The sequence below is a fragment of the Dromiciops gliroides genome, chromosome 2 (assembly GCF_019393635.1).
Source record: "Dromiciops gliroides isolate mDroGli1 chromosome 2, mDroGli1.pri, whole genome shotgun sequence".
Lineage (NCBI taxonomy): Eukaryota > Metazoa > Chordata > Mammalia > Microbiotheria > Microbiotheriidae > Dromiciops > Dromiciops gliroides.
In genome coordinates, this window is record NC_057862.1 from 142,584,236 (window position 1) to 142,656,324 (window position 72,089).

The 72,089-nt window shown below is 38.7% G+C and overlaps 1 protein-coding gene across 1 annotated transcript; it reads right to left on the minus strand.

Moving 5' to 3' along the window:
* Positions 1-12,403: 12,403 nt before the first annotated feature.
* On the minus strand, positions 12,404-12,721 carry LOC122740105 (60S ribosomal protein L37-like). Its single transcript, XM_043981950.1, has one exon. The coding sequence runs from the start codon at positions 12,719-12,721 to the stop codon at positions 12,428-12,430; it is 294 nt and encodes a 97-aa protein (XP_043837885.1). The 3' UTR covers positions 12,404-12,427.
* Positions 12,722-72,089: the final 59,368 nt, after the last annotated feature.

Below are 72,089 nucleotides of genomic sequence, written 5' to 3' on the forward strand. Positions count from 1 at the left end.
CTGGAAATTTTAATACTTTCTTCAGGGGCAGGGGCTGGTAATAAAAAAATAGATCTATATATCAAACCTTTAACTTCCAGCCATCATTGTGTGCCATAATACAGATGGAGTAGCTATCAGCTCTCTTTACTGTGTTGGTTTATTTACTTCAACAGGGAACGTAGATTTAAATGGGATTAAGTAAGGAAGTGGGCTTCTAGCTCCAGGGTGCTACTTCACAATTGAATTTCTTTGGTAAGCATGATGGCTGACCAGTCAGCCCCACCACTGAAAATGCAACAAACACACTAGGATGAAGGCCAATAACAAACTATAAAGTAGCCTTTAAATATGGCACTGAAGAAAGAGCACCAGCGCTCAGGAGATGTGAATTTGAATCCTGGTTCTTCCATTTACTGTATGGATAGCCTTGGGCAAATCACTTCTGCCTCAGAGCCTCAGTTTCCTTAGTTATGAAATGGGGCGTTGTACTCAATGACCTCTGAAATATAATCTATCATTCCCATAGATATTGGTGATGCTCACAGGGCTGAGTTTGCAGATATTGGTGGGAGGGAGACATGATTTTACAAGGATTAGTAGATATATTTCTTTAAGAATGGTTGAAGGTTGTTATTTGTTGTGTGATGTCACATGCCTTTCATTTCCTTGGCTGGCTGTAAAGACACAGTTCAAAGACATCCTTTTGTGCTTGAATATCCTAGTACATTTTGCACTACATTCCATTTTCTAATTGATCACCCACAGCCTTTTACTATTTTCTGATTGCACAAGAGTACAAGCCTGGTCTCCCACATTAAGACTGTATTTCTTGAGGATGGGAACTGGCCACATCTTAGATTTCATCTGTATATTCTATACTGCCTACCTTGGAGGCAACAGAGGGTAGTCGATAGAGTGCTGGGCTTGGAGGCAAGAGGCCCTGCAAATGAATCTCATTTCTGACACCAGCAGTATGACTACTGGTCCTCATTATTATCCTCATTTTACAAGTGAAGAAAATGAGGCTTCAAGATTTGAAGGGACTTGCCCAGTGTCACATGGATAGGACATGTCAGTTGGATAAATTCAAACCCAGGTTTTCCTGGCTCTCAGTCTATGCTCCCTAACCTGCCACACTCTCTCAACACAAGAGCAATCTTATTGGTCAAGAGGCTCTTCTTTGAATGTTTTCAATTCTCCACTAAAAGTAAAGTTCTTCCTTCTAGAGCAATTAATCAGATAAGTGTGATTAAGTTGTAGGTACACAGTATAGTCACATCTGGGTTTAGACCCAATTAGACCAAAAAGGAATAGGTTCCTAAATATCTTGATATTGCTCATTTATGGGAACCTGGAGATCACCCGAAGTCATAAAATTCTTAACCATTCATGAACTAATTTGATAGTCATACTTAGTGACATTTTCTAACCATTCAATCATTTAAAAATTATGACTTAGTTAGCCCAAATGTTACGAGTCTGTGGTAGTTACAAGTCCATGCTTATGTCCACATGATGCCAAATTACAGTATAATTGACTAGAGCAATTCCAGATTCCTCAGTGAATGACAACCAAGCGCTATTTGGGGAAGATCTGAATACCCCAGAGATACCACCTACTGTGAAAAGGGCCAAGAAACCTGTACCTGCTTCAGTAACATCAGGTTGACGAATTGCAGAACAAATTTGCCAAGGCACAGAACATCTAAAGACTATCCACTAACATATCTTACTGAAGATATGGTGGGGGGAGTGGAGTAAAATCTACTAGAACAATGGAAAGAATACTGGATCAAGAGCAAGAGGACCTGGGTTCAGATCCTCACTCAGCCATTTGCTGACCATGTGATTTTAGGTAATCACATCCCTTCTTTGGCTCTCAATTTCTTCATCTGTAAAATGAGTAGGGGGGAAAGTGGCCTAGATGCGCTCTTAGATTCTTTCTGTTTCTAAATCTGTGCTTCTGTGATCCTAAATTGACTTCATTTCATAGTGAACCCTTGATCACTCCCTGGCCTCACATTCTTTATATAAGGTATTTTATTTTTTCCGTTACATGTAAAGATAGTTCTCAACTTTTGTTTATACAAGTTTTACAATTTCAGATTTTTCTCCCTCCTTCCCCTCCCTCCCCCCCTCCCCTAGACAGCAGGTAATCTGATATAGGTTATATCTATATATCTGTATATCATATCCATATCCATATAGATAGATAGATATATACACATAATAACATTAATCCTATGTCTGCATTAATCCTGTTACAAGAGAAAAAATCAGAGCAGTGATGCAAAACCTCAAAATAGAAAAAAAAACAACAGCACCCAAAACAAAAGAAACAGTATGTTTCAATCAGCATCTATACTCCACAGTTCTTTTTTTTTTTTCCTTGGATTTGGAGATCCTCTTCTATCATGAGTTCCCTGGAACTCTTCTGTACCATTGCATTGGTGAGAAGAATATAGTCCATCACAGTAGATCAACACTCAATGTTGATGATACTGTGTACAATGTTCTTCTGGTTCTGCTCATCTCACTCATCATCAGCTCACGTAAGACCCTCCAGGTTTCTCTGAACTCCTCCTGCTCATCATTTCTTACAGCACATCCATTGTATTCATATACCACAACTTGTCCAGCCATTCCCCAATTGATGGGCACCCCCTCAACTTCCAATTCCTTGCTACCACGTAAAGAGCAGCTATAAATATTTTTGTACATGTGGGTCCCTTTTCCCCTTCCATGATTTCTTTGGGAAAAAGACCTAAAAGTGGAATTGCTGGGTCAAAGGGTATGCACAGCTTTGTCGCCCTTTGGCTGGCCTCACATTCTAAAGAAGGGATCAAGATTGCTTAGTTTTCTCTTTTGAAGGTCAAAGATTCCAAGGTCAATTGCTAGTGCTTTATCTTTAACTGTTTTGTATTATTTTCAGGTTTTTTGTTTTGTTTTGTTTTGTTTTTGCGGGGCAATGAGGGCTAAGTGACTTGCCTAGGGTCACACAGCTAGTAAGTGTCAAGTGTCTGAAGCTGAATTTGAACTCAGGTCCTCCTGAATCCAGGGCCAGTACTTTATCCACTGTGCCACCTAGCTGCCCCTTGGTTCTTTGGTTGTTTGTTTGTTTTGTTTTGTTTTGTTTTTTTAGTGAGGCAATTGGGGTTAAGTGACTTGCCCAAGGTCACACAGCTAGTAAGTGTTAAGTGTCTGAGGTTGGCTTTGAACTGAGGTACTCCTGACTTCGGGGCTGGTACTCTAGCCACTGCGCCACCTAGCTGCCCCCCTTGGTTTTTTTTTAAAGCTGTGTATTCATTGTATCTCCCCAATAGAATATAAGCCCCTTGAAGGCAGGGACTGTTTTATTAGGGTGTTTATATTTCCAGACCCTAGCTCAGAGCTTTATATAAAGCAGATACTTCATAAATCTTTAAAAATTGAATTAAATTATGATATTAAGTCTGCCTGATCCTTTCCTTCTTTGGAGACTCATAACATTAATTTTTTTTGGGGGGGGGTGAGGCAATTGGGGTTAAGTGACTTGCCCAAGGTCACACAGCTAGTAAGTGTTAAGTGTCTGAGGTTGGCTTTGAACTGAGGTACTCCTGACTTCAGGGCCGGTACTCTAGCCACTGCGCCACCTAGCTGCCCCCCTTGGTTTTTTTTTTAAAGCTGTGTATTCATTGTATCTCCCCAATAGAATATAAGCCCCTTGAAGGCAGGGACTGTTTTATTAGGGTGTTTATATTTCCAGACCCTAGCTCAGAGCTTTATATAAAGCAGATACTTCATAAATCTTTAAAAATTGAATTAAATTATGATATTAAGTCTACCTGATCCTTTCCTTCTTTGGAGACTCATAACATTAATTTTTTTGGGGGGGGTGAGGCAATTGGGGTTAAGTGACTTGTCCAGGGTCACACAGCTAGTAAGTGTTAAGTGTCCGAGGCCGAATTTGAACTCAGGTCCTCCTGAATCCAGGGCGGGTGTTTTATCCACTGCACCAACCAGCTGCCCCAACTCATAACATTAAAAGAAGAAATGGAAACATTGTAGTGGGTAGAGCACTGGACTCGGGAGGCAAGAAGACCCAAGTTCAAATCCTGACTCATATTTATAGCCTGTGTGAGCCTGGGAAAGTTACTTAATCTCTCACCTTCAGTCCTCCTAGCAACTCTCTAAGACTGGAAGACACAGAAAAGGTACTGTTCTACATTAGTAGAATGAGTTTTCTTATCTAAAATTCCCTGTATTAGTGAAATCATAGATCCAGACTCTATGCTCATCCTGTCACAAAACTAGTACTATACTGGATGGGTCTTAGTTAAGATTCTTTTTTTTTTTTAATTTTTGCAGGGCAATGGGGGTTAAGTGACTTGCCCAGGGTCACACAGCTAGTAAGTGTCAAGTGTCTGAGGCTGGACTCCTGAATCCAGGGCCAGTGCTTTATTTACTGTGCCACCTAGTTGCCCCCTTAGTTAAGATTCAAACCCAGGTCTTCCCAATTCTGAATGTAGCACTCTATTTGTTATGTCATTCATCAACTCTTTCAAAATAAAAAGGAAAGAAAAAGAAAAAAATTGGAAAGAAAAGATGAGCTTGGTATGGTGGTACCAACCTGTAATCCTTGCTATATGAGAAGATGAGATTGGTGGATTGCTTGAGCTCTGAAGTTATGAGCTACAATCATACTAAAACCAATCACATATCAGCAACAGCACAGTGAGTCCCCATTAGTGGTAAGCTCCTGTGAGTAGTGAGCCACTGTGAGTGGTTTGTGGTTCACAGTGAGCCACCAAGCTGCCTAAGGATGGGTAAATCCCAGGTCAACAACAGAGTAGGGCAAAACTTTTGTCCTAACTGGGCCCATTAGTAACTGTTAGATTTTCAGGCTGGGAGACATAGTCTAAGAAAAAAAAAAAGATATTATTGTGACCTGAAATGCCATCTTCAAGTGGTATCTGTGGAGGAGAAGGATTAAGTATGTATATGTGGTTTGAGTGCCTTCTCTCTCTTCCACCTTCTTTGAAAATGACTTCCTGATTTACAAAAGATGGTCTTTGTCCAAATGGGTAAAGCAACAATGCATTTCCTCCATATTTGAAAGCTAAGCCCATCTCTGGACTTCAGTAGCAGTAATATTCTCTTGACTGTCTGAACTAACTCATAGACACTCACACAAAGCTGAAATCCATGTTCATTTTCCTTGGCCAGGCTCTCGACTTCAACAAGCATGTCTGATACTCCTACAGTACAGTGATTCTTGGCTAACCATGCTCTAGTCCTTATGCTTCCGTGGCATTATGCCCACTTATAAATGGGAAGACAGTTCTACTAGTCCATATATGCTAATTGAACTTGACTCTTGACATGATTTCATCCTCCATCCCTTTTTTTACTGCCATTGCTACTAATAATATGGCCCCCAATCCATATGCTCTTCCTACCCCTCCCTTAATCACCCCAATTAACACTTAAAAAACAGTCTGCTCAAGAAAGGAACCAAAAAGTCTGCAGGCACTTGTGGCTGCCAAAGACACAGGTTTTTGTACAGTGGCCACTTGGGAAATCCACAAAGACCAGATGGTGTGTCACAGCATATGTTACATATGAGTACAGCCCTAAGACACTGCACATGAGGAAAGCCCATGGCAGAAAAAATGACCCCAAGGAATAAGCACAAAACACAAAGGAACCAAAGTGGATCGCAACCAAACTGAAGTTCTGGAGTTGCTCCAAGGAAGCAGTCGACCCAAGACTTACTGCCTATTTGATTAAATCAGTTGTCCATGATGTTCCTCTTTACTGCTGGCAAGCATCTTCTCATATTTATGTTGATTCTCTGGCTATCTGGTATACACTTGGCCCTCCCTCGTGTGTTTGAATGCACGAGTTTTAACATATTCGAAATTGGCCCCATGTAATTTTATGAAATGCAGCTGAGCTGAATAGCATTGCCTCCAGATGCTTTGACTTTCCTGCAAGTTGATGCATGAGGCATACAAATGTGTAAGAATTTATCATAGGTGTTTTCCAGGGGCTCATGAGTCAGTGATTTGGTTTCTAGAATTTAAAAAATGTAATAGTCATAGCATATTAAAATTCATATACATTGGTCTGTGGATCCTTATTTTAAACCTGATTTGCCATTAACTTTTTTAACAATCTAAATTCTCGCTATCATCTCTAAATTTCACAAATTTTGGTTATCTCCTAGATGGAAGAAATGTCATTTGGTTTACATTAAATGAAGTAATATGTTTAAGTACTTTGCAAGCCTTGAAGTGCTATATAAATGTTAGTTATTGTTGCTGTTGTTACTATTATATTTTTCAAACTAAATGCACAATTTCTTACTCTTACCAGTCCATTACAAGTACCTGTGAACTTACATGAGGCACCCATGGAAGAGAAGGAAGATACCATTTTTTTCAGTGTTTTAAATTATGCCAACTAGTCATCTGCCTACTTCTATATCATTCATACCATAAAACACACAAAGCAGCTTATTCCTTTGTCATTCCTTTCTATGCTTCCATATTTTTAGTCTGAAACTGGTTAGAGGGCATTAGGAAGGCTGACACAACAACAAAGATGTTTCCTCATTCATAAATATGGAGAGTGAGGTGTACAGTATGTTTAATAATAGTAAATGGCAATGGTGGCGATGACACCTTATCAGAGGGATGATGTGTGAAGGAAATGTTTTATTGTTGTCTAGTTGCTTCAGTCATATCTGACTCTTTGTGACTCCGTCTGTTGTTTTCTTGGCAAAAATACTACAGTGTTTTGCCATTTCCTTCTCTAGCTCATTTTACAGATGAGGAAACTGAGATTTTAAGTGATTTCCCCAGGGTCACACAAACTAGTAAGTGTCTGAGGCCAGATTTGAACTCAGGTCTTTCTAACACCAGGCCTAGCATTCTATCCACTGTGCCACCTAGCTGCCCTGAAGGACCTATATAGCATGTTTATTCCAGTATACCTTTATCACTACATGTACAAATGGGAGTTCCCTAATGGTTAGGAAAAACCTTCTCCTTTACAAGGCTAAATACCATTTCTAGATGTTTGGGGCCAAAAGCCAAGATCCCTTCCTCCAGTTTGTGCCTTGGCCACAATAATTTTAGAATAAGAGGCCTAGGGTTACCCCCAAGAGCTTTCTTTGTACATTCAGAAGCCAGAGTACAGATTTGGGCACATGACATGTTAATGTATCCATTCATCCTATCCTACCTCCAAATTATTAGGGGACTTTAACCCTAAATATAATTACAAGACAATATAGCTCTAGGTTCTCCAACTTCTTCTTCTTCATCATCATTATCATCACCACCACCATCCTACGATGATCATTGATCTATAGCTTTATTATTTTCAACAAAATCAACTTCAACATAAAGAAAAAACCTCATAGTGTGTCTCCCCACCCCCACCCCCTTTTCTGAGGGTAAAGAAGTTTTGAACTAAAAAATTATTCTGGTGAAAACTTATTTGAATTGTTGGAATTCAAGACTTTACCCACTCCACCCACAGATTGAAAGGAACTTATTTTTCCAGCTTTTCCCTCTACTACTTCCCTCCTATGCTCCTGGTAAACTGACCTATTTGCCATCTCCCCATATATAGTCAGCTTTTTACTGCCCCTAGCTTTTGTTCATGCTTTGTCCATTCTCTGCCCTCCCACACTCTTCTAAGATCCTGGGGTCTGGAGCTGAAAGAGACCTTCAAGATCATTGAGTCCAATTACTTTAATTTACAGATGGGGCTACTTAAGCCTTGAAAAGCTAAGTAACTTGTCCAAGGTCATATAGGGAAAAAACTGGCAGAGTCAAAATTCAAATCCAAATCCTTTGACACCAACTCTAGTGCTCTTTCTGTGATTACTCTTATCTAGGCATCTTTAAAAATTATTTGACCTATCTTTTTTTTTAAGTTCCTCCATAAAGCTTTCCCTTATTTTCATTCAGTAATGATCTTTCTGTATAGAATGAATGGTGTTCTCACCTTTCCTTAATCCATTCATGGAAACGGGAAGTAGCTGGTGGTGGAAGTACACAAAGCATACTGTTCCATAGCCATGAATTTCTTACATGATGACCTTGGATATAACTGGAGCAGAGATAACTGCAGATGTCATCAGAAAGTATGAAATTTATGACAGGTGTGCACAGAGAATTGACTTGGTAGCTCTGGAAAAAATATAAGCCATTTCTTAGTGGTGACTGATCATCTCACCAGGTGTACGCAAACATAACCACGAGTCAGATAGTATCTATATTTGTTAAAGTGTGTTGAGAAAAATGTTTTTCAGTGTATGAATTCTCTACTAGAGTCTACTCTGAACAAGACAAACTTTGAGAGCAAGTTTTGCCAGGAAATATTGACTTTGGGAGGTATCAGAAAGGCTAGAACTACACCTTATTATTTACAAGGCGGGGGCACAGACTGAATGTTTTAATCACTCACTGTTTAACATATCAGATACTCTGAGATCAGGAACAAAACAAAACAAAATACCCTAATGGAGTCAGCTAGGTGGCCCAATGGATAGAGTGCTAGACTTGAGTCAGGATGATCTAAGTTTGAATCCTGCCTCACACACTAGATGGGTGAATTTGGACAAGACACTCAACCACTGATGGCCTCAGTATCTTCATCTGTAAAATGGCGATAATAGTAGCCCATACCTTCCAGGCATATTGTGAAGATCAAATGGGACAATATATACAAAGCATCAAACCTGAAAATGCTTTATAAATATTAGCCATTATTATTATCATAGATTATTTTGTGTTTCTATTATTTTTATATGTGACATAGCTCCCTCTTCAGCTCTAAGCTCTCTCAGTGCTATCTAAACTTACTTTCTTTTCTAGCACCTAGCACAGTATTCTGCACATTAATAAAAAAAACCATCAGCGTAGCTGACGCTTCTATAGCACATTAAGGTTTTCAGAGTTCTTTGCATATTTTATATCTGAGCGTGGACTAGATGTGTTCTCTAAGGGATCTTCCAACTCTAAGCCAAGGATTCCATTGGTTTTAAGAACAACCCAGTGACGCAGGTCCTACCATATCTATTTTATAGGTAAGGATACTGCAGGGAGAAAAGGAAGGAAGCACAGTACTATAGAAAGGACTCTAAATTCAGAGGTTCTAGGTTCAAACCTTCACTTGGTCACTCCTCACCCATGTGATGTTGGGCAGGTCAATTTACATTTCTAGGCCCAGGTTTTGTCTTCTGTAAAAACGAGGGCATTGCCTCTGAAGTCACTTTTAGATCTAAATCTATGATCCAAATGAAACTGAGATAGTCAGAGGCAGGATTTGACTCAGAGTTATAGCATATAATGTGACAGTCCCCTTCCTATTTCTCATGAACTGGTACTTTGTTTAGGCTGTGAATTACCCTGGTTCTTGATATGTAGTTTTCCCATCCATTGACTTTGGGATTGTTTAGGCACTGGGAAGATGAAAAATCAGAACAGTCAATCATGCTACTACTTATGAACGTTATAAAAAAGCTGAGAGGAGGAGATTAAAACTCTTGGCTCTACTGAAGTATTCTGATGATCCATACATAGATTTGGGGGAGAACTCTGCCTACTTAAGGGTTACAGATAATATAGTCCATGAACTGAAAATTTGACTACCTTCTTGAAGATTATGACAAAGAATGAGTCTTTATCATAATTCCAGGAATAATAAAGGCACAAAGAGGAGAGTGGTCCTTGTCCAAATGACTATAATGACATTGTTAAGGTGGCCACTCATCATTTATTTTTCAACTCAGCAGTACCAAGACCATTTCATCCTGTCATTTCCTCCTTGTTTTGTTTTGCGGGTGAGTTGTTTTTTTTTGCCCTCTGTATCCCTGGCAGAATCATAACTTTTCACTGAGGCATCTAATTTCTTAGCCTTGGAGCAGAAGAGAAACATTTTTCAAATTTTCTGATGATAGTCAAGGGGGGTTGCTCTGTGTATACACTTAGATGAATTAAGCTCAAAGCCTCCCCACTTGGATGTGTAAGCCACCCAGACAAAGATGAAGGTTAACATAGTTTAAGGATGAAATATAGACCATCCTGTGCAAAACCACTGTGTTGCAGTTTAATTAAAAGAATTCATTAAAGTGGTGCCCCATCCAAGGTAATTAGTATGCGTAATTTATGCTTTGCCTAATACACAAGGGCAGTAGCCTGAATAATAAACTCAAGTTAACCTTAAGTGGAAGAGATTGGATGGTCAGATGTTTATTTAGCTCAGGTTTGCTCACGAGTTAAGGTTAAAGAGGTGAAATTCAGTTACACTTAATTAATTAATACCTCAGATTTTCTTTATGAAAATCCTATCTGCTCAATTGGATAAAAGTTTTGCGCAGGATAACATGGTGTCACTATTTGTTTGATCAGCTTTTCAGAAATCAGTCTTCTGGTGATGCAGTCATAGATTGAATGAATCTCACTAAGGTTTAACTTGTACAGATAACAAAAGTAGAACAGGGTTGTCAAAGAAACATGGGCACAGATGAAGTCACCACACTGTAGGAAAGAAAAATCAAGAAAGGAAGGAATGCACCCAAAGAAGGGCAACGAGGATTGATCAGTAGGACCCACTGAGGCTACCACAATTTCACCCACCTAAGGCATTGGATTGTTTTAAAGATCAAATGAAATTATTTATGTGAAAGTCCCATGGAAACTATAAATAATGATCTAAATGTAAGATATCCTTGCTAAAGTAAAACTGAATAAAGGGAAGACAGCATGGTACTGTGGACTTTTGAATTTGGAGTCAGAAGACCTGGATTCAAATTCTGACACATACTTCCTATGAGACCTTGGGTAAGTTGATTCATATCTCTAGGTCTCTGATACTTTATCTGTAAAATGAGAGAAGGACATAAGAGAGCCATATGGCCTCTACGGTCCTAACCAGTGCTAAATCCAAGATCCTATAATCTTGTGACTTGCTCTGGGTTTCCTTACTCAGAGGGTTTATGATGTGAAAGGGACCTTGGGTTTCCTAAGACTATTTCAACAGAATACAAGCCCTATTAGGTCCTACAAAGCTGGAAAAGCTAAAGATATAAGATAGGCACAATAGACTATATGTCTTTCATCCAGGGACCAGTCAAGCCAGGTTTTAAAAAGCTAGGTTTTTTTTCCTGTGTTTGAGCTTTTACTCACTATGTTTACAAGGAAAGATTAGAGACTACAGAAAATAATAGCATTTGCTATGTCATTGGGTACAGAGAGCATATTTCAAATATTCATATACTTCACTTTATATTTAATAACCTAAATAAAAATCACAAAATTTTGCATGATTTGTTTTATGTAAATTCTTTTATAATCACATGGTGACACTATTACTTTAAAGATTTCTTTTAAGAAAAAGTAAAAAGGATTCAATAATTTTTTAATCAAAAAGTATTTTATATCTTCTTGTTTTATAGGCTCAAAAAGCACTATTAATATTCTTAAGACTTAATATAGATATAAAACATGTTAAACTCCTGAATAATAAGATAGAAGTGAACATGACATTTAGAATTTAGATGATGACAATCATTATCAGATTGGTATATGGTGATTAATTTTTCCATTACAACTCACAAAGACCCTACATTCAGGTATAGAGGCATTGTCATCTGCTTTGGTAGGGGCCATTTTCCTTATGATAATATTATAGATCCCTGAAATACTGATAAGTTGAGCTGGGCTTTGAAGGATGAATAGGCTTCAAAAGGCAGAAAGAAAAGAGGAGAGCATTCTAGGCAGCTCATGAGCAAAGATTTAGAGGTAGAAAGGATCCTATCATGTTTATAGGATAGTAAGTAATAATAATAATGATAATTAACATTTATGCAGTACTTTAAGTTTTGCAAAGTCCTCTACAAATATTATCTCATATAAGTCTCACAACAACCTGGAGAGGTAGGTACTCTTATTACTCCCAATTTACAGATGAGGAAACTGACTTTTTGAGATGAAGTAAGATGAGGAAAGCGACTTTTTGAGAGCCATACAATTAATAAATGTCTGAGGGAAGATTTGGATTTAGGTCTCACTAATTCCAGGACCAGCACTCTATTAACTACACCACCTGGGAATCAAGTATTCCTCTAGGACAATTGGGAAATAAGTCAAGAAAGGTAGATTGGGCATATAGGAAGGATATAAAATAATTTAGATAATAGGAACACTGACTGACTTAGAAACTCTCAGAACACTCCACAGAGGGGAAAAGGATTTGGACTCGAAAAACACAATTTATTGAAATAAATTCCTGCCTCTGAGAGGTGATACACTAAAAAATATCAATAAATGTAAGAAGAGTTTCAGGAAAATCAGTTATTGCAGGTAAATTGATGAGTATTGTGGATATTCTCCTCACTTTTTTTTTTTTTTTGGATTCAGGGCATTTATTTTAACAAACAGTTGACTCCTCAAGATGAACTAGATGCTGCAACAGCTGCTCTCCTGGGTTTAGGTGTTGCTCCTTCACGGAATCCATTCCTGAATCTGCGGTAGAGAATTTTTAGCTGCCTCATTCGACCAGTACCAGTAGTGTCGCGTTGCTTAGCCTTTGAGCTCCAATTATACTTTCTCTTGTGTTTGGCTGGATACCCACATTTGCTGCAGGTTGACTTCTGAAGATGGTACGCCTTAGAGCCACAGCGACGGCACAAAGTGTGTGTCTTATTCCGGCACTTACCAAATGAAGGCGTTCCCTTCGTCATCTTCCTCCTGCCGCCGGGACCAAAGAGAACCTCTCCTCACTTTTTTTTTTTTTCAGTGAGGCAATCCGGGGTTAAGTGACTTGCCCAGGGTCACACAGCTAGTAAGTGTTAAGTGTCTGAGGCCGGATTTGAACTCAGGTACTCCTGACTCCAGGGCCAGTGCTCTATCCACTGCGCCATCTAGCTGCCCCTCTCCTCACTTCTTGAGATCAATACTACATAGGCCAGATTTGCTCTCATAATTGTACTTTGGTGCCACTGTCAAAGATGGCAAATACTACTGTTCTGAGTCAGTACAGAATTTCTGGTGATAGCGTTCTCAGCTTAGGAAACTCTGTCACTAATTAGCTGTAAGAGCTTTAATAAATCACTTACTCTCTGAGAGCACTTGTTTCCTTCTCTGTAAAACAACATGAACCACATTACAAAATGGTTGAGGCAAAATTTGTCTGCAGGAACTTCGCTCCTTCTTTGGAAAAGCCATTGAATGTACACGGTACCACTTTTTCCCTACCAGAGTAGCACTGTCTTAAGGCTTCCCCAGTTAACCTTTCTTCCTTTGCAAAGGCACAGCTAGGCCTTCTCTCTCTTCAGTTAAAACATCACAGAATTTCAGAGTTACAAGGGATCTCAATGAACAGCTAATTCAACCTAGACCTGACCAAAAAATGACTTCTATGGTATGTCTAACAAATGGTCATCCGGCTCTTCCTAAAAACCTTCAATAAGGGAGAACTCACTGCCACCCATGGCAACTCCTATCACTTTTGGATAACTCTAATTGTTAGAGAAAGTTTTCCATTACATCAAGGCTAATTTTTCATCTTTTCGACTTCCATCTATTGCTCCTATTTCTAACTTCTGGGGCCAAGCAGAAAAGCCAACTTTTCATCTCCCACGACACTCTTCAAATACTTGAAGCCAATGATCACACCCCACCCTTTTGTCCATTCTTCGTCTTTTTGCAGCCATTTCCATCCCCTGTTTCTTCAATTAATCTTAATATGACATAAACTTGACACCCTTTATCACCATAGTAGCCCTCCTCTGCATCCTCTCCACTTTATCATTGTTCTTCCAAAAATGCATTTGAACATTATCTGCTTTATGTCCTTATTACTTGATGTATCTGCTCACTGTTCTTCAATATACATTCATGGTAACACGGTAAACTAATGCACAGCGATGGTGCTGACTGCCTTAATCTATTACCTTTCTCAGGAACATCCAAACATTTAACAGGAGGCTTTAGCAGACATGACGCCTTAAGGCAGAGGAGTGACTGGAATAGGAAAAAGGATTGAAGTAAATCACAACAAAAATTCAGATAAATTACCTAAATACAAAGAGTTTCAGGACACCAGAAAATATATTATGAAGTCACATTCTATCAAATAAGATACTGAAAGGATTTCCAATCTTTTGGCAAGAAGAGGGTAATTTTCATTTTTCCCAAACCTTGACGTTACTTAATGGATTGGCAGTCAGTAGAACTGACAGGAAAATTAATGTATGGGATTGGGGAGGAGGGCTTTTACTTTTTTTTTTTAGCATGGCAATGAGGGTTAAGTGACTTGGCTAGGGTCACACAGCTAGTCAGTGTCAAGTGTCTGAGGACGGATTTGAACTCAGGTCCTTCTGAATCTAGGGCTAGTGCTTTATCTACTGTGCTACCTAGCTGCCCCCATTTATTTTCTTCTCTACTGGGAATTCTGGAAAACTATAAGAGGAGTGGTTACCAGGATAAACACTGAACAGGTAAAACTTTTATATTTACCAGCAAATCCAGAGTTCTTGGTTGGAGACTCCTGAAATAATTAGGCACTGAATGTTGGATATCTTATATTGTCATTTATTTTATTTATACATACTATTTCCTTCAATGAAACAATAAGGTTCATGAGGACAAGGACCAAGTATTTGAAAACACTTTGAAAATCAAAGCATATTGTAAAAACTATGAGGTATCAAGTGAAAGGAACTTCTTGGGCCTTCACATGGTATCTTTTGGTATAGTTCCTTTCCCCTAATGGGGCATGATTAAGGGAGATGATTAAACATTAGGAGACAAACTGCCAGGAGATAAAAATAAAATAATTTATTCAAGGAGGCCCCCATGGATTGTAGAAAGAACACTCTTTCCCCCAGAAGCTGGGTGGCATGGGTTTGATCACTTCCCATGTCTCATTGTGAGATCGTGGGCAAGTCACTCCACCTTATACAGAGCTTAATCTCCTCATCTACCAAATGAGTATAATAATACCTGAACTATCACCTTCACAAAGCTTTAAGAGGCAAGGGCATCAAGGAAAGTTCTGGAATCTAGCTAAGCAGGAGTGGTCTGGAGGATTTAGGTGAGGAGTAGGGAACGCATAAAGTCTGGGGAGGAAACATTAAAAAGGTACTATAGTTCTAAAATCCAGGGCAACAGAGAAACAAGAGTGACGCTCATGAACAACACAACTTAGAATGAACTCAGAACCAACCAACAGCTGCTTGCTCTCTGCCCTGTTTAATTCTGCTTATTGGGTATAAAGCTCCCTCCAGTCTCACAGATTTTCTGGTGAATGCAGTCAGAAAAAGATCAGTGGTATATAAGCGATTTAGCCCTTGCCTGAGTCAGGTTTAGAGATCACAGTGTGGTATAGTAGAGAGAGGGATGAGCTTAGAGCCAGAAGATACCTGGGTTAGAATCCTGTTTCTCCAACTTATTCGTGGTGCAACTATGGACAAGTCACTTAATCTCTCAGAGCTACAGGCTCCTCATCTGGAAAATGGAGATAATAATAGTATCTGTTTTATCTATCTCAAATGTTGTGAGGACCAAATGAAACAGGGTATATAAAATATTTTGCAAACCTTAAAGCCTACACAAATGTCACTCTCCCCTCATGTACCAATTATGAAAGTTAAATGAAATAATGAATGAGAAAGTGCTCTATAACATAAAGTACATATTTGTTGTTGTTCAGTCATTTTTCAACCATGTCCAACTCTTTGTGACCCCATTTGGAGTTTTCTTTGAAAAGACAGTGGAATGGTTTGCCATTTCCTTTTCTAGCTCATTTTATTTATGAGGAACTAAGGCAAACAAGGTTAAGTGAGTTGCCCAGGGTTAAGTGACAGCTAGTAAGTGTCACAAAGATGAGTTTTTCTGACTCCAGGGTTGGCATACTATCCATTGAGCCACCTAGATGTCTAAAGTACATGTATGCATGTATGCACACATATGTATGCATGTATATTGTGTGTATATAACGAGCTGCCTAAAGAGTGAGTGTGTGTGTGTGTAGAGAGAGCAAGAGAGGGAGGTGTTTAACACATACCATATATATGCACATATGTATATACAACCATAAGGTATTATTATTTGTAAGACTAATACATTTCATAAAAATAATGCCTGGAGATAGTGGTCAAACCCAAAGCACACAGCTAGTAACCACTCCTTGCTTCAATTTTACTGCTCAGACAGTGAAATATAGCTTTATATTGAGAAAACTCTAAACAGAAAAATACATGTAGCACCAGATTAGTCACACCACTGCTAAAGTGTATTGTCCCTTCTCTACCCATTGATAATGTGGTCTTGGGGCAGCTAGATGGCGCAGTGGATAGAGCACCGGCCCTGGAGTCAGGAGGACCTGAGTTCAAATCCGGCCTCAGACACTTAACACTTACTAGCTGTGTGACCCTGGGCAAGTCACTTAACCCCAATTGCCTCACTAAAAAAAAAAAAAAAAGATAATGTGGTCTTATGGTTGAGTGGCCACTCATGTTGTTTTGTTGCCCATAGGCAGGAGTGACAGAAATTTAAAAATCTAACAGTATTCTATATTGACCTCAGATCAGGATGTCCAGGATTGAAGTTCCACCTCTGACAGAAGCTGACTCTTGGCAAGTCTTTTAACCTGTCAATGCCACAGGCAATGCAGAGATTTAAGTAGCAATGATCTGCTCTAGTAGAAGGAATTTCCTCATTGGAGCTCCCTGTACAAATGAAATCACAGGTCCAGACCAATATAAATATATATATACACACATACATATATATATATATGCATAATATTTATATGTAATATATAACTGTATAATTCCCAGTTGTTAGAAAAAGAGTACTCTGCTATTAATGAAATTAACTAACTCATCATAAAAATTAATTCAGACTTTTATTATAGAGTTAGAATATCATTCTTTAGAATTCATAGTAGTTTTAAGTATAGATGTCTTTCAAAGAGATTTATTGTTAAATTACAACAAGAAAATGGTGGAAGGAAGATGGGGGAATGTGTCAATATCTACATATTTAATAAGCAAGTTATATATCTATATGTTACCATGCCCCACCATCATATGTATATTATATATATTCATACCATGGATCATATTTAATTTTATATTTATATATGGATATATTGCCATGCCCTTACATACACACATAATACCTATATATTACATACCCACATGTGTAGCTACTCTTACCTCCACCATTTTCTTATTGACATTTTACTCAGTGAATCTCTCTGAAATATTTTTATATCTAAATTACTATGAATTCCAAAGAATATTATTCTGACTATATAATAAAAGTCTGAATTAATTTTATGATGGGTTAGTTCATTTCATTAACAGAAGTGTACTTTCCTTTTAATGACCTAGAATTATAATAATAGAATTTTATAGTTGGAAGGACCTTGAAGGTCATCCAGTTCAACTCCAACTCAAAGATGGAATACACTCTAAAACATTCCCACAAAATTCTCATGCAGCCTCTAGATGAAGACCTCTATTTGAAAACTTTATTCAAAGACCTCTCACAAGGGGGCAATTAGATGATGCAGTGAATAAAGCACCAGACCTGGATTCAGGAGAACCTGAGTTCAAATCCAGCCTCAGACAGTTGACACTTACTAGCCGTGTGACCCCAAGTAAGTCACGTAACCCTCATTGCCCCACAAAAAAAGAAAAAGAAAGAAAAAAGACCTCTCACAGACTCTGAAGACATTGCCATGTTGAGATAGAGCTATTGTGGAGACATTTCTCCTTATACTGAGCTGGAATTTGCTCTCCTGTGTCCTCCACTCATGACTCTTAGCAGATAAGACATAACTGTTCCCTCAATTCTTCTCTTTACAAGGTTACAAAAGTCCAACTCTTTCAAATGACCTTCACGTAGTGGCTTTTGGATACTCCTACTTGCTCCAGATTGCAAATGTCTTTCCTAAAATGTGGTATTAAGGACTAGATACAATAATTCAGTTGTGCTATAATTAGGACTTAGTACATGGGACTCTCTTTTGGACACTCAATTTTCTTAATTCAGCCTAAGATCCCATTGGCTTTTTGGGCTACCAAATCTTACTGTTGGCTCACAGTATTGAATTTTCAGTCCATTAATATCCATTTAAACAGCCCAGGGTAGTGCCCTAAGTCTGCAATCTCTCATTCAAGGAAGTTGATGTTGGCAGATCTCTTGAGCTCCAGAGTTCTTGGCTACCGTGGGCTAGCCAAGTGGGCATCCAAACTAAGTTCAGCATTAAAATGTTGACCCCCCACCCAAAATGGGAGGTCACCAGGTTGGCTGAAGAGAGGCAAATCAGTTCAAGTCAGAAATAGTGCAGGCTGAAACCCCTATCTGCAGTCATATCGGGCCTGTGAATGGTCACTGTACTTACTGCCAGCAGGGGCAATATGGAGAGAGAGCAAGTCTTTTAAAAAATACATTAAAACAAGGTGTTTTTTTTTTTTCACAAGGTTTTGTTTCTCAGCATATATCCCCCATTCCATACCTAATACAATTGACCTTTAAAAAAATTTTTTACCCCAAATATAAGACTTTACATTTATCGCCACTGAATATCATCTTGTTAAATTTGTTCTTTTTTTTGGCAGGGCAATGAGGGTTAAGTGACTTGCCCAGGGACACATAGCTAGTAAGTGTCAAGTGTCTGTGGCCGGATTTGAATTCAGGTCCTCCTGAATCCAGGGCTGGTGCTTTATCCACTATGCCACCTAGCTACCCCTATCTTGTTAAATTTGACCTTTTTCCAGCCTCCAAAGAGCTTTTCTGGATTTCTATTCTGTCATGGAATATATTAGTTATCACATCTATATTTGTGCCAGCTAAAATTTCAATAAGCAAGTGATAATATGATCTTAAAGGTTGCAAAATACTTCACAAACATTATCTGATTTGATCCTGTTAACATCATTGAAAGGTAAGCACTTCAGATATCATCATCCTCAATTAGAAAGTGGAGGCTTCAAGAAGTTGGGTGTTTTACCCTTGTTCACACACTTAATATGTATCAGAAACTGAATTTGAACCCAGGTCTCTGTTGACTCTAAGTTCAGTGCTCTTTGCAAATTTTTTCCATGTCATTGATAAAAATATTGAGCAATATATATATATATGTGTGTGTGTGTGTGTGTATGTGTGTATAAATATATATGTGTGTATATATATACATATGTACATATATATATATATATTTTTTTTTTTTGCAGGGCAGTGAGGGTTAAGTGACTTGCCCAGGGTCACACAGCTAGTAAGTGTCAAGTGGCTGAGACTGGATTTGAACTCAGGTCCTCCTGAATCCAGGGTCAGTGCTTTATCTACTGTGCCACCTAGCTGCCCCACAAAATATATTTTTAAAGAGTCCATTATGTACATAGCACTGTATTAGGTATTTTGGAAGATACAGAGACTGGATCTTTATTCTCTAGCAGATTGACCATTATAAATGGTGAGATGGGATATGAAAAAGAACGCTAACAATACAAGACAGCGTAGGCTCAGCTATGTCATCAAGTAAGTGATATAGACAGTAATGGTCACATGTGAACACTGAATATCTTTCATTAGAGAACTATATCTCAGGTATATTAGACAGCCGGGTGGTACAGTGGATAGAGTGCTGGGCCTGGAGTCAGGAAGACTCAACTTCCTGAGTTCAAATGTGGCCTCAGATCCTCATTAACTGGGAAAGCTACTTGAACCCTGTTTGCCTCAGTTCCTCATCTATATAATTAGTTAGAGAAAGAAATGGCAAACTGCTAGAGTATCTTTGCCAAGTAAACCCCAAATGGGGCCATGAAGAGTTGGACATGACAGAAACAATTCAATGACAACGTATCTAAGATATTTTGTTTATTTTGTACTAAACTTAACCCTCATTTATTTGAGTCATGCTAATTTCAGCTGTACTATAGTTCTCTTTAGTAATCATAGTTATAATAATGAGAATTTATTTTAAGGTTTGTAAAGTGCTTTATAATTATATCATTTGATCCTTACAAGCCTGAGAGGGAGGTGGCATAATTATTTCCATTTTACATATAAGGAAACTGAGGCAGGCAGAGATTAAGTGACTTGCCTAGGGTCACACAGCTAGTAAGTGCCTGAGGCTGGATTTGAATTTAGGTATTCATGACTCCAAGTCCACTGCTCTAAATGAGAAATTTTGCATGATACAGATGGTGAAAGAACACTGGATTAGAAATAAGAACACCTGGGGGCAGCTAGGTGGCACAGTGGATAAAGCACCAGCTCTGGATTCAGGAGGACCTGAGTTCAAATCTGGCCTCAGACACTTGACACTTACTAGCTGTGTGACCCTGGGCAAGTCACTTAACTCTCATTTCCCCACAAAAAAAAATAGCACCTGAATTTGAGTCCTACTTCTAGTTAGGTGGCACAGTAGATAGAGTACTGGACTCTGAGTAAGAAGAACAAGAGTTTAAATCCTTCCTCAGACACCTACTTGACTATGTGACTCTGAAAGAGAAAAATAGTCACTTGACTAATAATGCTACCCAAGGGGGTGGCTAGGTGAAGCAGTGGATAAAAGCACCGGCCCTGGATTCAGGAGTTCCTGAGTTCAGATCCGGCCTCAGACACTTGACACTTACTAGCTGTGTGACCATGGGCAAATCACTTAACCCCCATTGCCCCACAAAAATAATACTACTAATAATAATGCTACCCAATAGTTATTTTGAGAATCAAATGAAATTAGACAAGTAAAGTACTTTGTAGGCCTTAAAATGCTATGCAAATATATATTATTGTTATCATTAATCTGTGTGACTATAGCCAAGTCATGCAAATTTGAGCTTTGTTTTTGTTTTTCATTTACAAGAAGACATAGGTTTAAGTGATCTCTAAGGTCCCTTTCAATCTCTATTATTTGATGACATGTTCTGTTACACAGGAAAGGGGATTTTTTTTTGTATTTTTGTCAGAATATTTTACATTTCATTTAATCTCTGTATCTTCCCCAATATTTTCAGAGTAATTTATACACAGTAAGCATTTAATCAATGCTTTTAAGGTACAGGGGAAATAATGTTAGATTTGGGATCAGGAAAAAGCTAGATTCAAATTTCACCTCTAATATTAGTTATATGAACATTGCCCAAGCACTTATCCTACCTGGGCCTCGGTTTCCTAATTTGTAAAATGTGGATAATAATGCCTTCAGTATCTACCTCACAGGATCGTTATGAGGCTAAGATTATATAGAATATATAAATTACTTTGCTTCTTCAATTAGATCTTATGTTCCTTAAGGGCAAAGATCACTTTTTTCCCACTTTATATCTCCCACTATGTCTTGAACTATGTCTTTTGCATTTTATATACTTAATAAATACTTAATTAATTGATTACTGGTTTTGAAAACCAGAGACTTTAACAGTATGAAAGAAGCCTGGATGTTTTACTTCCTGCAAGCTCAACATCTACTAAAACTAAAAATATTAAATTTTAAAATTTAATCAAATATTGATTAGGTTTACAAATGCCTGTTCTCCCCCTGCAAAAGGTGGGGGAACATCACCCTTGAAAATATTTGTATTTGTGGCTATTTTAGTTACAAGACACAGATGGGAAATGAAAACTAAGCTGTCTCATTCAATGAATCCTATCTTTCTCATACTTACATGCCTCCTAATGTTTTTGTATTCTTGTTTACTAGTCTGATAATATAGCTGATTTCCTTACCATCAATTCTAAACATCTCTGGACATTGCTTTTCCAGATGGTCTTAAGTTGCACAAACTGTGTTCCTTGACAACCCCTGAGATCTTCACCTTCATCTCCATACAGATGAACTTCATTAGTAGAGAATTCCTTCATCAAAATTGACTACCTTAAAGTAGCTGTTGGGTGGGAGAGCATCCTTTTGGCTCTGGAAGTCCTGTCATAGAAGTACACCAGCCTTATCAGAATTCTGCTCTGTCTTTCATCACTTTTTGCCTCATTTTTTAAATAAAAAATTCTTTGTCTGGAGCCCCGTTTTTATCTCTAAGAAAAAAACTCAAGATTTTAAACATTTTTTAAAAGCAAGGCAAATGGGGCAGTTAGGCGGTGCAGTGGATAGAGCACCGGCCCTGGAGTCAGGAAGACCTGAGTTCAAATCTGACCTCAGACACTTGACCTGTACTAGATGTGTGACCCTGGGCAAGTCACTTAACCCCAATTGCCTCACCCTCTGTCCCCCCTCCAAAAGCAAAGCAAACTTTTGCATGATTTTGACTATTTTCCATTGTTCTTAAAATGACAATAATAGTACTTTGCCTCCTTGATTTCCTATCAGAGGATCAAATATGCCATCTTCCATTTAAGTTTTATTGGTGCCTTAAAAAACCACAACTATAATACTTCCTTATATGTTACCACCTTCCAGGACCCTTCCATGTAACATACAAAAACAGATAAGGCAAAGCAAACAGACATAGCAACCACATGTGATAGTGTATGCACCATGCCTGCCTGTGGTCTGCCATTTCTCTGTCAAGATGAGAGATATATGTTTCACAAACAAGCCGTCTTTCAAGATGGTGGTCAAATAATTGGACCACTTATCAGACAGTAAAATGTATTCATTCCATTATTTAGAAAACAATTGTTAAGCACCTACTAAATCCAAAGTTTCATTCCAGGCTCTAGAGACATACAAAGGTAAGTAAGACATGGTTCTGAGCCTCAGTAAGAGCAATAAACTTTTATTTTGATTCAGATAGAATTTAAGATGGAAATTAATTAATTTCTTTTTGGTTATCTCAGGTGTGTTTGGGGAGTCTCAGAAGTTTGACCAGCAAATAATACATTCTTTAAAAAGCTCTTTGAGGGGCGGCTAGATGGCGCAGTGGATGAAGCACTGGCCCTGGAGTCAGGAGTACCTGAGTTCAAATCCGGTCTCAGACACTTAACACTTACTAGCTGTGTGACCCTGGGCAAGTCACTTAACCCCAATTGCCTCACTAAAAAAAAAAAAAAAAAAGCTCTTTGATGTAGGAATATGGAATATAAGGGGAAATCAAACCTATATTTCATATATCAGTTCTTACCATGAAAGTCCATTTACTCATCTATTTAGCAAGTAGCAAAGTGAATTTGGGTCTATTTAAGAAACTGTAAATAAATATTGATACATAATAACAGGAGCTATTACTCACATTCTAAGTAAACCACTGATTCTAATTTACTTACAATTTTGCAGTAGCATCATTCCACAGAGAAAATTAGATTTTTACATATCATAGCAAATTACAAAGCCAAAATGTCAACTTCATATATCAGGCAATTACTTGTTCTGTTTATTTTGGGGGGAAATTTTTACATATATTTACTTAGAAAGCTGCACGGGTCCTCCAAAATAAATAGGGGCTATAATTCTTGCCAAAAAACCCACAGTTCCGGAGAGCCACTCATCAATTTCTAGCGGCATTAATGAGGAAAGGCGCTGAGACAGTCATTCATACTGGCTTTATGATAAGAGTAACCTACAGGGCAAATCAAGATTAAGGACAAAGGGAAGACAAACAGTTGGGGAAGCAGATCTATTTTTTTTTTTAATCAATCACTGGAAATCTATGTTTACCACCTTAAGTGTTCCTGCAGGGTTGGAATATTTAGGCAAAGGAGGAGGGGGGATTAGGCCAGGAGCAGCATAGAAGTGCCCCCTGAAAGGCTATAGGATGAGTAGTCTCTTAAAGGAACAGATTGTTATTATAGGTGGAGAAATACTGATGTTGATCTGTATTTATAGACATTTACTACTGAGTCAGAAAAGGGATTCTTGCAAATGCTATTCAGTGAATCAAAGGTTCTCTCTCTGAAAAAGTTTTCATGCCTGTAAATGCTGAAATATCAAAGTAGTCAGCAGGCAACTTCAATGCACCTTCTACATGGACTGCATAAGGAAAACCCTACCCCCAAACTGAAAAACAAGCAATGTTGTCCCTCTGGGATCCCTGAAGATTTTGGAAAATCTGGGAGGGTGAACTTTTTTTTGGACCATTTTTATCCTGGATCTCCTACTATGAGAGTGGAAGTAATTTCTAAGCAGCATGACTACGTTTAGGTAATTCAATAAGAATTGTTTAAAAAAATTGTTAAGGACCTAGTATGTATGAGACATTTTGCTAGATTCTGAGGAAATGCTTATAAGGGAGGAATTGAGGTAGCTTTATTGACCTTTTTTTTTTTTTTTTACACATTTTCCTTATGAATTGATTCTTCATTTCCAGAACTGATGTTGCAAATAGAACTTTAAATAATAATTTTAAAAGAGGAAATAATTTTGGTTAAAAAATCAGTATATCAGATTGCACACATTCCCAGGTGGCTCCTGTACATGAAAGTGAACAGAGAATTTTTATAAAAAATATGTTAAATATTGAGAACCTGCTATATTCTGTTCAATAATGGTATTTTTTTTTTTGGTGGGGCAATGAGTGTTAAGTGACTTGCCCAAGGTCACACAGCTAGTAAGTGTCAAGTATCTGAGACCGAATTTGAACTCAAGTCCTCCCGAATCCAGGGCCGGTGCTTTATCCACTGCCACCTAGCTGCCCCCATCAATAATGTTGTGTTTTTTTTATAAAGCAACCCAGAAACCTTAATTTGCATCTTGTTTGAAATGGTGATTTCTTCTTTAAATTGTCATAATCTAATTGTTCTCCCTCTCTGCTCGCTGGTGCCTTGGAAATAACTAGCAAATAAGGAGAAGGAATTTACTATTAAGTCCCTGTCATTGAGCCCTTTTAGTCCTCTTTGATTTAGGACAGCAGCCCAATTGATGTTCCCTAATTGACTTATGAGAGGCATGGATGGAGAACCAGCTTTGAAGCCAGGGAGATTTGGGTCCCACCTTTGAAATATCTTTGTATCCACCTTTCACATTTACCAGCTGTATGGCCCTAGTTATATCGTTCAACTTCTCAGTGTTCTGGGGCCTAGGATCTAAGTGTATGGAGCAAACTGCCTCAGTTTACCCAAATAACTCTAGGAGACCACCAAGTCAAGCAGAGACAGATTTATTACATTCCCATAGGAATGGGCAAGCTCAATACCTGAACTGCGCCAGCTAATACATGCCTTGACCTTATATAGGAATGTTGGTCAGAGGGGAAGTCCCCACGCACACTAGGTCGAGCTCACAATCTAACATTCAATCCTGTCTCACCCAGGGTGCGTTTAGCCCGTGATCAATGTATGGAGACATGCATACGTGTTCCAGGAACAAGGGGGAAAAGGCGAGGGGGAACAAGGTCAAACCGAAGGAAGAGGAAACAGGGGAGTGACAGTCAGATGTTTCAGATCTCACAGTTCCCACTGACTCCCCTCTCCTGGCCCCTGTCTCTAAAGATATTCAACCTGAATAACAGGAAGAGTCACTCAGGTGCTTCAGCATTGTTCTGTAGTCGTGTTAATTCTAGAAGGATGACAGGGTTAAAATTTATCTTCAGTTATGTTGGGAAGAAAAGAATAATCCATTGTTGGGACCCCAGGGCCAAGGGGATTCTGCTTTGAGAAAAAGAGACATGTCACTTAACATCTGGTCTCAACTCAATTGCTGCATCCTGTGCCGAGCCCTGTCCTTTCTTCTTGAGTCCCGAGTATTGAATTGGTGGGCAAACTCCCTGACCCACTGACTGGGGTTCTGACACATGATGGATTGCAGACAAAACTAATATGTAGCTGACAAGTGGGGAGACTGAGCAGAAGTAAAAATACTGTTAATTGGCAATAAAACTTAAAGGAGACAGTGAGAATTTGACAAGCAATAAACTTCTAAACTAAGTATACTGGGGCAGGGCTGGGTACCTTCCAGACCCCATCCTCAGAGTTTAATCTGACTCAAATCCATAATCATATCATACATAAGGAACCATCTAACGCTAAGAATCTGAATTACAGAGAAGCTGCTAACCCACATTGGTGTGGGAAGTTTCCTTACCAAGGAGTTCCATATACCAATGAAATCACAGGTACCTATCCCTATGCCTAATCTACTTACTGCATATCTGACCCACCTGAAATAAAAGTTATTTGGAAGTTTATCAAAAGAAATTAGAATCAAATCTGGAGTCTTGAATTTCTTTTCTAACCCTGCTGCCATTATTCCTTCTTCCTCTTTCACTTCTAATACCCATACAAGATTAACTGTTTGGGCTCTCCACATTTCCCCCCCTAGGGTATACAAATGTGATGGGCACTCACTGACAACACTTGCTGTCCTTCAGCTGTCTAGAAACAATAGAGCTTAATATCTTAGAAAGGATAATTAAGAAAAACAGGAAAATGCAGAGACTTCTTCCCCTACCCAATCCAATCCAATCCAATCAGCATTCATTTAGTGCCTACAACATGCTAGGCACTGTGCTAAGCATTGGGGATACAATCAATAAAAAGAAAGACAGTCCCTAACCTCAAAGAGTTTACATTCTAATGGAGGAAGCAACACACAAAAGGAGGCAGGAAAGAAAGGGCAAGGAACACCAGGGGGTAGCCAGCACAGGAGCACCTTGTTGTGTGGAATTGAAACCAAGGAGAGCAATAGATGCAAAGTGCAGTAATCCGAGAGCCCGGGTCCTGCCCGCTATGGAGGAGGGCAAGTTTGGAAGAGTTCACTACTCCACCCTGCAGCCCACTGAACAGTGGGAAGAGGAGGCTGAGGGAGGTAGAATCAATCAAGGTTTGAGTTAATAAAATGGCAGTGGTTTTAGAAGTAATAAGCTTATCCTGGGAGGGGCATCTTGTTCTTTGGAGATGAAATCAGGCAAGCTGTTTTTTACCCACAGAGTTCTTTCCAGTCCTGCCCCTTGCTTGTCTCCTGTTTCCTCATCATATATCTCATATCACTTGCCCTGGACATATAATTGGGTAGCTAGGTCGCACAGTGAATGGAGTGCCAGGCCTCTAAAGGGCAAAGTAGGTCCTATTGGATTCCAAAACTTTCTGAAAACTTAGGATTGGAAGGAGCCAACTGAAAGCATTTAAGTCAAAGAAATAACCCTGTGATAAAAACATTCACCCTAGACTGGACAGCTTTGGATCCTATGGAAAAAACACCTTTTAGAAAAAAGGATCATGTGAAAGTTAAATTTCATGAGCAGTAGAGTTTCATTGAATGAGTTCATTATCACAAGAACATTGTAGTAGAAGGAGCTTGGACTTGAGTCCAAAACCCCCGAATTCTAAGCTCTACTACTTAATAGTCTTATAACCTTGAGCAGGTCATTCAACATCAGAGGACCTGTGCTTCTTCATGATGAGGGGGGCCAACTACATGACCTAAACTGTCCCTTTCAGTTCTGACATTCTATGAATTCTAGAAAAAAAAAAGTCTTACTCATTTAGATTCTATTAATTTGGAGCTTAGCTGAAATCCACCTTTGTATAACGTATACAAAGGGGTCACTAAGTAAATCAATAGTGTAAATGAAATTCAGGGAGTAATGCTGAATTTATTTAAAAGAACCTATTTTTTGACCCACTTGAACAGTGAATTTCTATTTCAAGTTTTATATCTAGCTGAATTGAGAAAATAAAATTTTTTTGTATTGATTAGCAAATGAGAACTTTGTAATTCAACTGACTTATTTCCATCTTTTTCTTAGCTAGTGGGAAATTTAGAATTAAATCCAGGGCCCAAGGGGCAGCTAGTAGCACAGTGGATAAAGCACCAGCCCTGGATTTGGGAGGACCTGAGTTCAAATGTGACCTCAGACACTTGACACTTACTAGCTGTGTGACCCTGGGCAAGTCACTTAACTCTCATTGCCCCCCCCCTCCAAAAAAAATTCAGGGTACAGATGTAGTTATCAGCGACTTTCAGGTACTTGGGAGAACCAACTTCCTTTATATGATAGTTATTTTGCTTTTATCCTTAACTTTTTACTCTGTTTACCTTGTAAACCAGTTTAAATCATTTGGGAAGAAGGCAAGGCATAATTCATGAAGAAGTAATAATTAAACAGAAAACATTTTCAGCCATCTCTGAACATTTCATTCGTTCATTCATTCATTCATTTCTTTTGATTGGGTCAAAAGGTAATGAGGAGATTAGAATACTAAGTGGTAGTGAGAATTGAGTGAACCACACTGATAGCATCTTGTGACTGAATTCTGGAGTTAGGCTCAGTCCCCTTCCTATTCACTTATGGGTCTAATCCAATTTCTGTTTTGTGAGAAAATTTTATTCAATTGTGAGAATTGTGAGAAGATTTTGTCACATTATTTGAATCTAGCCCTGCATGGCTGGCAAGTTGGACCACCTCTACTTATAGCTTAAAGGTCTTTAACTAAGGATCTAGGTTGTGCTGACCAGAAACCCAGTCAGATCTGAAGACTGGTGTTTTCTCACAATTGTACATCTCAAACAACCTATATGTTTTATATGAAATCTGGCCCCATACTAAGTTATTATCAATAAGTTATTATTCCCATGTTCCTTTGATTGTATACAGACATTTTGGGGGAGGGGAACACCTCTTTTTATGATTTTAGGGAATTGCACCTGTTTGCTCTCCCACTCCCAACTTGGAAAGACCCTAATATTTCCTCCAACTGGAAATCAGATTACCTAATATTATATCCTAGTTAATTGTTTCATTTTAATTAATTCTTCTTATTTGATTAATTTTAATGTATAAAAATCTGCTTTCCTCTGTGTTCAGGGTCCAGTGCTAAAACTGAAGAAGACAACTGGCCCCCAATTTGTTGGGTAATTGGCATGCATTGCTTAATAAATCCAAACCTTTGTTTCCTCAGTCATTTCATCTTTCACCAACCACAATATGAGATAAAAATTTCATATACCCCAAGTTAAGAACCACTGGCCAATGGTGATTTGAATAATCCATCTAGTTGCCCCACTTAAGAATTGGTTTGCTTTGTCATATCCTGAGAAAGGCCAGTGAGATGCATACTCACTATGTATAAACATGGTATTGGTGATAGAAATGCTCTTGGAGATGGTGAGATGGTATTATTGTGCCCTGAACAGGCTTTTGTGAGGTCAGAGGGGATAAGGGATAGGGTAGTAGCAACAGAAAAGAGCTTATAGGAAAAAAGATTCCTAGTCTGGTGTTAACCCTCTAGCGCTCTGATGGAGAAAGAAATATGCTTCTTGCCAAAACAGGAAAATTCTTTTTTTTTTTTTAATTTTAGTGAGGCAATTGGGGTTAAGTGACTTGCCCAGGGTCACACAGCTAGTAAGTGTTAAGTGTCTGAGGCCAGATTTGAACTCAGATACTCTTGACTCCAGGGCAGGTGCTCTATCCACTGCGCCACCTAGCTGCCCCTAAAACAGGAAAATTCTAAAGGTGTTTCCTTCTGGAGGCAGGGAAAGATAAGGTAAAATAACATACTGGAATCTATGGGGCCATGCAACTGATACTGCCTGTTTATAGCCATTATTACAAGACTATGAAGAGTTGTAAAAGAAAAGATGCTTGACATCACTAAATAGGAAGGAGCTGGACAGAATTGCAGGAGAAACCAGGCACCCCCTGCTGGAAGCTGTGTAACACTGCAGGCAGAGCCACAAAGGGTAGAGAAGGGTGATATCATTTTAACATAGTTTGTAAAATTCTAAGAGAATGCGCCTGCTGATAGCTCTGCTTGAATATGACTATAAGTACCTAAGATGCTTAGGAGGGAGCTGTTTCATTGGAGTTTATTTTATTCTTCAAGAACTCTGCTGTGAGCTTTATTTCATTTTCCCTAGCCTTTCAATAACATTTTGTTGTTATTCATTTCAGTTGTGTCCAACTCTTGATGACCCCATTTAGGGTTTTCCTGGCAAATATACTGGAGTGGTTTGTCATTTCTTTCTCCAATTCATTTTACAGATGAGGAAACTGAGGCAAACAGGTACTGACTTGCCCAGGGTCACACAGCTAATAAGTGTCTGAGGTCAGATTTGAACTCAGAAAACCTTCCTGACTAGCACCTGCACTTTATCCACTGCATCTCCCAGCTGCCCTTAGTAAAGTTTGCTTTCGTTAATTTATGAAGATGCACTTGTAAGGAGAGTTGGTCTCGTTACCATGTAATAGGGTAAAGTAATGATTCCCCCAGATTTCCTGGATAGGAGCTTTGAGGAAGAGAGAAATTCCCTGAACAAACCTGGACCTTTCATGTTGTGACGATTTCAGGTTACACTTGTACTACCTACCTCATTCAGATTTCTTTTTTAATGCAATCACATCATGTCACCAGTCTGTGACACAAAAGGCAGTCCATGTTGACGTGCTCTTTTGTCTCCCATTCCTTCATTTTTTTTCAGTTTCCCAGGGCTTTTTCTAAAGCAGTAAGCACTCTAGGTAGGAGACATAGCCTCCCAGACTGTCTGTGTAAGGCTCTGCCAAGTCAACAATACAAACCGGAGTTAAGGGAGGCTGTCTGGGGGCAGGGATGCCTCTGCATGGTGTTCATTTTGAGATTATTACCTTTCTCTCTTCCTGCCACTCTTTAGGACTAGATGATCTATATCATTTCCCAGCTGAGTTAGCCTCCCACCAAGTGAAAGTATAATCATTCCCTCATTTTGGAAAGCATTTTATTTTTCTTATTTGTAAAGGCTCTCTTATTGATTCTGGGACGAGAAATCATGGGTAAAATGTGATAAAAGGTATGCCATACACAAAGAGAATCTAACCTGTAGCAAGGGAGGTTATCCGCATCGGTCCCCTAGAGAGTAAACACTCCAATTTATCTTCTCATGGCCCTGTTTGATCTATAATTAAAAATAATACAAGTGACTAGGTACTTATGCCTAGCCCTACAATAAAATGGGCAGACACTCAAAGGAGAGGAAATAAATTCATTAAGCAATCCACTTCTAATTACAAGTTCACCAAGATGGTTATAAGCAGCAGGGGGAAATGCTATTAGAAATATAAAATATGTCTGTGCATCAGGATACTATTTAGAGAAGTTTCTCATTTTCTTCCAATTCAACTAAATTATACAATCAATTATTAGGCACTTACTATATACCATAATATTGTTATACACTCTGAAAGACATGTAAGAGTTAGAAGACATTGCCCCTGACCTCAAGAAGCTTACATTCTACTTGAGAAGATAAAGGAAACTTCTAGAGGATGATTTCTTTTTAGTTTTTTTGTTGTTCTCAATTTGAATAACAAAAATACATGAGTATTTTTATACACACAGAAGAAAAAAAGAGAATTGCATGATCAAATGAGGTAACACAAAGTGTTTTGTAAACCTTAAAGTCATACATAAATGTTGGCTATTATTGTTACCACTGTGGTTATTTTATATAGGATTTCTCTGTGGTTACTTCTTAGAATTTGGGCTATGTTCCAGATAATAATAATAATAATAATAAAGTTAACATTGATATAGTGTTTATTTTTATTATTATTATTATTTTTTTGGTAAGGCAAGTGTCTCAGGCCACATTTGAACTCAGGTCCTCCTGAATCCAGGGCCAGTGCTCTATCCACTGCACCACCTAGCTGCCCAAATATGGTGTTTAAGATTAACCAAATACCCGATATTATTTTATCTGATCTTTACAATGACTTTGTGAGATTGGAAATATGGGTATTATCAATTCTGTTTTTAGCTGAAGAGATTGTGGTTCAGAGTGACTAAGTGACTCGTCCAGGGTTGCAAAACTCGTTTACATCTGGTATCAAAGACTGGATCTCTCAGGATTACAAGTTAACTGTTCTTTTCAAAATATTATGTTGCCTCCTAGATAGGATTCCCCCATTAAAGGGAGTATATAAACAAGATTTGGATTGCATGCTACAAATTTACACATAAATAATGAGGTCATTCAAAGTAGAGGAAATATCATTATAAGTATTCAAGTCTAGGGAATATGTCATATAAGAGGGATGTCCCACATCAGGTTTTGAATAAAGCCTAGGATTGGTAAGGGTGAGTACAGAGAGCATCCTAATTGGAGAAATAGTGTAAGTAAAAGGCAGAGAGGTAAGCATGATTGGGGAATGTAAGGAGACAATTAAGAACACTTCCTTCTCTCTCAATGTAGGGGAAGAACAGAAGTCTTTTAGTCAAACTGAGTAGAATTTTCTGATCGAGACGTAATAGGCTATAAAATTTTATAAATAAGGTGGGTCCTGTTGATGGGGGAAGGAGGTACTAGGGACAGGAGGGCTGAATTCCAGGTTGAAAAAATTAAATTTAATCTCTTAGGCTTGATTGGGACTTTGGGAGACCATAAAAATGATGTTTTTAGGAAATCAACCTGGTCCCAGAGAGCAGGCTGAAATAATTTCAGAGTTTAAGGCTCATCACTAAATTTCATTTCATCAACATTTTCTAAAAAAATTGAACAGCACAGTATCCTTGCCAGTGAAGGATGTACCTGCCCCTCAGTGTGTAGACAAGAAAACCTCAATACATTCCCCACCCTTGCTATTAACTGGTCCTTTCTAGTTCTAAGTCTATGATCATGTCCACCTGAGGGGGAGAAAAACCCACTTCACTCCCAAATCCTTTGAGCTCTGGTTCACTTTAAGCTCTAACTCCTTCACTAGAAGTAGTTCCACCTTTAAATCACAGGGAATCATTTTACCTTCCTTTGTGCTAATGGTCTGATGTTGCTGAGATATTATTTCTCTTCTGAGTCTCTGCTTATGTCATTTAAACTGAGTCCTAACCTGTATTTCTGAAATTTCAGATTTTCAAACTTCTTTGAAAAGGGCCTTCAGTTTTGATTATTTTTAACTTTCTTAATGGCTTTTAAATTCTGCCTGCTTTTACCAAAGCACTTGCATGTGAAAGATAATGCAAAATAAGCTATTTAAGGGGGATGGGGAACAGAAGAGAAATAACTTAAGGAATTGAAAGGAGTAGCTGAGATGAGCCGATTACTCTAACTGGGCAACAAATTTGATCCTAGATCTCTGTGAGCTGAGATGGACTTTCCATTCAGTTTGATAAGGGTTAAACAGTCAACTCAAATATCTCATGTCAAAATAATAACTTACATTTATATAGCACTTTCTGATTTATTATAAAGAGCTTTGCTCACAGTGACTTTGCAAGGCAGGTTTGGGTAAGTTTTATCATCTCCATTTCACAGATGGGGAAACTGGGTCTCAGTGAAGTCAAATGACTTACCCATGGTCACATAGCTACTATATGTCAGAGCTCAGCTTTGAATGCAGATCTCTGAACTCCAAGGCTACACTTAATGCTAGTAGCCAGTCAATCATTTGGAGGTACATTAAGAGCCCAGTAGTAAGATCACCTGCTTACAGATTCCAGCATAACCTAATCCATGGCCAACTGTCAGCTGTCATTATTTTATGGTCTTTTATACAACAGTTGCTTTGATGGTGAGTCCCCTAAATAGTACCTGCCAATACATCATTTGAAGGTGAATGAATCCAGCAGAGCCCAGACTGGATAAACCCAAGATGACAAGTTTACAACAGCTATTACGATGCCTCTAAAATGTGAGGTAGAGGACAGGGGAGGTAGAAGGAACAAGGTCTGAGAGTCTATGACTTCAACGTGAGCAGCATCCAAGTGATAGGCCAAATGATAGCATCCTTTATTTTTGAATCAAAGATTTGGATATTTTCAATAACAGTATTTTAGAACTAGCAGCACCCTTTCTTCCAGCTCCCTTTTGAATTTATTGGTGCCTTACACACACACACACACACACACACACACACACACACACACACACACACACACAGAGCTTCAGACAATTAACAGACCACTTGACCTTTCTGAGTCTCAGTTTCCTCTTTTGTAAAACTGGGACAATCATGATTACACTATCTATTTCACAGGGTGCTCGTGGAAAAACCTTAAAGTGCTATATAAATAAGAGTTATGGCTATAATTATCTTTGAGATTACAGAGTCTTAATATTGAGGGAAAAACGTGCTCTTTTCATTATTTCTTGTCACATGGCTGAATTCCTTGCCTCACACCTTATCCTTCTCATGTTTGGACAACTATAACTTGATTCTGGCCACACTTCTTAGCAGATGGCTTTATTATGAAATTCAGAGTCAAGTTCATAATGACCTTCCCTGGGATATTAAGGGAACCAGACCACGGATTTTCCCTCACCTCCCAGTAATTTACTATGATAAGGCCTTAAATCCTTCCTTTAGATGAATTATGGGATTTAAGTAATTGTTATTTCTACTTCTTTACCAACTACTCGGCCTTTTGTAATCTAGCACTGCTCCTAAAACATCCCCTCAAAGGTCATGAATGATCTCCTTATCACAAAGACCAATGGTCTTTATTTTCTGCCCTCAATCCCCTTGACCTCTCTGTAACATTTGACCCTGGGCCACTCTTCCTTTTTGGTACATTCTCTTCCCTTGGCCACTATGACACTGCACTCAGTGCAGCATGGTAAAAAAAGAACTCTACATTTGGATTTGAAAATCTAGGTTTGAATCTCAACTGTAACATTTAGTTACTGTATGATCTTGGGAAAGTCTTTTAACTTCTCTGAAATTCACTTTCTCAAATGAGGCTAATCATACTTGTACAAACCCCTCAAGAGGGTTGTTGTAGGGATATTGCTTTACAAATGTGAAAACACTACACAAATGTGAGCTATTAATATTTCAGGAGACCTCAAGTTGAAACAGAAACATTAAATTACTTAACTGAAGTCATCAAAACAGTTAAATGTGGAATGCTGGTGTCCTTGATTCTCTCCATCAGAGAGTTCCATTTGATAGACAAATAGAACATGGCAAGGTTTTCAACTTTTAAACTGAGTGACTCTATAAAACTCAATTATTTTTCAAGGTTCCCATAATCTTTTTATGTTTACCTTAGAAACTTGTATTTTTCAGAGGAATGGCAAAAACCTTTTTTTTAATGGATAGATGAATGTTTGGGTGGCAACTTCTGTTAAGTATCAGAGAAAAGGTATTTGAAGTCATTGGTAGGATGAAATGATCTTTAGCAAGAGAATAAAAGAAATTAAGGTTAGTAAGAGTTAAGGGAAGTGGAGTGACTGAGTAAAAGAAAATGAGGTTGTTAAGAGGTAAAGGAAGTGAGATGACACATTGGAAATGATTCGCTTTTTTAAAGAGGTAAAGATACTTCATTTTGTCACTTGACGTTCTCTTCCAATAGAATGTAAGCTCCTTGAGGACAGGGGCTGTTTTAGCTTTGTCTTTTCATTCCCAGTACTAGCATAGTACCTGGCATATCATGTATATTTGAAAAATGTTTGCTGATTGATTGAAAGGATATATGTGTAGCTGCAGGATCCCAGAATCTCATGGTTGAGAGCTTCCTCAGAGATCATTGGTGGGTTCTTAACTGTGGAACCACAGACCTACAAAGGGTCTTGGGATAGATTCCAGGGGGTCTGCGAAGTTGGATGAAAAAAAATACATCTTTATTTTTACTAACTTTTAACTGAAATTTATAATTTCCTTCAATTAATTAAAAACGTGATCCTGAAGAGACCACAGGCTCCATCAGATGGCCAATGGGGTCCTTGACACAAAAAGTGAAGAACCCCAACAAGTGGCCTTGCAGCTTTTGCTTGAGTATCTCCAGTAAGAGAATACCTAGTACTTTTCTAGGAAGGCCATTCCACTTTTCCACTTTGGGGTAGTCCTAATTGTTATGAAAACTGTTCATATAGTAAGCCTAAAATTGATTCAACTACTACACATTACTCCTCCTTTTTCTCTCTTGCGCCAAATAGAATGAGCCTACCCCCTGTTCCACATGATAGTCCTTCAAATACTTAAAAGTTGCTATTTTCAAAGCACTAATTCCATGACATTTTTTTGTGTCTATGAGATAAAATGTTAAGAGTCACTGAAATAAAGAATCATTCTTTTTTTTTTCCCTCATGGCATACCTAGCTCCCATTCAATACAATTCCTTCAAGAGGATTTTCCCATTTCTCCTAACTTTTTGTGCCCACCTCACCCCTATAGCTATTTAACTTACTTTGTAAATTCCCATATTTACGTATCTGTGAATATATCGTATTCCAAAACGTAAGCCTGTATGGCTTTTATCTTTGTATCTACAGTGCCTAGCAAAGAATAAGTGCTTAATAAATGATTATTGATTAATCAATCAATTGCCATTTGGTCCCTTAACTTCAAAACAGATACATGCCCTCTCCCTTCCAGTTATCAAGGACCCTGTTAGGGATGGGAATAAGCATTTATTAAGCACCTACCATGTGCCAAGCACTATGCTGAATGTTTTCACAACTATTGTCTCATTTGACCCTCACAACAACCCTGTGAGATAGGTGCTATTGTTATACTCATTTTACAATTGAGGAAACTGAGGCAATTAGAAGGTAAGTAATTTGTCTAGGGTCACACAACTGTGTCTGGGGCAGGATTTGAATTCAGGTCTTGAATTCAGATCTGATTTGAGAACCAGGGTTCTATCCACTGTACTACACCTGAAACAACAGAATTCTAAAATAACCATTTTTTAATATTTAGGGATTTTGTGTGTGTGTGTGTGTGTGTGTGTGTGTGTGTGTGTGTGTGAAAGGGGTTTGTAAATATTTCCTAAGCATTTTCATAAATTAAGACTTTTCTATAGTCAGTTATTTATCTGTGAATTAATAATAATAATTATAGTTAATTAATTATCTGGAGCCCCAATGCCTGCTAGTAACTCACAAAAATTTGCCAGTGTGTTGTTGATCTCAAGGAGAATGTATATGGTGCAATCATTGCTAAGAAGTGAACTCAAATTTAAATGATGGGTCACAACATTATCTTCCTATACAAAAATATAAACCATTCATCAAGAAGCAATATACAATCCACCAATAGCTATGTTGAAATACATTGTAGTTGTGACTCTTATGGTTGACACTAGAGGCCTTAAGTTTAGAAGGTTCTGGAGACCAACCAACTATGAAGAAAAAGCTGGGCCCATGATAGGGCTACTATAAGTCTGCCAGTCCCTTTTTTCCCTTGTATCTCTAGTACCTAGCATAGTACCTGACACAGTCAGTATTTAATGAATACTTGCTGATTTATAAGCACTCTTCTAGCTTTAAATACCACGATTCTAAATTCTGTGGTATTGAGACATTCTTTTATGAAAGAAGTTCGTAAACATATCTTAAACGTATTAGAAATTAAAATTTTTATACAGGCATTTCTTAATCAGCTGAGGTCTTAACCTATGATTGATGAACTTAAAAAAATATTTTGATAAGTATTTCAATATAGTTTCCTATGTGTTTGATTTTATGCAATTGAAAACATTATTCTGAGAAAGGGCCCATAGGCTACACGAGATTGCCAAAGGTGTCTATGTCACAAAATGTTAAGAATCCATGAATTAAATAGTGATTCTCCTTTATTCCTCTTGGCTTTCCTAGTTCTTTCCAAGGCTCAGCTCAAGTGCCATCTCCTTCAAAAGGACTTTCCCAATTCCCCACCCCCTTCCATAGCCATGTAATTTATTTCATAATTGCCCATATTTACTTATCTGTGGACATATCATATTCCTCTAATAGAATGCAAGTTGATCGTAAGCAGATCCAGTCTAGCTTTTATCTTTGTGCCAGTAACGCCTGGTGCAAAGAAAGTGCTTAATAAATGCCTCTGGATCCATTGATCAATTGATTGCCCATTTATTTAGTCCTTTAATTTCAAAATGGAGAACTGCCCTCTCCCTTCCAGTCATTAACTCAGCACTTTGCTAGAATCCGATTTGAATATTCCATTAATTTCAGTTATTTTTGAAAGAGATCATTACAAGCTATTTAGTAACCAGCAGAGAAAATCTTAGGCTAAATAAACCTCACAAGATTCAGCCTTCTCCTCATCCTCCCCCAACCCCCCTGAACTCCCAGTCATATTGCTGGTTTCTCTCAGGGTGTCAGCCTTGCAGCTAGAATACAACCTTTCCAAGTTCTCTGTGTTAGACTTCTACAGGAGGACAACAACAAAAACAACAAAAAAATAGAGCAAGGCCTCTAAACATCCAAGAAGTTTTCTCAGAAGAAGAGAGCAACTTTCTTCTCTAGACTTAAGAAAACGCCTTGTCTCTCTGATTTACACAGGTACAGAGTGAATGGTTCAGAAGCTGTAGGCCTGCCCAGCCGAACGCCCATGTGTGCATGAAATTAGAATGTCAACATTTGATTCATGCTGCCGGGCTGTGGCTGTGAAACAAATTATGTCAGTGGGTGGCAATTGCAATATTAGTCTAAGCAGATAACATTTAGCTATAAGGAGGGGCCCAGGCTGTCTGTCTTCTCTCTACTCTTCTAATATGTCAACATCATTAGACCTACAGGGCTAAAAAATTTGGTCAAATTAGAGAAAATACAGTGGCAAAGGAAAATGTTATATGTGGAGAAAGGGTAGCTCTAAAGGAGGACGTTGCTACAATTCAAACAATATTCATGATGCTCTCTTCATAGAGACCATCAGCTGATGCCGGGATGCTCAATATAACTACTTCTTTTTTGTAAACAACCTCGCTCTCCCCAGATGGAATACAATATGACTGACAGTGCAACACTTCCAGAGTCACAGAAAAAAAAAACTGCAATGAAATAATTCTTGTTTTATAAAAAAGAAGCTGTTGAGCTCCAGGCTAAAACTAGAAACTGGTCCCAAATTGCATTTCAATGCAAAGTGCCAATAGCCTTGAAAGAGACAAGAAATTCTTTTTTTTTTTAAGTTGCTTCCTGGGTTTTCTAGTCAAAGTCATTTTAAGACAGCGAGCGCAATGCAGATATTTGGCTTGAAATCCATAATTTTTTATGAAATTAGTTTAAGCTTGCACATAGATAAAGTCAATTTAAAAGGGGCATTACAATCAGAGGGGTAAGGAGAGGGGACTGGCCTCCAGCTGGGAAGAAAGTGCTGTGATACAAGCTGATTGTGTGACCTTGGTCAAGTCATTTAAAGTACATGGGTCTCAGTTTTCTCGTTGGTAAAATGAAAATAATAGCATTTGCTTTGCATAACTCACATTATTTTTCTGAGGAAACCTTAAAGATATATGTGTGCATGTGCATACATATATTCAATACATGGGAAAATATATACTTTTATATATCCATATATGTAAATCTTTAAGGTTTCCTCATAATACACACACACACACACACACACACACACACACACACACATATATATATATATATATTTGTACATATGTATGTGTGTATGAAAGACAGTATTGCATAATGAATAAAGAACTGGCCTTGGAGTCAGGAAGATGTGAGTTCAAGCCCTGCCTCTGATAAATATTGGTTGTATAATCTTGGAGAGGCTACTTAATCTCTTAATGCTCTAAATAAGACTATACATTACAGATAAACTGCAGCCTTGAATTGGTAGTTGGAGTTTCTTGAGACCAATGAAATCTCTCCATTCCAGGCCCTTACTCTTAGAATGCATATGCTATTGGAAATTTTTTCCATTTTTTTTCAGTGTCTAGGATTTTCTTTTTTTTTTTTTAAAGAACTTGAGGGTCAGTAGCTTTTTTTATCACCAGTAGATTTTCTCAATGAATATGCAGCTGTTGCCAACTAAAGCTTTAGCAGAGAGATAACAATTTTACCATGAAATGAGCCACACATCTATCTCCATTTTATTCTCCCTTCTTTAACTAGCAAGATGGCAAAACATCAATTTGAAGTTTTATTCCATTACAAACACCCATGTAGTTAAAGTTAATGCTGTGAAAAATCCAACTTGTAGCAGTGAAATGTTTATAGAAACAGCTGCTCGCTTAGCTGGTGAACTAGGCCAAAGAGATCAGGCACATGGTTACAGTTTTGAAGGAAAATTGAGGGTTATAAGGAATTCCACTTTAAACCTCATTTATCAGTTTTGTTTTAGGGATTCAAAAAGAAAAAAGGAAAGAAAATTATTATAATCTTCAATATAATTTAAATACAGTCTTTTGGTTAATCTTGGCCTCACCCCCAATGTAAAGACTTACTATGTATATGCATGTATATGTATATATACATATACACAAATGCACACACACATACATATACACATATGTATGTATGTATGCTCTTTCTCATCATTTCATGCAAGGACTAACATCAGAGATCACAGTCATCTGAGACCAAAAAGGTCAAACTGAGGTCCTCTCTTCTCAAGTAGAAGACTTGCTTTTGGTGTTAGTCAAAGGGAAACCTTTTTGAAGAAGAAGTTGGTTTCAGATTTGACAGAGGAAAGAAAAAACCAGAGTGGTTGATTGCTGTGAATTTAAAATTCAGCAATGCCATTTCTGTCCCACTCCACCCCCAACATCTTATGCCCACCTTCATATGCCAGTTGGCATTACCAAGTTCTAGAGTTCATTTTCAAAATATCTTTGGTGTCAAGTAGAAGGTTTATACATATGTACAAAGTGAAAGTTTGGTGGCTCTCCCTTTGAGAGAAACTCAGGCAAACTAATGCAGATGATCAATCAAAAGCACACCTCTAAAGATTTAGAAGGAAAAACCAAGGGGGGTGATTGCAACCTTTCAGGTGGTTTGCCAGATTTTTCCAGTGCAAGGATTCCAAATCCAGAACCCGAAGTATAGGAAACAGTTTTCAAATCTACTGAATTATTATTTTTTTTTACCTAAAAGGGGGGAAGGGGGAAAGGAGGAATATATGGGGAACAAAACAACCTTTTAAATAAAATTCAGCAAATCTCTTGTAAAAGCTGTGCTCAGTGGAGGGTCCTTTAAATAGAGAGGCACCATGGATAGAGTGATGGACTTAGAGTCAGGAAGACGTGGGTTAAAATCCTACCTCAGACACTAACTTGCTGTATGATCCTGGGCAAGTCAATTAACCTCTCTGAGCTGCTACTTCTTCATCAATAAAATAGAGATAAAATAGCACTCACCTTATAGGCTTGTTATAAGGATCAAATTATATGTAAACAGAATGCTTTGCTTATAGCACTGTAAATGTGAGCCAAGAAGAGAAAACACTTGGAAATGATAGAAATTTGATAGGAAGAAAATACCCACTTCCTTCAGGAAGTTATTCCATTCTACACCAGCTATTGATTATAATAGGCCAGGAAGAGTTTATACCTTTAAAAAGAATTTCATCCTTCTGAAAGCATCTTCCCCCTAGATCTTATTTCCTTCCCCTTGCTCTGGTTCCATTTAAAAATCAGAGTTTTTACCTTCACAAACCACTTCCCATTTTCTTCAGGTAATTTTTTACAAAGACGTTCAAACCCCGATTCAAAGACTGAAGGAAATATTCTCTTTTTATGGGGCAACTGCAGGCTTGTAACTTCTGTATGCCAGGAAGACCCCAGAAGAAAGATGGCATTATCATTAGCAGTTAGCTGTCAAATGCATTTTAATGCTTTATCAGGGAGAACTTGGAACAAAACTGCTCTTTCTCTCTCTACCTTGGAAAAAGTAAATCCTGGCTCTATCTCACTGTTGGGAGTTAACTGTATTCCTTCAGCCTGTGATGTAAATTTCAGGAGATCAGAGAACTGAGTAAACAATATTTTGATGTAAACAGATTATCAACAGGAGAGGAATGACCGTCTGGTCACCCGTGGGGGTTTATTCAGTTAACACTTCCACCCCTTAAAGACAATTGTGTGCAATCAATGCATATAAGGCCTTTCAGTCCCGTTGCTAAGCAATATGTAGTGTCAACAGAAAAATGCCTGATGTACGGCAGGGTGGCTCAACACCCAAGAGAAAACAACGCCCTCTGATATTTTAAACTTAATTCAGTTTGTTATGAAGATTGTGACAGGTCCAGGCGTCCAGAGCAGAAAGATATTTGCCCTTCAAAATTTGCCTTTGTGCAGTTGCTCTCCTGTGCAGGGGAGAGAGAGATGAATTTGGTAACAAGTGAATCACAGGCCAAACAGTAGTTGGTTCAAATAGGAGAAGGCAACCCAGCAGGGGAGTACTGAATATTCATTCACTGCTAGGCACAGCAGTCATCTTACAATTTCGGCTTCAATATCTGAGCTGATCATTTGTCTAAGATTGTATATACGGACTCTCATTTTCCTCATCTCTGAAATCTATTTTCGGAACAGCCCCCAAAGCTACTTTCAACAGCTTCTTCAGAAACCCTAAAGAAAGGAAAGAAAACTTGAATGGCATCCCATCATCCTATACAACCATGAAAACCTGTTTTGTGGGGGCATTCTTGAAACCAGCCCAGAAACTCTTAAGCGTTTTTGTGTTTATTTACCGATTTCTTCCCCCTCCTCCCCCCACTAAGTAGATTTTATATTCAAATGCAAAATATTTCTAAGGACCCATTTGAAAGTTAGTGGCAAGATCCTTCAGTAATGTTGAGAAATGCAACTTTTCATAAACCCGTATTTACAGATTCAGGAGTTGTACAGGAGGAAATTCACTAGCCAGGGCACCTTTGTTTTCGGGACTTGGAGACAAAACTCAGATTAAGAAGATCTTCGGCTTCTAAGGGCCTAGTAGAAGTTAATTAAATAGATTGCTCCCTAATGGCATTTCCCAAAGAGCAAACTTACCAAGCTCGTAAAATGTTTTCCTAACAAGGCACTGGCCAATTCGGCATTCCCTGGGTTGCTCCTGACAATATATGGCCCTACAGGGCACTGTGGCTATGCACTGTGCGGGAGGGTGGCCAGTGCAATTCCCCGTACCACCATTCATTCACTCGTTTCCATCAGCTTGGCGAGGGCTCTTTGCACAAAAGTTTCAGGGGACAGGGTCATGCTGTTTGACTTTTAAAATCTGGTCCCTTTAAAATCAATAAGGCCTCTAAATGGCTCAAGAATGTTTTGCCCGCTGTAAACTAAACAAGGATTCATTGAAGTCATTGGAAAGAAAATTTTAAAAAGGAAAATTTTCTTGCCTCTTTTTCCCCCTCTTTGCCTCATGAGACAGGATTACTTTGTAAGGATTTTATTGTCATGTGAAGCTACAGGTACTCACAGGAGGACTAAAGGCACATAAATTCATTCTATAGCCTTCTTAGACCCATGGTTCCTTTACAGGCCAAAAGGAAGCTCCCCTTCCTCCCCTCCCCTGCACAAAAGCATCATCCAGTGATGAAGCAAAGGAATATCAAAACAAATTACAAATACTGGTTAAGGACCACCTGTAAATTGCACTATGCCATTGTACTAGGTTTCTGCACCCAAATCTAGCTAGACCCTTTCAGAACTTTCAAAAAGGTAAAGAAAGGGGGTTCTTTGACCCACTGGTTAGAAATGTGAATGGAAGCATTATCAAATAGTTCAGTAGCTGCCATGGATCTCTTTGGATTAATAGCTCAGATCTGGTCCCTGACTGTGTTTCATTCTCATCCTTGAAGTGAACTCCAATGAATGCCCAGTGCTAAAAAAAACTAAGAAAGAGGGACTCTCCCTTGTAAGAATGAACTGCAGGGGTTGCAGATGTTTATTTGCCCAAAATGCATAGGAAGGTTTGGGTTTAGAAAATTCAGAATTAATCCAAAATGTCTATAATTTCTCTACATGAATAGATATTTATACATGTTTTCTTCTTTCTTTAAGTTCTGGACTCAAGTGTAAAACCTCTTCAGTTTATTTACATAAAGAATCTGTTTCATAAGTCTCTTTCCTAAACTCACCACAACCATCCCAGAAACGGCCAAGAAAGCCCTTCTTTGACATATCTATCCTAATCTTTCTCTTCCTTTTCATTACTAGACTTCCTGGATCTCTCCTGCCAAATTTCATTTTAAAAGTTATCTACACTTCCTCATCTATTCTCTCTTTAACAATTTGCAATCTGGTTTAGAGCTTCACCACTCAACTGACCACATACTCTTAAAAGTCACCAAATTGCCAAGGCCAACAGCCTTTCTTTAATTATCCTTTGCATATTTCCTAATGGATTCTTTCTCTCTGCTTTTTTTTTTTTTCAGAATTACCACATTTGTGGCCTTCTCTATAATATATTCCAGTCTCCAGTTTCTTTTTTTTGGCTTCTTGGCCTCTTTTCTGTAATATCAGTCCTCCTTCAAGAAGAGCCCTCCATCATTTTGTCCTTGATCACCTTCTCGTATCTGTCCATATTCTCTCCCTCGGTAATCTCATTGCTGCCCCACAGATTTGATAAGTGGAAAAGCTTTGGGAGGTCATTTATTCCAACTTATACATAAAGAGGAATCCCCTCTAAAACATTTTGGCTAATGGTCTTCAAGTCTCCCCAAATATTAAAATGAAATTGGGGGTGCGGCTAGGTGGCATAGTGGATAAAGCACCGGTCCTGGATTCAGGAGTACCTGAGTTCAAATCTGACCTCAGTCACTTAACCCCCATTGCCCCGCAGAGAAAAAAAATATAATTGGGAACTATTTAGCAAAATCAATAAAAATACAACAGAACGTGGTGTTCAGTTGTTTCAGCTATGTCCGACTGTGAGTTTATTTGATGGTTTCTTGGCAAAGATAATGGGCTGGTTTGCCATTTCCTTCTCCAGCTCAATTTACATATGAGGAAACTGAGACAAATAGGGTTAAGTGACTTGCCCAGGGTCACACAGCTAGTAAGTGTCTGTGGCTAGTTATGAAGATGAGTCTTCCTGACTCCAGGCCCACCACTCTATTGCACCACCTAGCTGCCCTTGGACACTGAGCTTATTATTATTTATGCAACCTCAGGACAAATTAGCTTTTTGGCTGTCATATCACACTTTACTGTTGACTCATGTTTACCTCCCAAACCACTAAAATCTCCAGATTTATTTCATACAAACTACTGACAAGGTACAACTCTTTCATCTTATACTTGTGCAGGTGACTTTTTGAACCTACACGTAGAATTTTACATTCATTTTTAATATATTTCATTAGCTTTGACTTGTCAAGATCTGATTTGAATAGTGACTAGGTCATCTACCATTTACTAATCTTCCTGGTCGGGGCAGCTAGGTTTGTATAGTGGATAGAGCACTGGCCCTGAAGTCGGGAGGACCTGCGTTAAAATCTCACCTCAGACTCTTGTGACCAGTTAAGTAACTGGGCAAGTTACTTAACCCTGATTGTTTTAAACATCTGAGGCCATTTCCAGTCATCCTGATGTATATTTTGCTACTGGACCTGAATGGCTCTGGAGGAGAGAGTAAGGCTGATGACTGCACAGCCTTACCTCACTTAATTCCAATTCACTGCAAGTCATGATATCACCTTGATGTCTGGGTCCTCTTTGAGGCCAAACAACTGTCTTCTTAGGTTTGTATCATCTGCAAATTTGATAAGTATGTCATCTCTACCTTCATCTAAGACATTGAGAAAAATGTTGAGCAGCACAGGGACAAGTAGAGACCTCTGGGACACTACACTAGGGGCCTCCCTTTGGTATTACATTGATCCATTAATTACTAGTTTGGGTCCAGTAAATTCATTAAACAGCAGCCATTTATTAAGAGCCTCCAATGGGGGAAGGAGGGGAAAAGAGGACAGAGGAAAAAATAAATGACTATTCATTGAAAAAGTGAAATAATAGCTCAAAAAGAGGCTAGAATCAGGTACTGTTAGATATTTGCAGTCATTCAGCAAATTAAAATCTACTTAATTGTACCACCACCTGTAGCCCAAACCATATTTCTTCATTTTACTCAAAAGGATATCCTGAGAGACTTTGTCAGATGTTTTGCTTAGATAGAAGTATACCATTTCCTCATCTAGCAATTTTGTAATTTGGTCAATCAACATTTATTATGCACATACTATGTGTTAGTTGGGGGCAGCTAGGTGGCACAGTGGATAGAGTGCCAGGCCAGGAATCAGGAGTACACATCTTCCCAAGTTCAAATCTGGCCTCATACACTTAGCTGTGTGACCCTGGGCAAGTCATTTAACCTTGTTTGCCTCAGTTTCCTCAACTGTAAAATGAACTGGAGAAGGAAATAACAAAGCACTCTAGGATCTTTGCCAAGAAAACCTCAAATGGGATCACAAAGAGTTGGACACAACTGAACAACAATATTTGCTAGGCACTAGAACTTAAATAAATCTGAAATGACTTGCTTTTAAAAATTATATTTTATCATTGCATGACCTTTTAAAATTAAGAATAAATGTAATGGGAATAAATAAAATGTCACATATGTTCAAAAATTCAGCTTCCCAAGTACCAGGTGGAGAAATACATGTTTAGATAGCATTTCATCAGAAAAAGCCTTGGGAGTTTTACTGACCTGCAATGAATGTTCAGTATGAAGTCAACAATGTGCTTTGGTGGCCAAGAAGGTAACATGACCTAGGGCCAAATTAAGAAAATCAGCGTCCATGATGTAAAGCTTGATAGAATTTCTACCCTGGGCAGACACATCCAGAGTGTTGTGTTTAACTCTGGGGGGAGGGGTCACATTTTAGGAAGAACATTGACAATGTTTCCCAATGAGGGTATTTGAGGTCATGAAGACTGAAGGAACTAGGGAAATTTAGTCTAGAGAAGACTTGCAGGGGGTGTATAGAAGCTTTCTTTAAGTAAGATAATGGGTTCCCCTTTATCAATTAATCACTGGATGACTGCTTATTGGGGACACTCTAAAAAGTTTTTTGCTCTGGTATGAATTGGATGAGATTATCTCTGAAACTCCTTCTAACCCTGCTGTCATTCTGTGATGCTCTACTTAAACATCATCAGTGGCTCCCTCTCACCTACTGAAAAAAGTATAAACTTCTGGGGGCAGCTAGATGGCACAGTGGATAAAACACTGGCCTTGGATTCAGGAGGACCTGAGTTCAAATCCAGCCTCAGACACTTGACACTTTTTAGCTGTGTGACCCTGGGCAAGTTACTTAACCTTCATTGCCTGGCAAAAAAAGAAAAAAGTATAAACTTCTTTGCTTGGTATTCAAAGACTTCTACAATTTGGTGCCTGACCCTAATTTATCTTGTATTATTTCTCTCCATATACTCTAGCCTGCTCCCTAAACAGATAATGTGCCTTTTGCTCATTCATTTTTCTGAAAAAAAATTTTTCCTATCTTTCATTCTTTGAATTATTACCAATTCAACGGACATTTATTTAAGCATCTACTATATGCTAGGCATTGAAGACACACTCGAAGAGTTTTCTCCTGGGTGGGATTTTAATCTATTGAGAGGATGCAAAAACTCAGAGAAGTAACAAAGTATAATACAAGCTGAAGAGGAAGAGAACACAGAAGTGTGGAGGGAATGTGGGGGGAGAGGTGGCATCTAATGTGGAGCTTGGAAGATTTACAGCTTTAAGAGACCTTAGAGATCATCTAGCCTAGTAGTTCTTAAATTAGGATCAATAGATCCTAGGGGTAGATAGACATCAAGGAGTCCATGAGTTTGGATGGGAAAAATTACATATTTATTTTTACTAACATCTAACTGAACATTTTCTTCCATTAGTTTTCCCCAGATAATTAGATAAGTCCTTAACACACAGAAATGTAAAAAACCCTAACCCTGTTTTAGCCTCACCCAATAATTTTCATGATGAGAAAACAGAGGTTTTAGCTTATTCTTTTACTCAACCTCTATATTGCCCTCTTCTTTTCTCCTATTGATTCTCTGTATAGAATTAAATCTTTCTTGTTCTTAAATTGGAGGTGCATTCAAATCAATGTAATTCATTATGGTTTTTTTCATTATGTATTTCTCGATCACCTACTATGTGCCAGATGCTTTGCTAGCTAGGTGCTGGTGATACCAACAAAAACAATAATGAAACAGCTCCGGACACTTTGGAGCTTACATTCTATGGGGATATGTGTGTGTGTGTGTGTGTGTGTGTGTGTGTGTGTGTGTGTGTGTGTGTGTGTGTTTGGGGAGGGGGACATATATACACAGAGAAATTTTTAAAAAAACAGAGTAGATAAAAAGTTATTTGGGGAGAAGTAAAGGACATGTAACTTGGCTGAAGGGGGAGATCAGAAAAAGTCTGCCCAAACTGTGCTTTGAAGTTAGGGATTCTAAAGGTAGAGGTGAGGAATGAGAGGATTCCAGGTATTGGTTCAGCCCCGTGCAAGAGGACAGAAGTAGGGGGCAACCGACACATACGAGGAGGTCAGAAGGGCAGTTTGGCTGCAACCTGAAGTTCATGAAGGGGTATAATGTCCAATCAGTTTGGAAATAAAAACTGAAGTCAAATCATCCAGGGCTAGGTGACTGAGTAAATAGAAGGTTGCGGGGAGGGGGGGGCAGCTAGGTGGCACAGTGGATAAAGCACCAGCCTTGGATTCAGGAGGACCTGAGTTCAAATTGGGCCTCAGACACTTGACACTTGCTAGCTGTATGATCCTGGGCAAGTCACTTAACCCTCACTGCGAAGAAGAAGAAGAAGAAGAAGAAGAAGGGGGAGGAGGAGAAGAGAAGGAGGAGGAGGAGAAGGAGGAGAAGGAGAAGAAGAAGAAAGAGAAGAAGAAGGAGGAGGAGGAGGAGGAGAAGGAGAAGAAGGAGAAGGAAAAGAAGAAGAAGGTTGGACAGGAAGGTCTGAGTTCAAATCCTGACTCACCCATTTACTAGCTGTGTGACCCTGGGTGAGTAGCTTAACCTCTTAGTCTCAGTTTCCTCACCTGTAAAATGATAATTTTAGGCTTGTTGTATAGATCATATGAGACGAAATATTTAATGTCATTTGCAAACCTAAGAGTACTACATTAATGTTAGTGATGATGATGATGTCAGTTAGAGAAGACTGTAATTTTTTCTAGAGGCAATAGGGAGCCACAATAGCTTCTGAAGAGGAGAGGATCAGACCTGTTCCTTAGGAATCTCAATTTGTCATCTGAATAAAGGAGGAATTAGAGAGGGACCTTGCAGAAGCAAGGGGTTCCATCTAGACTATTGTAATAATTCAGGATGAGACACTGAACCAAGGTGGAAACTATAATTGGAGAGAAGAGGACATCTGTTGTAGAAATAGATGTGGCTGGAGGATGGTATCATTGGTTAATGAGAACAGTTCCTTTCCATTTCCTTCTCTCCATCCCCCTCCCCCTCAATTATGCTCAGTTAATTCTCTGGAGTCAAGGGATTCCAAGTTATCTTGTTGGCAGACTCACAACTCACCTGACTTTACACTCATGGAAGAACAAAGAAAATGTCTTCCTACCAACTTAGGATAATGCACAGAGAGGAGTGGGGGGAAGTCCCAGAGTCTTACTCAGGAGCTTTAAGGTCGTCCATACAAAGTAGCCAATTTACAGTTATGGTTACACTTGAGTCAATTAAAATGTTTTATTAGCAAGAATTTGAATCTCTTACCTTCATTAACATTTAACAGTAAATGGGAGAAAAAAGGTAAATAAAATATTATCTGGCTTTTTAAAGGTCATTTCAGACTGAGCATTATAAAATGTGAGCTAGGAAAGCAGAATATGGCCCTTTGTGTGGATTTAGTAGAAGTGGCCACTGAAAAATAGATGTGTGTGTATGTTTAGTTATATATCAGCAAAAGTCTACTCTCATGGCAGGCGAGCCTATGCAAAGAGAGATTCTAAGGTAGATTTCATTATGGTCAGCATATATTGTGGTGGGGGGGATGATGGGGCGTCAGGGATCTGACATGTGAAAATTTAATTTTTGCCTTAGATCTTGGATTATAAATCATCCTGAGTATGTGGCCCTTTTAATGGCTGCTCTCATGACCAACACCTGCTTTCTAACAACCCTAGGCTAATAAACCCAACCGATTAAACGACATACCTAACCCTTCTGCAAAGGAAAGGAGTACATGAAGGGGCAGGGAATGGGAATCCTGGAATTTGGGTTTCAGCTGGTCCAGCAAGTGCTTCAGGGAAGCCCCACAGTCACAATTAGGAGTCCAAGTCACATCCTAGCCCCTTTCACCTTACTGATATTTGGGGTCATGCTGTGTGTTGTCTTAAAAGCCAGAGGTACAAAGGGATTGCTCTTATTCATCAGAGAAACCTCTTGACCTAGAAGGAACAGTTTTGCAAAGTTTCAAATGATGCTCAACCATAAGTAACTAGAAAATATAGATAGGTTGACGGTTCAGCCAAGCATACTCTACTGGGGCATGCAGACTTTGACCTAGATATATGAAGCTAAGTGGTCATCTTATGGCCTGAAGGTATCTTGACAAAGGATAAATACTTGTGTTTTGATTTTTTTTATTTGTAATTCATGGACCAGTTGGTTTTAGACTTCTTGAGAGGGCTTCTGTGGATGACCCACAAATAGAGTGGTTGGGACTTAATAGCTTTCATTCCTACTCTAGGGAAAATGAATGGCGGGAGAGATCAGAAAGATAGCATTCATTCATTTATTCAATATTTATTAAATCACTGTTATGTGCAGGGCTCAGTATTAGGTACTGGTGAGATGCATGTATTAGATAAGATTTGGAGCATATTTTTTTGTTTGTTTTTAAAGTGAGGCAATTGGGGTTAAGTGACTTGCCCAGGGTCACACAGCTAGTAAGTGTCAAGTGTCTGAGGCCGGATCTGAACTCAGGTCCTCCTGACTCCAGGGCAGGTGCTCTATCCATTGCACCACCTAGCTGCCCCTGGAGCATATTTTAAAAGATCTTATACTTTAGAAAGGGGATAGGAGACAAACACAAATAATATGCAACAAGTGTTTTAGTAAGACCAGAGGGCTCCAGAACCAAGGGTCCCAAAGTGGAAAGTTTTGCGCTAACTTCAAGGTTTTGATGAATCCCTGATCTCACCAGGGGGTACCAGATCTATTGGTGCAGATCATGATGCAGCCATGTTTTCTCATCCCGTCAGATTTGTGTCTGTGCTCTTCCATAAATCCTCCATAGAAGATCTGTCCTCTCTCTTTAGCTCTTCTTCAGGGTCTTTTATTATTGTGTTAGAACCAGTGAGACATTCAGGCAATTCATCTGTTATGCTTCAATCTCACTATATGACCAACACTCCTCCCTTTCCAGTCACATGCTATGAATGGTATCTTTAATGCCACTTTTCCCTTACAAATTATCACTGATAATACTTTGAATTCTACTTATAATGATTACGCGTCTTTCCATTATATCACCTGCAATTTTGATTTTTTGATGATCATAGGTTCCATGAATCATGAACACACAGCATCACTAGGCAAACATTCATGTAAAACAGATGAGGTCTGGGGACAGGTATGGAATTATTTCAATAACTTCCCAGTTTCCCAACTGTGATATTGACTGTGGTGGTTGATTCTGAGCGTCTTTTTGTTCTTCTGTAGTGCCTGGAAAAGACTTGTGGACCAATAGACAAGTTGGGAATAGGAGAAGGGAAGGAAATAAACATTTATGTAGCACCTACTCTGTGTCAGGCACTAAACTGAGTGGTATGCATATATGTATACGTATGCACGTGTGCTATATGTGCATATACACATATCAGTGGCATGTATGTATATGTGGCATATATTGTGATGCATACACATACATATATGCATATGCATATGCCCAAACACTTATATTTATGTTTATGTGTGCATAAATACACAAGCACATACACATGCTCATGCACATATATAGATATGTTTATGTGCACATGCACAACACACACAGACATATACATGTGTGCATACACATAGACATATACATATATAAAATTTGATCCTTACAACAACCCTGTAAGGTAGGTTCCCATTTTACAGTTGAGAAAACTGAGGAAACAGAAGTTGAGCGACTTACTTGCTGGGGTCATACAGCTGGTAAGTGTAAGAGGCTGGATTTGAACACAGGTCTTCCTGACTCTAGGCCCAGTACTCTATACACTGTGTCATCTAACTGCCCCAATTGAATGGATTATCCCTCCCATTGAATGTCATAATCTTGGAAATAGACACTGCTCAACAACTTGATACTTAACTATGTGGATTTCCAGGCTGGTGTTAATTGAGTAGCCATGGATTGAAATGAGGAGCATCCATAGTGTCTTGGGTCTTGATACAATCATCTCAAAATACCATTGATTCAACCAAGATGAGGACATTTTTCTGTCCCATTTAACAAATAAACTTTTCTGTTTCATGTAACAATAATCTATGCCATGTTAGAACATACTAAGGGTAGTTCCTTTAGGAGATAGGAGGGAAAAATGTAAAGAAAATACAAGAACTCTGTGAGGTAACGTAGGATAATGCATAGAGAGTTGTCCTTGAAATCTGGAAGACCTGGATTCAACTTTCTACCATAATACACAATGGCTGTATAACCCTGCACAAATCACTTAACTTCTCAGTGCTCTAGGCAACGTTCTGAGACTATAAAATGGTAAAGAACATATCATACCTGGAAGCTCCCTGTACCAATCAAATTACAGGTTAAGTCCCTATACTTAACACAAAGGCAGCCTTGTACAGATGAGGTATTGAGTGAGATGGTTTTAAGAGCTATGTAGCTAAATGAAAGAGCATACTTTATTATGATGGGAGATTTTGAAAGCAAATGCATGTGTGTATATATATATATATATATATATATATATATATATATATATATATATATATATATATATATGAAAATGGGAGTGGGGCAATGAGATTACCATAAAATAAATGTCTCCTTGCACTAAATAAATATTGTTTATCAACATTGTTTGTGTTCCGAGCAAGCTGCAGCCATATCCCAAAACCAAAATTACGTAGATAAATATAAAATTTGCTTTTCACGTATTAAAATATTTGCTCTATTTCTCTAAATGTCAAAGGCTACTCTTCACTATACCTCCAGCACTATTCCAATTAGCAGCTGGAAAGCCTGCCCTCCCTTTGTCCAAATCTGAATGTAAATATCATTGACTTCAGCTCAACCAAGAGGAGGACCTTTTTTTCTGTTCCATTTAACAACTATTTTTCCATTTGATCAAGCAAAGAAGAAGTGAATGTTTCTAGAGGGTAGATAAATAAGGTGCCTAAAATAAGTTCACACCCTCTTCCAAAAAAAATACAAATCCTTCCCAAAGTCCCCTAATTTAATTTCATTTTTTCCTCGCTATGGTATTAGACTGTAGACAACTTTAAATTATATAAGTCAATATTCTCTATAACTTCACCAAACAGAACTATACTATAGCTCATTCTATCACCTATCCCCCATTTCCAACAGAATCCTTTTATCTCATGGAAAGATGCAGAGTCTAGTGTCCCACCACATGGTTCCTGTGCCCCGACTGGGATAATCACCATTTAGAATCATGTCACATGTTTTGATGCTTGATCCACAATGCAATAACTCCTCAGATTATTAAATTCTCCACCTAATAATGTTCTTCATCCTTCCAACCTCATTCCTGTTTCATGTAACAACATTCCTTGATGCTTTCCAACTCATCTCCCTTCTCCTTCACCTGTGATTTTGGAGATGGTTACCAAGTGAAGATGCTGAAGTATTTATTCACCCTCTTGAGAAGCTCAGGAATAACATAACCAGAATCAAAGCACATAGTGCCAAAGCCATGTTCAAAGGCATAGCCTGAGGCAGTGTCAGAAGCTAGATCAGTTGCGAAATATCTAACAAAGTGAGATTTTGGTTTACCTACAACTGTAGAGTAATGAATAATGATTTCAAAATCATATTTGTTCCACAACATCCCTCATATATGTCTGCTTCTCTCCACTTAAACAGACACAAACCCTAGTTCAGGCATTTATTACCACTCACCTGGACTACTGCTACTGAGGACTCCTTGCCTCAAGTCTCTCCTCACTCCAATCTATCTTCCACTCAGACATGAAGGGGATTTTTCTAAAGTACAAGTCTGATCATGTCACACACTAGCCATCCGCCAGCCTTACCACCCCAACTTGATGAGCCAGAGTCACTCAGGATCAAATATAACTGTTTGGAATTTAAAGCTCATCATATCTCATCCCTATTCCCTTTGTAGCACATGTTCTGTCTATCCCTACTTGTACTGGGGAGCCAGGGATACCAATGCTATATCTTCTTCAGAGCTCTGGCATTAACTCTGAGAAGCTGAAGATTCTGTAATACTCTAGCTCACAAGCAACCATCAATGTGCCTACCACCATATTGTCAGTGGATAGCAATCAGTCAGCTACATTTAATTAGCTGTTAGAGAGAGGTGTTTAGTACTATGGTATAATAATAACATCTCCATTTCAATTCAGTGATACTTTCCCATGCGTATATACATAGTCAAAGGAAAAGTAGGCTCAAGCAATGTGGCAAAGGGGTAACTTACAGCTTCTAGAAGTCCTTTTGCCGGAAACTGTAGGTGTTGTACAACTGTTGTTCTGGGCTCTTCACAGAGCAGTGAATCTGTATCTTGTCTATCCTTGGATCCTGATGAAGACACTATCATTAATTGATCTGCAGATGCTGCTAGAACAACAGTGAGAAGTTGGAAAGTATTTCAGATCTCTAAGTGCACCAGGTCCTCATCCTGTGGAATAGGAGGAGAAGAAAATTGAGCTAACTCTGTAGTCCAAGACTAATATCCAGACCTCTCTGCTTTTCTCCCCAACCCCAATCAATTTCCCAAACCGAATCAATTCTTAGGGATTTAGCTGGGACACTCTTTCCACTTCATTTGCTCAAATATCTCAGATTCAGAAGTAGGTTCCTGGGATGATATGAGCCCTACAGTATAATCAAATTTGGGGAAAGCTCAATACACTTTCCTATACAACACTGGTGCAAGTCATCCAATTGTTTTTGAAGACGTTCCCCACTTGGTCTAAAATCTTTGATTGATAGGTTGTCAAGCATTCTTCTTCACTGACAAGCATACCACAGCTAAAGGGGGTGGGGTCTATTTTGATCTCTCCCTTACACAGTCATTCTAATCATCTTATACTTTAGTCCCCTCCACATGCTCTATCATCCTGCTGCATAGATTTTCTTGCAACTTTTTGAAGAGGATACTCCAAATCCCATCTCCATGCCTTTGCACTGGCTGCCCCTAGAACTGTGATTGTCTGCTTTCTCACCTCCACCTCTTCTTATTTTCCTCATTTCCTTCAAGATTCAGTTCAAAGTCTACTTGGTAGAGAAGGCCCTTCCCAGTCCCCCCAGCTGCTAATGCTTTCCCCTTAGAGATATTGTATATAGTTAATTATTTATATATTGTTTTCTCCATTAGAATGTATGCTTCCAAGAGGGCATGAACTGCTTTTACCTTCCTTCCTTCCTTCCTTCCTTCCTTCCTTCCTTCCTTCCTTCCTTCCTTCCTTCTTTTTGCAGGGCAATGAGGGTTAAGTGACTTGCCCAGGGTCACATAGCTAGTAAGTTTCAAGTGTATGAAGTCAAACTTGAACTCAGGTCCTCCTGAATCCAGGGCTGGTGCTTTGTCCACTGTGCCACCCAGCTGCCCCCTACCTTTCTTTTAAAAAACTTTTTTACTGATGTTTCTGCCTTGCCTAAGTTCCCCCCTACCCCATCACTCCTTTCCCTCCTAGAGAGCTATTCCATATAACAAAGAATTTTTTAAGAAAAAAAAAGAGGCAGCAAAGGGGAAAAATATCAAAACCAATCAATACATTAAAAAAAACTAACAATATCATTTTTTGGCCATTCTTTATATTCCCAGACTTTGATACAGTTCCTGGCCAACAGTATGCTTAATAAATGCTACTTGACTGCCTGTAGTACAAATGATGTAAAGTTAGTTAAGGAACCCAGATCAGGGCTGTTGCTATTGTTGTTTATCCTTTGTTCTTGAAGAGGACCAATGACATCACAGAGGTGATATCTTGACTTGCTCATGAATTGGATTTAAGTGAGGCAGAGCTGCACATCCACTCTCTCCTTCACAGTCACTGGAGTCCAGTAGCAAGACACAAGTTTTGCAATTGCCTGGGCTGCAATGGGCTAGAGGCAATGGTGAGGAGAAGGGAAATGTATTAGGTGCTATGCTAAATACTTTACAATCATTATGTCATTTGATTCTCACAAAATCCCCCCGGCAGGTAGGTTCTATTATTATCCCTGTTTTACAGATGAGGAAACTGAGACAAACAGGGTTCAATGACTTGCTCAAGGCCACGCAGCTAGCAGGTGTCTGAGGCTGGATTTGAACTCAGGTGTCCTCACTCCAGGCCCAGTACTCTAAATACAGAGCCACCTAACTGCCTCTAGGAAGGGGAGATAGGAAGGTTGGAAGAAAAATTGTGATGTGTTTCCCAGTATCCTCAAGGGAAAGGTTGAACCCTATACAATACCTTCTCAATGCCTTACTGTCATGCCCGTAGCTGTGTGGTAGGGAGAGACAACAAAAGCATAGAAAGTAAACCCCTTAAGCACCAGTCCTGGATTCAGAAGGACCTGAGTTCAAATTCGGATTCAGACACTTGACACTAACTGTGTGACCCTGGGCAAGTCACTTAACCCTCATTGCCCTGCCCCCCCCCAAAAAAGTTAATTTTAAAAATTTTAAAAAAGAAAAGAAAGAAAGTAACCCCCTTGGGGCAACTAGGTGGCACAGTAGATAAAGCACCAGCCCTGGATTCAGGAGGACCTGAGTTCAAATCCAGCCTTACACACTTGACACTTACTAGCTGTATGACCCTGGGCAAGTCACTTAACCCTCATTGTCCCACAAAAAAACCCCAAAACAACAAACACAAACAAAAAAATCACAAGAAAGTAAACTCCTTCTTTCTTTATTTGACAATAGATCAAAATGCTAAAACAAGAGATGGGGCAGCATGGTGTAGTGGAAATAACCCTGGATTAAAAATTAGAGGACCTGAGTTTGAATGTCGGCTTTGCCATTCAATACCTGTATGACCTTGGGCAAGTCACCATATCTGACCCTAGTTACTTGATCTGTAAAATAAGCGAGTTAAACTAAATGAACTATAAAGCCCTTTACAGCTCTTAGTCTATACTCCAGCAAACCCAAGACAAGCAGTACTTATGCCAAGCAAAAAAGGGAGGGAGGCATTCAGAAACAGAGAAAACTCTTTAGTGTCTTTGCCTTGAAATGGATGAACAGTAATCTCAGGTTTTGAGAAACCTGTAAAATGATGACATTACTTTTCCTGCATATATTGGTTCTGAAAACTGAGACACAAGAAACATTTCTTTCAAAGCCAATAGTTCCCATGATCCCTTGCATGAGAGAGAACGCAGGGAGAGATCAGAAAAGGAAGAAGGAAAAATTAAACCAAATTTGTGAAAACCCAAGACAAATTTCAAATGAAAAGAGGTTTCAGGGGCCCATTATGTGACTAAAATGGATGAGAACACTTCCACCAAACAAATGGAATGAAATGTTTCTTAAATAGAGGCTATGTTTGGTGTGTGTGTGTGTGTGTGTGTGTGTGTGTATGGTGGAGGGATCAATGTGGAAAGTCTGTGGGACTATGAAACTCCAAGGGAATCCATGAAAAGGATTCTTGACAAAGCAGCGAGACCTGGCAAGGAGGACAGTGTGGCTGAGAAGTGGTAGAGAGAAAAGCTGGGAGGATACAATCAGCTCAAGATGAAAACTCTAGTTGCAGTAAGGGGAGCCCTCGTTTTGAATTTCATAATTATGTGCTGTTGCTGCTCATTAATTGCTAGGAAAGCAGCCTCACTTCAGCCCTCCTGCCTGCTGGGAGGGCATGACAGAACTACTGACTCACATGAAAGATGGGCACTGGCTGATGGCGCCCATCAGCGTGCATGATAACAGGTCTCAGGTGCCAGGTCAGAGACAGTCCACCCCGATTTGGGATCAGTGTAATTAAAAGGATTGAGCTGAACAGGAACCAACCCCCAACATCTCAGTTGGGTCAGAGGCCACTGGTTTGAAGCAAAGTCCTTAATTGTTTTTTGGTTTTGGGTTTTTTTCCTTGCTCATGGTCTTAAAACAATGTGTGGAAATCATAAAGCTAAGTAAAGGAGAAAATAAATATACTATCAGCTGGACAGAGCTTAAGGTATAAAGGGTTTGTCTTAGTGCTATCATACATACAAACACACATACACAGACAGCAAATATTCTTGATGAATAAAAATGTGACTTTGAGGGCAAATGAGGCATGAAACGTATTGGCCAATAAACAATGCACAAAAGAAGGTCATAGTAAATTTCTATCTAACCTTTCTAGGAAGTGCTCAAGCCAAGAACAAGATCAAGAAAAGGTTTTCTAGGAGGTATAAGTGTGTGTGTGTGTGTATGTGATTTCAGATACATGATTTGTGGGGGACAAAGTAGGTAGATGCTGATTTTGTGTGTTTTTCTGAGGTGTCAAGAAACAGAGGGGACTATGCCTCAAAGGTGAGATTCTGCAGAGATTTTAAGATAAAACAATGGTTGCTGGTGACCACAGGAAAACCGACTAATTTAAATGCCTAGAACATAGGACTTATATAATTCACTCTTAAAATCACAAACCTTTTGGCAAACGGATTGTCAAGATTTAGCCACATGTCACTATCAATATGAACCTCTCCATCAGAAAGACATCCTGCCATTCTTCTTTTCAGCTCAAGGTCAACCTCAGCTGGTTCATTTTTTGTTTTTGTTTTTTGTTTTTTGTTTTCTGGGATCCTTTTTTAATAAATGTGTCCTAGATCAGGGCTTCTTAAACTTTTTCCACTCATGACCCCTTTTTGTCTAAGAAATTTTTATGTCACTCCTAGTTTATAGGTATATAAAATAGGTATACGTAACCTTTTATTCTTGCCAAATTTTTCACACCCCCCATATTCATTTACACAACCCACATGGGGTCTTGACCCACAATTTAAGAAGCTAGGGCTTCGATCATAGGATCATAGATTTAGAACAGAAGGGAATTCAGAGGTTATCTAATTCAATCCTCCCACTTTACAGATAAGGAAACTGAGACTCAGATTACATGATGTGCCCTTGATCATTCTTTCCTTTTTCTGCTTGTGGGGAATTGTGGAATTGGGTACCATGTTACATAGATTTCCTTTGGAAACACATAAGCTCCAAGGATGTGCCCACAATAGGTCTTACACAAAACCATGTGGGGGTTCACTCACTCCAGTCATGGTCCCAAAAGAGACAGCAGCCCAAGGACAAGGGTATTTTCTGGGAATCAAAAAGATGAGAAGTGAAGAAACACTGAAAAGGTTGCTCTCCTAGAAGCTTTCCCCTTACTCCCCACTTCAAGAAGGGCTGTGTGTCAAAAGAAATCTAATCCTTTCAAGATTTCCAGCCCGGTTTATACAAAGTAAAATGGTTTGGAGCCCACATTGGTTCTGAGAAAGAAATGAACCTTGCCACACTAAAGGTCGACTCAAACAGCTTGGGGCTCTCTCTCTCTTGGTACTAATTAGAGAAAGCAATATTGTTTCAAAAGATTCCCTTCATCTGTCTCCCTACTAGACTTTGCTCTAGGATTTGGGTGTTATGAGGCCCAAGTCCAGTTTATTCACACAGCCCTTTAACAAGGACATCAGACGCTCTTCAAAGCTAAGGAACTGAACAGCTTGGGTCAAGAGGAAACAAGGCCTCACCAAGCAGGTGATGATAAAAGGCATGCATGTACTAGTAAGGCAGCTTTCCTTTAGGCCTTCACTTTCATTACCATCAGCATTTATCATGCAAAGGCAAGCTGGTATGCTGTGGTTTCCATACTTATTAAAGAAAATATTGACTAACAGCAATAATGTGGCTGTCATGACCTACATTTTACCTGCTCGCTACCTCTAGGGATTCGGGATATTTAAAAAAAAAAAAAAGAAAAAGAAAAGAGAAGTAAATTCTGTCCAAACTCAAGCCTCTCATTAGCATCTTGTGGGCAAAGGGAGAACAAGGACAGAGGAAAGGTCCAGTCATCCAACCTTCTCCCAAACATTCAAAAAGGAAACTTTAATCTTTAATTCCTGGAACATACAAACTAGGCCATTTAATTTGCACACACACACACATACACACAAATATTCTTTGATCATGATAATGGATGTATCTACACATCTCCAAGAGCACTGATATGGTTAGATACTGCAAACACTGAAAGCAGCCATCAATAAGGTGGCCTTTGGTCAACAATAAGTCAACCAGCATTTATTAAACCTTTACTTTTTGCCAGGCATTGTGCTAAGCACCGAGAATATAAAATAAGCCCCTCCCCCTCAAAAAAAATGATCCCTCCCTTCAAGGAGCTCACATACTAATAATAGAAGAGACACTATGCCAAAATTTTTACATATAAAATGTATACAATATAAATAAAAGGTCATTCCAATTGATTGTGGCCAGTTCTGTCAAAACTGTATAGATCTGCCCAGGAAGACAAGATAGCATGTTATTTATTTTGGGGGGAGCAGGGCAATGAGAGTTAATTGACTTGCCCAGGGTCACACAGCTAGTAAGTATCAAGTGTCTGAGGCCAGATTTGAACTCAGGTCCTCCTGAATCCAGGGCCAGTGCTCTAGCCACTGCACCACCTAGCTGTCCCAAGATAGTATGTTATAAGGGAAATGACAATGGACTTGGAATCAAGAGATCTGGGTTCAAATCCTGAATTTTGGTGCTTAGTAGCTATGTGACTCTGAATAATCATTCCATCTCTATCTCCTATTTCCTCATCTGTAAAATGAGGATCATGACACTCGTAGTGCCTGCTTCACTGGATTGTTGTGAGAAAGTGCTTTGCAAACCTTAAAATGATATATAAACACTAGTTTTTAACTTTATGTTCCACAATAAAATTTCTAATTAGAGAAAGCAATATTGTTTCAAAAGATTCCCTTTGTTTGTCTCCCTACTATACTTTTCTCTAGGATTTGGGTGTTATGAGGAACAAGTACAGTTTATGTGCAGAGCATTGTTCTTGGATTTTATGACAATGCACAACTTACATAAAACATAGTCTTTGCCTTTATGGATCCTGGGGATATAGTGACTCAGGACAAGCCTTTGAAATCAGGGAACCTGAATTCAATGCTATCTCTGATGCTTACTTGTGGTACTTTGGACAAATCTTTTAACCTCTCCAGATCTCAGTTTATTCATCTCTAAAAGCAGTCTTGACTAGATGGCTTCTGAAATTCCTTCTGGCTTTCAGTCAATGATTCTATGACGCTTGAGAAGCACAGGCATCCATTTGTGAGGGCAGAGAGAATATTAAATTCCTTCTCTGACCTGAGGACTTATCACAACCAACTTTTGACCTGAAGGATTTTGGCCCTTAACCATCAGATCTACCTCAACAGCTTTAAGCTTACAAATGACAAGACCTTAAATGGAATATACCCCCACCCCTTTTCATTTTAGAAGTTCTAACAGTCAGAAAATGGTTGGATTCGCCTTTGGATAGTTATAAAAACCTTTATTCAATATATTTTTCTACAGCTATGAAGCAAGATTTACTTTCCTGGCTTGGTAGCATCCCTATTTCAACCAGAATTCTTTGAAGTACTAACCCTGCTTCCTAACCTGGTACCCTGCTGCTCTCTGGAGCCAGTCTTCTGAGCCACCTCCTAACTTGGACCCAGCTTGAATCTCAAGCACATTTACTTTTTTCCCATATAAATATTTTATTATTTTCCAGTTACGTTTAGAGATAATTTTCAACATTTGTTTCTATAAGATTTCTAGTTTCAAATCTTTCTCCATCCCTCCCTTCCCTCCCCCCTCCCCAAGACAGCAAGCAATCTGATATAGGTTATATGTGTACAATCACATCAAACATATCTCTGCATTACTCTTGATCCAACCTACTTGTTGAGACACAAGGTCAGAGCACCCAGTTATTGAGCTTTCCTATGCTTCCAAGGACAAAATTTGGTTGTTATCATTGGTTCTTTGTTCTCTTGCCTCTCTAATATCCAATCACTTAGTTCTATCAACTCTACCTGCATGTCATCTCTTACATCTATCACCTCCCCTCTATTCTCAGGTTCAGCCTCAAAGATTTAGAGCTAGAAGAGACCTTAGAGGTCAATTACTCCAACCCTCCCATTTATAGATGAGGAAACTGAAAGGCAGAGAGCCACAGTGACTTGCTTAACATCATACAGATATCAAGCAAAGCCAGGTTTCAAACTTAGATCCTCTGACCCCCAAATCTAATATTATTTCCAACGTACTACGCTGCCTCACAGAGTGCTTAATGTGTTTTTAAAATAATCTATTGATATACATTGCCATCTTCTCTATCCATAGGCCATGTCACTATCCCTGCTCAAAACTTTTCACTAATCTACACAGTTGCAATCACTGATGCTATTTCTCTAAGATAAAAATAGTGAGCACCCAGACAAACTGTCAGTTATTATATGTACCATAGGCCATATTGTCTCAACTGTTCATGTCCCTGTTGGAAAGGGCCTTCCTTTGACTTTAGTCAGTGTTTCATGATATTAGAGACCTACAAGTAGAAGGACTTGAACCAAAGGTCAAGAAAAGGAATTTTGCTTAAACAATTCTTTGATCTGCAAGAAGTAGTGTTTCCTAATTAGCGTCTATGGGTGTCTGCTCAGATGAAATGGAAGACTAAGCAAGATGCAACCAGGAGAACATTGACATTTTTTCATTTTTAAACTGAACTCAAATTATTTTCACACCCAATATCTTTATTTCATCCTCTTTCCCATTTACCTGTACTCATAGTAGCCCAGTTCTTTGAAAAGATACCACATTTCTGGCACCATCCCTCTCTAGCACTGGCTGCTGCTTCTTTCACCCCAACCCCCAACATGCTGCACTTGGAGTTCAATTAATTCAGCATACTCCTTGCTCTCATCACTCCTTCCATATCCTCTTTTGGACACTGTCACCCAGTAATGTCTCGTTTGAGATTCATTCCAACCATCTATGTTACTGGGTTCAGATTACAGGATGTCAACATTGGAGATCTTAGGGGTCATGTACTCCAACTCACACCTGAAGAAGAATCTTCTTTATAATATCCCTGAAGGGTATTTTTCCAGCCTCTGCTTAAAGACCTCCAATGAAAAGTAATTCCCTCCCTCTTGAGGTGGCCCATTACATATCTGGATAGCTCCAAATTATTCAGAAATTATTCATTATGTGGAGTTAAAATTTATGTCTTTTAAATTTCCACCCTTTGCTCCAAGTTTCTTCCCCAGGGGCCAAGAAGAACAAGTCTAAATTATCTTCCATGTGACAACTCTTTAAATTCTTCAGGATAGCAATTTTGTCCCTCTTCCCTACCAAAGTGTTCTCTTCTCCCTGCTAAACATCCCTAGATCTTTCAACTATTCCTCATATTACCATCTCCAATTGTCTCACCAACCTAGCCAGCCTCCTCTAGAAGCATATTCTCTAGCTTGTCAATGTTCTTCCTAAAGTGTGGGCCCAGATCATAACAGTTTGTGGTAGTGGTGGTGGTTGTTGTTACTATGTGGCATTCACTCCTATTGAGTTTACAATCCACTAAGAGGAGAAATCTTTTTTCATACACATTGTTGTCTTGTAGCCACATCTATTCTATACTTGTGGAATTAACTCTTTGAACCAAAGCATAGGAATTTACATTTAATCCCCATTAAATTTAGATTCAGGCCAAAGTTCTAACCTGTGTCCTTCTTGTCTTTGTCCTCATCCTTCTCCTCCTCCTCCTCTTCCTCCTCCTCCTTTTTTAAACCTGTTCTTAAACCGTATACCTGTTTTCAAAAAAAAATTGTTTATTTTTATCATTTTGAACTTGACAAACTATCAAACAAGAAAATTTCCATATATGAAGAATAGAAAAAGATGATTATATAAAGAAACTATACATCTTTATTGCCCATAGTTTGGTTTTAAAGTTCATATTAATCCAGCACGCTAGATCCAAGCCACTATGCCTATGTACCCTCTGAATTTTCTTCTGTTTTGTGCATTCTAAAATGCTTCAATGATACTCTATTCTTACTTTCTTTTCCTACTGACATCATTATCACCAGTAGTAGCAGTGATAGTAACAAGAGCTAACAATTATCTGGCATTTTAAGGTTTGCAAAGTATTTTATAAATATTAAGCCATTTCATCCTCAAAACAACCCTGGAAGGTTATTATAGTCTACATTTTACAAATGAAGAAACAGGCAGACAATGATTAAACAAGTAGCCTGGCATCACATAGCTAGTAGGGGAGGTAGACTGGAATACCTCAGTTAAGAGCTAATGCACATGCTTAGATCCATGGAATGGTCTCCAGTTTACCTATTTCCATGCATAAAAATAATTTCATCTTTCCTATTTCACATTTGAAATTTCTACATATTTATCCATGCCTTCCTCAACTTGGCCCCTCAGAAAGAGGTGACAATCAATCAATCAATCAATCATTTATTAAATGCCTACTGGCTCAGTTTCCTCACCTGTAAAATGACCTGGAGAAGGAAATGGCAAACCTCTCTAATATCTTTGCCAAAAAAAAAACACACCCAAAAGGGGTCATGAAGAATGGGACATGACCGAAAAATGACTAAACAAACAACTACATGCCAGGCATTGTCCCTTGTCAACACCAACCCCTCTACTGTTTTTTTCATTCCATGCTTCCCTGTTTCCTCCTAGAAGTTTACCCAGGGGATCATTCTTTCTTTCTCATTTTCAATCTCACCATATCTACTTCCTTCACAGAATAGGTTTCATGTCCTCTGACTCCTAGGCTATTGGCCTTTTTTAGCTAGATACTTACTCTCTCCCAGTAGGTTTCTATTTCTGATGGGCTCCTCTAAGAAATCTCTAAGAAGGAAAATTCTAAAACTAAACTGGCAGTTAGCTTTTTGTTTTAGCACCTCTTTCAGAAGTTACATGACCTTCACAAATGAAAGACCTGCTCTTTTGTATCAGCATTTGTCTGAGCTGTCTTAATGACATTTTCATTTTTTTATTCTGTTCCTCAATAATTCACCAGCTCTCTCATGCCACAATACTTTCCCCTTTGCTGGTCCTTAGATAAAATAACAGATTGGCTACTTCAGTTCCCATCCTGTGAAATTGAACAAGCATTTGCTGGGTCCTGCCTTAAAGCAAATTCAAGCATTTTCTATGATCATTTTTTACAAGTGTCAGAGTTCTGGCAGTCCAACTTTTAGGATGGCTTTTAATAGTGAAGTCTAGCATCTGTGGCCAACTCTCCACAAATTGTAATATTTTCTGTGCCTTACAGGTACTATATCTGACCTACTAATTATCTGTCAGAATGTAGGGATCAGACACAAATCAAATAGGCAAAGGGAACTTGATCTAATCTTTTCTTTTTCCAATTTCTCTGTCTCTGAGTGCCACATACATCAAACTTATATTTTGCTCTGGGACATCACATACTTTAAATACATTCTAAGAAGCTCACAATTTTCTGCAAAGAAACATTCCCTTTACTATAGAGATTAATAAGCCAACTGAGTATTAATGTTTCTTTTGTGGAATGTCTGAAAAAACACAGATGAGCATTCTCTCTTTTTCAGGTAGCAAGAAGCTACAAGGTACTATAAAGAGCTCTTGAACTTGGACTCAGATTTATCTGCTAGAGATGAAAGAGATAGAATGGTTTCCATCTAGGTTATCAGACCAGATTATGCTTCTGATGTGGACATGCGTTAGAGGTGAGAAATAAGAATAATCATTGCATTTTATATTTTTCCTTTCTGAAATTCAGCAAGAACCTTTCAAGATATGAAGGGTGAATTTTTACATGTTTTGCTTATTGGGACTATGCCTCTATTATTTATCTGCAAGGAATTTCATAGATTTAAACTAGAATAGGGCTTAGAGGTCACTTTATCCAATCATCCCATTTTGCATATGAGGAAACTGACATATTCAGACATCAATCTTTATTTAAAAAAAAGTTTACTGCACAAAACATGTTGTATCCTTCAAAACCCAAAATAACATGATTGGCTCACCAAAAAAAAAAAAAACCTTCCTTGAGTGGGTTTTCCAAGAGTCATACCAAGCTGAGTGGAACCATTCCATGTTTTCTTTTTCAGTTCCTTTGATGGCAAATTCTACTCATGGTTCAGATAGCTAGGTGGTCTGTGTCCAATAAAGAGTTTTCCCCTAATGGAATAGTTGTTTTTTTTCTTCATAGTCAACTGGTCACCCTTAACCTTAAGCTTCAGCTGCACCAAGCTGATAAAGGAGGCTTCTAGCTGGTGTTTTGACAGGTTATATTCTAACCTAACCTAGCCAAGCCTTCTAGTCAATAAATCCAGCTGAAAGTAGCAGAAACTGAATTACTGTCCTCGGGTAGAAAAGAAAATAAAGAGAGTTCCTAATTTGACAGTCTGGCTCTAAGCAATGATGACCTCAAGCATCAATAGCTAATGACTAGTCAATAACAGGTCGTGTGAAAGAGTTAATTGAATCAATTACAGCTTTTGAAAGGCCAGGTGGACAGGTAAGAAGAGAGAAAGCTCAGAAGAGGTATTAATAAAAATTAATGCAACTTCATGAGGTTTATAAAAGAGGTCTAAGAGTTATTTTTGAATTTCACCTTTCTCTTTTTATCCAGGTAAAAAGAAAACATTAGTTTGTGGGAATTCTAATTTGTCAGTTTTCAGGAAGTACCAAAGACCTTCCTTAGACTCATCCCTCAGCATCCTTCAAGACCAGAGACCAAGAATAGTCTTCTTTGATTCACACATCTGCACCTAAACTGGGAAGGCACTACAAATGCAGTTCATTCTATTTTTCCCCAGGGGAAAAGAAAAAGTTTTCACTAGTCTCTGATCTCTGAAGCTCCTTCCAACTCTGTGAAGTTTCAAAGCATGACCTATGTGTTGCTGCTCCCCAGTTTGGCAGCTGTTTAATTTTTGTGTGTGTCAATTATTTGCTATGCCAGCAATGTGTTAGGATAATCACACACTGAAGGATTTTTTAACACTTTACATTTCCCCAGAAGCCTTTGTCTAACAAGGTAATTTATGACCTGTTCAGGAATCCAGTCTTTACAAAACAATAAATTCACACTTGTACTCTTCTTCAAAGCCCCCATTAGCAGCTAAGGTGGCAGAAGGCCTCAAGCAGCTGAGAGCTAGATCAACAGATAAGTGAGTTTTTAAGGATCTCTTTCCGTAAAGCTACTAAGGGGACAGAGAGATGTCTGCCTCCAGCTGCATTTCAGCATTTGGTCCCCTTCACAGAAAAAGTTGTCCCAGATGTATGTCCTGCCAACACATTTCTTAAAATTGTTTCATTTGCTTTCTTTTTTAAAAAACTTACTCTTTTTGATATTTGTTTTTTTCCATAACATCTATTTTAAAAAATATATCCCATTGCTATTCCAAACAACCTGTCCCTTCTAAGAAAGATTTCAAAAGAGGAGAAAAGTTTAGCAAGATTAAGTAATATATCCATGTCTAATGGTATATGTAGTATTCTTTGTCCACAGTGACCCAATTCTCTTTCTAAGGAACATAGGATCTTTCTGAAGTTTTAGGGACTTTGGGTTACTGTTATATTCATAATGGGAAGATAGACTATTCCTGAACAAAATAACAATAGTAATTACAATACAATAAATATATTATAATAATTACTGGGAGATCTAAGGAAGGTACCTAGTGGATGCATCTCTAAAATAAAGTGAATGGTATTTAGAATTAATGGACTCCGATATAACTATAGGTCTACTCATTTCTATCAAACAAGTATTTATTAAGGACCTACTATGTGACAGGCAGTATATTAGGGATATAAAAATAAAAATTTATTCCTGCCCCCAGGGAACTTCTCTTCTACTGGGAGATGATATAAAATATACAGAAGAGTAATTCAAAATCTTTTTTTCAGAGGTTGCAGACATTGGGGGTATGAGTAGGGAACATTAATAACCAACGGGAACACCTAATGCAAGCCTTCCTTTAAGCTGGAGATTCAGGAGATGGAGATGAGGAGGGAGAACACTTCTTCCTCCCTGTGCTATGTATTGGGTACAAGAATTAGGGAAAATTGTCTAAGACATAGAATCTGAGAGACAAATTAATATGAAATAAGTTTGGAAAAACAGACTGGAGCAAGTGTATGAAGGCTTTAAATGCCAAGTAAAGGGATTTTTCTTTTTTTCTTAAAGGCAGTAAGGGAGCCACTGAGACTTCTTGAGCAGGGTCAGAGCTGTGTTTTAGGAAAATAGTTTTGACAGTTGTGTGAAGGATGAATTGGAGAGAGAAGTTGCTAGAAGCAGAGAGACTACATAACTAGCCATTGCCATTTTACAAGTGAGAGCTATTCATGTCATAAGAATGGGATGGATAGGAGAGGTGTATGGATGGAATCAACAAGACTTGGCAGCTGATTATATATGAAGGGTAAAGGAAAAGGAAGAGTCAGGGACGACTCTGAGGTTGTAAAGGTGGGAGACTAGAAAGATGATATTCTCAGCAGAAACTGGTTTGAAGGGGAAAGGAAATTATTTGTTTTGGACATTTTAAATTTCAGTGCCTTTGAGATAGCTGGGTGAACGGTTCAGGAGAAAGAAGAGAACTAGATTCTCAGCAATACCATGATCCAAGACAATCCCAAAGGAGTCATGATAAAGCATGCTATCTGCCTCCGGAGAAAGAACTGATATTGTCTGAATACAGACTGAAGCATGCTATTCAAGAAATGCATATTTTCTGAGTTGTCCAATGCACGGATGTGCTTTGCTTTACTATTTCTTACAAAGATTTTGTTTTCCTTTTCTTCCTTTGGGGTGGAGGAAGTGAGAATGAGAGCAAATAGAGGGTTTTTTTCTCTTTCTTTTTTTCTTTCTTTCTTTTTTTTTTTTTTTGTGTGTGAGGCAATTGGGGTTAAGTGACTTGCCCAGGGATTTTCTGAATTTGAACTCAGGTCCTCCTGACTCCAGGGCCGGTGCTCTCTCCACTGCGCCACCTAGTTGCCCCACAAATGGATTTTTTTAAATTAAAAAATTTAAAATTTTGAAAGAATATAAATTACCTGAGGACAGGGACTTTTGCTTTTTATTTGTATCTCAGAATTTAGAACACTTGTTGTTATTGTTCAATTGTTTCAATCATGTCCGATTCTCTGTGACCCCATTTTGGGGTTTTCTTTGCAAAGATACCAGAGTAGTTTGCCATTTTCTTCTCCAGATCATTTCACAGATGAGGAACTGAGGCAAACAAGGTTAAGTGACTTGCCCAAGATCACACAGCTAGTGTCTGAGGCTGGATTTGAATTCAGGAAAAGGAGTCTTTCTGACTCCAGGCTTAAGCATCCACTTTGCCACCTAGTTGCCCTTACTATGTTTAGAACACAGTAAGTGCTTATTAAATGCTTGTTGACCAGTTGATAGGAAGGACAGGAGGAGTAGTTTTGTGCCTGGATTCTATTTTACATTGACTCCTAAGGTCTCAAGTTCTTTTTTTTTTTTTTTTTTGTGGGGCAATGGGGGTTAAATGACTTGCCCAGGGTCACACAGCTAGTATGTATCAAGTGTCTGAGGCTGGATTTGAACTCAGATACTCCTGAATTCAGGGCCAGTGCTTTATCCACTGCGCCACCTAGCCCCCCCTCAAGTTCTTTTTGAACCAGTCTGGAAGTTCTTCCCTGAATAGCCTGAACAGGAGAGAACAATTCTTCCCTGGTCTTTCCACGATCTGAAGGGGAAAAATGATCTGAGTCTTTTGGCAAGGACAATTAACTAATTGACCTTTAGTTAAGATTTTGATTTTTTTTTTAAAAAGCCAAGACACAAGAGCAATATATCTTGCACATTAAGAAGAAGGAGGGCCAAACAGCGCTCACCTGCAAATGGGCTCAATAATGTATACTGCCCTAGATGCTGCCTCAAATATTGAACTCATTAGCCAGCTATGCAGAGGCCCTCCTGGCTTGTGAGAGCAGAATCCCAACTTGGAGATGGATGGGGCTGGGTTCAAATCCCAGCTCAGATAATAATTGATATTACTTCTGATATTACAATCAGAAGAATGATTATGATGCTCAAATAAGATACTGTGTTTTGGAAACCCTAAAGTGTATGCGAATGTGTGTATACACATATATGTACACATATACATATATATGAACATGTATATACATACATATAGTCCTCTAAATCCATGAAATCACAATTCCTGTCCCTATCCCTTAGTGAATAACAATATGTGCTGATATGTGTGCATCAGCACATTTTGTTGAACCCCAAATTTCCTGACTCAGAGGCCAGTTCTCTATCTACTTTACCATGTTGTCTCTCATTATCCATTAAATGACAATAAAACCTTAGAAGGGTTTCTGTTGCAATGAATAGGGCTGGCATATTTGCCTATAGTTTGAGTAGGTAATTGTCTACTTGTATGATTTGAAAGAGGCTAAGTATCTATTCTACTCCCTTTCCCCCTCCATGTCCCACAATCACTACCAACAACACTACCAACAAGGGTCCGCCTGCCAGGGTAGCTGAGATTCCCAACAAACAATAAACTATCTTATAGGGACAGCACCTTAGCTAACTATTATCCTCTTACCCAGGAGGGCTTTAAGGGAATGGGTCACAGAATACTTAAGTTTTGACAGGAGATGGGTCAGGGGAAGAAGTGTAAGCTCCTAACACCAACTATGCCTAAGAAGTTTTGCAGGAAGGGGCTTTAGGTATGCAGATGACATCATGAGGATTCAGGGAGTTTGAGTGGAGAAGATAGGACATTAAAAGGTGGAAACAGAAGTACTTATACTTCACATTTTGTCTACTTTGCAATTTTCTTCTGGACAGCCAGGTATATGAGTGATCTTTCACAAGGGTGGGGTTAGGAGAGGGAGTACAGTGTCCAAATCTATAATTTCCTCAGTGTAGGAAACTCTCTACACTGAGACTTCCTCCACCTATATAAATGGGCAACTCCTCTGTGACATACTATTAAGGAGTTCAGGGCAATGAGAGGTTAAGTGATACAAGAAAGGTTAAGTAACAGAAAGAGACACAGATTCAGACCTGAATACAAATGTGAAATGTTTTCCTTGATTACTAGGTCAATACTTTTTTCAAGAGAAGGATGAATAGAATCCAAGAGAATCTGACATTTCAATCCCTGTTTCAGTCTTCCAATAGTAACACCTGAGCTGGTATTTTGGCCAGGGCTCCGTTGTGAAGTTTCTTTAGCACAGAAGTTCTGGGGTCTACAGACATTTTTTTTTTTTGTGAGGCAATTGGGGTTAAGTGACTTGCCCAGGGTCACACAGCTAGTAAGTGTCAAGTGTCTGAGGCCGGATTTGAACTCAGGTACTCCTGACTCCAGGGCCGGCGCTCTATCCACTGCGCCACCTAGCTGCCCCTCTTTTTTTTTTTTCCGAAGTTTTTACTTTATAGTTTTGCTAGCAAAGAAGTTTTTTTGTTTCGTTTTGTTTTTGTGGGGCAATGAGGGTTAAGTGACTTGCCCAGGGTCACACAGCTGGTAAGTGTCAAGTGTCTGAGGCCGGATTTGAACTCAGGTCCTCCTGAATCCAGGTCTGGTGCTTTATCTACTTTGCCACCTAGCTGCCTCTGGGGTCTGAAAAGTTTTCTTTTTTCCTTTTAAATATTTTGATAATGACATTTTAACTTGATTGGTTTCCTTTACAATCCTACGTGTTTTGTGCATTTTAAAATATTATTCTGAGTCCATAGACTTTACCATTCTGCCAAAGGTGTCTATTATACATAAACAAGTTAAGAATTCCTGACTTGGGGGGCATATCAGGGATAAAGCCCAACAGGTGACAAGTGATATCATCATCTTGTACTCCTAGGAAGCAGCAAAGATAGGGGAGAATCAGTAATATAGCAACCCTAAACATCTCTCTGTATCACAAATGGCTGTTAGTTTGGATATTATACCTCCCCTAGACTTCAACCACTGGCTAAATGACATATAATCAAAGAGGAAATTGCTGCTGGGAGCTGGGGTAAGCATGCAGTGAGCCCAAGAGCTCCAACTCAAGTGGTTAGACTGAAGCTGCCAAGGTGGTCTGGCCACTCCGCAACCAGGCTCCAGCCATCCCTTTTTTGTTACATCCAATTTAGGCTTAATTGTTACTTAGCTCCTTGTGGAACATGAGCTTGTGTGATGAGATGCAGCAAGCCTTGCACAACATGACAGACCAGCTGCTTGTTAAGTTTTCTTTTTCTTTTTTTTCTCTCCTCAATCCTAGACTGGAGCTCTTCATGAAAATGGCAAAGATCCAAGAAATAGGATGCATTATTAACTTTATACCCCCAGCCTGATCCCAAGGTAGAAACAAGGTAACTGGCAATAAAAGTAATTTGGGGAGT

Coding starts and splice junctions, on each gene's coding strand:
- LOC122740105 (XM_043981950.1), bottom strand. CDS start 12,721: ATGACGAAGGGAACGCCTTCATTTGGTAAGTGCCGGAATAAGACACAC.